This window comes from Bidens hawaiensis, unplaced genomic scaffold (assembly GCF_021521415.1).
Source record: "Bidens hawaiensis isolate Kalapana, Puna unplaced genomic scaffold, B.hawaiensis_p1.1 tig00003488_1, whole genome shotgun sequence".
NCBI classification, from domain to species: domain Eukaryota; kingdom Viridiplantae; phylum Streptophyta; class Magnoliopsida; order Asterales; family Asteraceae; genus Bidens; species Bidens hawaiensis.
In genome coordinates this window covers 1,850,093-1,912,265 of record NW_027491195.1, presented here as the reverse complement: position 1 = coordinate 1,912,265, position 62,173 = coordinate 1,850,093, and the positions used below count along the sequence as shown (strand labels likewise).

Here is a 62,173-nt window from a genome sequence, read left to right as displayed (position 1 = left end):
AGATTATGTTTTGTCATCTTAATGTGGTTATTCTTTGTATAAAGCTATTTAAATTTTGTATTTTTTTTTGTTTTACCTTAAGGTGATTGATTATAATTAGCAGCTAATGACTTTTAAACATTGGCGGAGGATCATGCGTGTACCGCAGGGTTGAAGTCCTTGACAACATCCACAACTGTGAGTGGTTAATTGCACACATTATATGTATTGAGTTAATAGTTAAAAGCTTACTAAATATGATCTTTTTTGTTTAGTTAGGATAGAATTGTTAATTTTTGAATTGCAGGGTGGGATTCAAGAAGAATCAGCATGGTGTCATTTGGTTTTGATGGGTTTGCATTTATAGTTTTCGAATGCGTGGAAAACAACTCAGCGGTAACTATGTGAAAACGAATTGTAATCTTTTCTCTTTTTTATTCTCAACACTATGATACAAATGGATTTCTCACTTCTTTCATCCAAAAATCTTTTTTTTGAAATTGAACCATGGAGGTTTCTCACTTCTTTCCAATTACGTTCAAATCATTAACTCTGTTAACTTTTACCATTAATTCAGGGGCATTTGTGTCCTTTTACCTATTCATATGTTTTATATTTTATTAATGTAAATAACCCACCTCATTTCCTGTTAATATCCCCACTGACCATCGCCACTGCCCGTCCGTCACCAGTCACCAAGATCTTTGTTATCCGGCAACCACCGCAATCGGACCTCCCTCATCTCGACTTTTCCATCAACATCACTGTCTTCATCAGAAACCTCACCAATAACAACCCACCGATATTATAAGTTGTTGGCATTCACGACGTCGATCGACACCCAATTCGCCCTTCAAGTTCAATCAAATCTTGCCGGGCCCCAACGGTGGTGTTCAGTGATTGTGGTCTGGCTAGTCAAGATTGAATGGAAGAGGTGGTTGGGAAACGAGTGGGACCTGGGAATTCTAATAACTACATTTAGAATTGGGGTGATAAATTTAAGTTAAAAGTTATATTATACAATGCAAACCTATTTTCTCACATTTTCCTCAAAACATACAATTATTTTCTAAAATTTTAATTTTAATTATTAAACAAATTCATTTAAAGTATGTGTGATGGAAAAAAAAAATCTAAACGTTTACCATCAATATTTCAAATTAAGGAAATCTATTATTATATATAGTTTAAATTAAGCGTCTTGAAGAAAATGGATATTTACGGCGGCGGTTACCGGAAAAAACCACCACCATTGCCAACCGATGCAACATAACAGTGAGGCGGTTTCTAATAAAGAAAATGAATGTTTATGGCGGCGGTTTCCTTTCCAACGTCGTGCCGGGTCACAACGAATGGAACTTTTATAAGGCATGCACAATTGGACAAGTTGCTTACCGTGGCCACCTACCGCCTTTCCTTAAGGCCGTCGTCATGCTAGAACTGCCGTTACAAAACAACGGTTACGGCGTATGTCGTTTTCCGGCAACCATCGTGTCGCTTCATCAAGAGGAAGGTGACGATTGATTCAGTATATATACATGTACCAATCCTTACACCACAACCATGAATCGAATCTCTTTTCTTCCCCTCTTTCGTATTCCCCTAACCAGCGTCGCCGTACCATCAATGTTTCAAACCTGTTCGATGTGATCCGCTCCGAATCATTTGGAGTTGTTCACTATTCTTCAAGAAGGCGGTGTTGCAAATTGCAACACTAATCAATCAATCGATTTGTTGTCGGTTCTAAATCTACAACATTTGGAAGATCTTTAAATCTCTATTGGGAAAAACAAAGATGGGTTGATTTGTGGTGGCATCACCAAATTAATTTCTCTTTCTTTGCCTACTCAGATTTATTCAATCGTCGTATTCTGTGTTGATCAACGGTTATCTATGTGATTTTGATTGTTAATAGGATCATTTTTACTATTCTATCTTATTAGTAACGTATAACTCGTATATAAATGGATCGAAAAGAAATAAATTAAACGGATAGATGTTAATTTAATTTCTTTCATGTATTATTTGTAAACAAATGCATGCGTATGAAAAAATAATTTGAGTTAGTGCTTATTGTTTAGTCAAATTTTCATTGTTTTCTTGATTAAATTGATCATGCAAATGTGTACTTTACAAAAAAGAAGATAACACATCATAAGAATAATAATAAAAAAATTATCATCAAATGGATTTTAACACACAAGACATATAATGGTTTGTTGAAGTTTATGGCCAGTATATTATAAATGAGAGTAAAATGTTCCATTTCATAGTTTAAAAGAATACACTCATTGAAAGGATCGGCAGTAAAAACAAAGAACAATACATGAGTAAAAAAGAGCAATACATGAACAAATTTTTGAGTTATGATTTTTTACATAATTTTTTTTTTCAATTGCTCTCACAAGTTAAAAAAAGGAAACAAAAAAACAAACATGAACAAACTTTTGGTTATATTATGAGTCTATTTTAGGTTTTACTTTGTTTGAAACTAAAGTTAAATAAACCTTTTTTTTTGTTGAAAACCGACAAAATCTTGAAGAACTACATAACTCTTTTATTCTATGAAAAACTAACCGTTTAGACATAAAAATTTTCAAACTTATTGTCACCATTATTCAAACATATCTATTGTATGTAACAAGAAATATTATGTCCACATCTTGCCATTTATTTGAATTTAATACATAATAAGTATCACAAATGAAAATGAAAGCAATCCCAAACACCCCCTTAGTCTAAATCGAAGAATACAACAGCCTCCTTCATATCGCACTTCGTCTCATCGTAATTTCATAATATATCTATAGGTAATTCTTCATCTAGGCCGAAAGTTACAGGGAATTGGCCAGAAATTGGTCGATGATTGGGATTGATTATGTCTGTTTTTTTTTTTGACAATTAAGACAACCTAGGGCAGGCCTTAACTGTTGTGTTTTACCTTTTGACTGTTCAATATTCCAAATGGAATGGGATTTATGTGGCGAAGGTTTGCTGTGGAATGAAGTTGACTACCCTAACCGTATGGGGCCGCAGCGGTTTACCACATGGCCTTTTGCTTTTGCCGTGGTGTGCCCCGTCCTCTCTAACACTGCTACAACGCGCGGGTAACTTTACTAGTAGAGATTTATGTCGAAATGTAGTTGCAAAGTGGGACCCACATACTAACTCTTCATATTATTATTTTAATTAAAAAAGTGGGCCATAAGATTATAAAAAGACTAAATAATTTTAAATACTAAAATAAACTAATAGTCAAAAGACCATGATACCCCTGATTTAACGACTAGAAACTAACAGAGTTAGCAATTTGGACGAAATTGGCAATAAATGGGAAACTTCAATGGTTCAATTGCAAAAAATAAAATTTTTGGACTAAAGCCGCATAACTGACCAAACCTTAAAGATGATTTTGATACTTTAGTCTTTTTTATTTCATCTCTTTTATTTTATGTTTAGTGAGGAAGCAATTCTAGATTGATCAAGTCTAGATCCCCGGCCTTCTTATTTACTTTACCACTATTTACTTTACCCTCGGACTATGCCACGGACACATACTTACGCAACGTGTGGGTTATAAAACCTAGTTATTTTTTAATGGTTGTTGAGTGCATGGCATATTCCCATAATCCCATTATTACCTAAAAACTAATTCTTGTAACTTTTAGTATTATCGGTTGCAACGACTAATTAATCAAACCCAAAGCGATTTAGATGTCGATTAACTTTAATTGGTTATTGGGTGCATTCCGCATTCCCGTTATTACCTTAAAAACTTGTTGTAACTCTTGATATTATTGGCTCTTAGTGTTATCGGGGTGCAACAACTAATATAACCAAACCCAAAACGACATAGATGTTGATTTAAAGAGTAACAAAAATACTCATTATTATCAATTGTCGTATGACTCCAATCGCAATAAGTTATCATTATTATTTATGTGGCCATATCTTATTCGACTTCGGGCGTTGACTCAGAGATAGGGCCGTCCAAACCGCTCGTCGCTCGCTCGCAATTTGCTTGGAAAATGCTCGCTCGATTGTAAACGAACCGCTCTGCTCGGTTCGGTTTGTAAACGAGCCAAGCAACGAGCAAAGGTCTGCTCGGTTCGGTTTGGCTCGAATATTTTTAATTTATTTTATATATAATTATATATGAACAAATATATAAATATATAGACAAAAACATATAAAATATAAGTATACTGTTATGAGTTTACAAGAATTAACACAAGATTAGTGCTAAAACTTGAGAACTTTAGAAAATTTAGCAAAGAGAGAAAGTAGTGAAACGTATCACTTATGAATGTGTAAGTACGAGGTGCATTTTCTCATTTACATTGAGCTAGTATTTATACTACAAAAGATTAACTTTTTCTCTAGACAAGATTAATTATTTGATGGTCATGTAGTATGAGACATTATCAATAAGTTTGACAAAGAGCTCATCCACTTGCTTGGAAGATCTAGATGGGTAAATCTTGATCTTGAATAGATATTCATAACATATACAATTTTTTAAACCCTTTTAAATTTTTCCTATTTTGTCAATTTTATAGTTTTATTAGTTCGATTTAAGTTTTCAGAATACTAAAAGTTTGTTCACATGTTCATTAAATCTCACTTCAAACTCCTTTCTCCTAAAAATTTACAACTTATTATACGTTTGTCTAAAAACTACTAATTTGTTTACAAAATATATTATTTACAGCCTTCAAACTTGTTTCTTATTGAAAATTTTAAAGTGAAAAAGAAATAAAAAATGCTCGAAATCACTCGATGTTTGATCGAAAAATGCTCGGTTCGATTTCGGCTCGTTTCGTTTTTAACTCGGTTCGAATTTCAGCCGTTCGGTTTGGTTGTAAGCGAGCCAAGCAACGAGCAAGCCTTCTCTCAGTTCGGCTCGTGAACAGCCCACTCAGAGAGCACCAAGAAAACCCAACTCCATGTACAGTTGTGGGCTTGTGATTAAATAGATTTCAACTTTTGTTACAACATAATGATATGAATCGAGTAACGCGTGCTATTAATAAGACATTTACAATAACACACACTTAGATTCTTGTGACATAAACTTACTCAAGTTAATGTTTGATCAATAATATAATTCAAGGCATGATTTACTTGTAGGTCAGAATATTATTCTTTGTATTTCAATGTACAAAACCAGATCCCAAAAAATGGCTAACTTTTGCTCTTATTAAACAAAGAATAGACTCATTACCCGTATAAAATCATTCTACCAACAAAAACTATACTACAATTTACACCATCAAAAACCTAAACCGCGCCTAACACGATGGAGGTTGCCACTGCTTTAACCTCCGTACGACCTGTTTCATCGTCGGTCGTGTCGACAACGAATCCACTGTACACACAACTGCCAAATGCAACACCTCCACCAAATCATCATGCGGGCCTGCATCCCACAACCCCTCGGTAAAGAACTCCTTAGCCCGGCCCTGTCTTAACAGCATACACGCCCAACCCACAATATTAAACCCTTTTCCACACGACGAAAACGACGGATCCAACGCCTTCTTATCCGAAATAAGCTCCAACAACACCACCCCATAACTATACACGTCTGCTTTATCCGAAACACGACATGTCATTGCGTACTCAGGTGACACGTAACCAAACGTCCCCGCCACTCCTGTGGTCGCGTGCGTCTCGGAAGTACCCAAAAGCCGGGCCAAACCGAAATCCGAGAGGTACGCGTTGAAATCATCGTCTAGCAAAATATTACTCGGTTTCACATCGCGATGGAGAACGCGCGGAACACATTTATCGTGAAGGTATGCGAGTGCACGCGCGACATCGAGCGCGATTTTGTGCAGGATTCGCCAATCGACGGTTCGGGTTGACCGATCTTGAATGAATATTTCAAGATTGCCACCAGGCAGATAATTGTAGATTAAAAACATCTCGGTTTCACTTGCGTGGTACCCGATTAACGTCACGAGTTTCGGGTGGCGGAGTCAGCTGAGGGTTTTGAGCTCTGCATCAAACTGTTGTACACCTTGAAACCGTCCAACCGATAAACGTTTAATCGCTACCAAAAACCCAGGTGAGATCTCGGCTTTGTAAGTGGCTCCAAACCCTCCGTTTCCGATACAGTTACTTGCATTGAAATTGTTAGTGGACCGGACCACATTTTTGAAATTTAACGGGGCTCCAATGTCGGTGAAAACCATTACTTCCTTACGAATGGTCACATTTACACGCGGGCCCGTTTTGGACCGTCTTCTGGTGCATAAGAACAGAACCATGAGAGCCAGCATAACCGCGAATATTGCAGACGCGCATGTTATGGACGCGATCGCAATCGCGTTTAAACCAGATCCCCTTTTTGGTTGACCCTCGGGTGGGCCCAAGAGGTTTGCAAAGCCGTTACCAACGGGCTGATCAGGAGACGAGTTTGGTGGAGAAATTTTACACGATTAGAGATTCGGGTTTCCGAGAACATTACTGCATTTCATCAAATTATCGTTCGGTGGTAACGGGCCTGATAAGTTATTAAACGAAACATTGAATTTCACAATTGTTTTCAAGTCGGCTAAACCTGATGGGATCGGTCCGGAAAGGTTGTTATCGTTAAGCAAAAGAACCGATAACTTCTTCAAATAAACGAGATCTTCTGGGATCTCACCAGTTAACGAGTTTGAGGAAAGTTCTAAAACTTCTAACGAACCAAGTTTTCCAAAACCCGTTGGAATTTGACCCTTAAGATTATTACGCGATACTGAAAGATTCTTGAGATTTTTAATCTTGTTGAAACTAACGGGTATTTCTCCAGATAACATATTCCAACTTAAATTAACCACCACAAGCGAACCTAACTCACCAAAACTAAAGGGAATCGAACCGTTAATACGATTCCCCGACACATCCAATAAAGACAAACTTTGGCAAATTTGACCGATGTTTGACGGGAGTTGACCCGATAAGGCATTTGAGCTCACGTTAACAACCATCGCTTTCAATTTCGCACAGTTTTCAAATAATGTCCCCGGAAACTCACCAGTAAGATCGTTTTCACCCGCGAGAAATGCATAAACGGTCTTCTCCCCTGTTCTTGCAATCGGGATAGAATCTAGCCCGCCCGTTAAATTATTGCCTCTAAAATTATGAATAATCGAAAAATCTCCATCATTTAACAACAATGTAAGGGCATTTTGGTCTTCAGATGCAAAATATTTAACGTATGGATTAGACGGATTAACTGGTTCACACGTGGTATCCCTAAAAGATGGAATCGGGCCTGAAAGATGATTACCACTAACATCAAAAAACGTCATACACGGAAGAGCAAGTTTATCACTGATTTGACCTGTCAACTTAGAGCATGTTTGGGATTGAGTTTGAAAAATGCTTATTGGCTTATTGGTGTTTTTAAAAAGCCAATAAATTAAAATGTGTTTGGCAATCACAAAAATGTTTCTTACTTTAGCCTTTTGAAAGTGTTAAAAAGCAGTTTTTCAAAAGCCCCAAATCCTAGCTTTTTAAAAAAGCCAACAAGTCAATAAGCATTTTTCAAACTCAATCCCAAACATGCTCTTATTCGAGCCCAAATCAAGGTGATACAACTTCTTACAAAGATTCAACCTGTGTGCGATTCCACCAACAAAAAGATTCTGGGCCGGATTCACCATCTCCAAACTACCACACGCCCCCCAATTGTCGGGAAACAAGCCCTCTAACATCATTCTGGGGGCCCATAAAACTCTCAGGTTCGGGAGTGTAGTGATTTCTGAAGGAATCGTGCCTTCAAAGTAGTTAAACTCGTCTCCCGGCCCGTTTGTGACAAATTGTCGGCATAATAAAAGCTAGGAATCAGGTTTAACAAGTTGGAGAACACAAGGATTGATAAGTTTAAACAGTTACCAAGTTCACGCGGGATTGCACCACTGAGACTATTCCTAGAAAGATCTAGAACATTTAACATTTCAAGCCTACCGAGTTGACTCGGGATTTCTTCTTGAAGCAAATTCGAATACAGTAAAAGGGATTGTAACTTTGTGCAGTTTGATAAACTAACCGGGATCCCACCATATAAAAGGTTACCTGCAAGCTCTAAATGTTCAAGATTTCCACAGTTATATCCGATCTCACTTGGGATTGGCCCGGATAACTGGTTAAACGACAGATACACCCCTCTCAAATCTCCAAATTCACTAAAACAATTAGGAATTGACCCGTTAATACGATTCCCTGCAAGATTCAAAACCTGCAAGGCCTTTAACTCTCCTAAAGAATCCGGTATCTCCCCGGATATACGATTAAACCCGAAATTCAAAACCCGAAGGCTTCTTAATCTGGAGAAAAGAGACGGTAAGTTTCCAGTAATCAAATTCCCTTCAAGATCAATCACTTCTAACTTTTCCAACCCCCAAATTTCAACAGGAATCTCCCCGCTCAAATCGTTAAACGGAAGCGATAAAACCCGAAGCTCGGAAAACTTCCCGATAGCAGCCGACAACTTACCGACCAGCGTCCCGTTTCGACCCACACAATCTTTCCTAATCCCAAACCCGTACAACGGAAACTGATCATACATATCACAAGTAAACCCACAAAAATTACCTCCACCGGTGATATTAATCGCCAAAACCCTAGTTAATTTCGAATCACACGTGATTCCGGCCCACGAACAGTGATACGAATTGGTTAAAACCCAGTTCGCTAATAGTCCGGTAGGGTCCGAAACGGCGGATTTTGAACTCCAGAAGAGCCGATTTGTCGGAATCATCGGCGGAAACAGAGTAGAAGCGAGATGAAGTGAAGATGATTGATAGAATGAGTAATTGGTTGATGGGTATTGGGAAATGGTCCATTACTGGAACCCAAACGAGGGTTCGAAGAAGAAGAAAGATTGAATCTTGGAGGTGAATTTAGAGATCTGATGCGTGGAAATTGGGTTTTGTTGAAAACCCTAGATTTGGTGTTTGGGAAGAGAACATGAACATGGAGAAGGCTTGAACAATGGGGCTTCATTGAATAAACGCGGTTGCAAATTTGTTTTTAGTATGCCATTCGTTTTCATTTCATTTTCAGTTTTTTCCATCGAAATGGTAGACGGGTAGTTAGCTTTTATTTATGGCAACCTTGAAGAAGAATCAAATGACCTCGATCGCTCTAATGACATAAGGGCTATGGAAAACCACTTATCTCTCTCTTACTCACCCAGTAACCCCTTTCAAACCTCCTTCTCTCTCCTCTCTTTTTCTTCAAAGATAGTATCGAAAATTCGATACACTTCCTTCAATCTCTCATTTATTTGGCACATCTCTTCTTCAAATAAGACATGATATGTTTTGAAAATCTCCCATTACAGATGCTCTAATAATGGATTATGCAGGGCTGGTCTTGAGAATTCACGTGCCTTAGCCAAGCCAAAAAAAAAATGGTTTTAAGCCTTAACGTACTAAATAATATAAACAGTTTTTTTTTAAATAACGATTAAAGTTATAGAAATAAACATAACAATTAGCAAAATAATGGTATTAAAATGAGTTAATTACATACTTATATAATAAACTAATAGCTAACTGAGGATTTGTGAAGTTCTAAAATTCTTGATAGCAATTTGGTAAATCAACTCTTCATAGTTTATGTTCTCTAATATTTCATTCTTAATAGCTATCATCGCCAATCCGCTAAATCTTTCGTGGGGCATTGTGGATCGTGGGTAAGATTTTAATAACTACTACAATTTCGAAAAACTCATTTATGCAGATGCTACCGTGAATGTTGGTGTTTGAAGTCTACGTTGTAATCATCCCGCCTATTCATTTCATTATTTTATTTATTTAACTTTTATATATTAATAAAAAAGTAATACGTCTTTTTCAATTTTTAATGGGTCTATAAGTTTTTAGGTAATTTTAAAAAGTGGAGTCTAAAAAGTGTGTGAGTGTTATAAAAATAGTGGGATTATAAACGTTCGGACATTCTATATATATAGCATCGGGAATTTTTAAAAGTTTTTGTGCCCCTGAAAAAAACATGCCATGGCTGGGTGTCCACATCTCCCGCCCTTAGAGCCAGCTTGTTCCGTTTACCGTCACTTTATTGCAATGTAATTGTTTGTGGTTAATGAAAATGTTATGATGTAAAAAAAGAAAAAAGAAAAAGTGGACTCAAAAAGAAATTGTACGAGTAAAACAATCACATATTATTTAAGTAGGAGAAAAATATAAATATCTATTGCATAGAACCCACAAATATGTGGAAATAGACTACGACTAGGACTCTATATGCCCTAACTGTTATTAGGGAAAAGTGAATACAGTGATGTAGTCATCTAAGCTTGCACGTCAAACCCATCAAAATTACGTAGTTTTAACTAATCCATTGAATTAAGTTACATCTATTTGGACGAGCTTGAGTCATTGTTCATCTATATTCCTACGGGCACTTGCATAACATTAGGGCTAAATTAGAAAAAAGTTGAATAAAAACAAAAGTCGTGTGAAATAAAGATTTCAAAGATGAACTAGTGACTAGAATAATCAAAGATGGAGTTAAAAATATTGAATTTGAAGCCATCGTTGAAGCTTCAAAGGGTGTTTCAAATGAATTTGTTTTGATGTGTATGTTAATGCTCTTATTTCACAATTACATTAAAGTTATCAAATTGGGGTAAAACTTTGTTTGACAGTCTTTGCACGATCCATTCGGAACGATTTTCACAATTATTTTAAAAGTTAACAAATTTGGGAAAAGCTTTTGTTTGTTAATCGATCTGCGAATCTATGTGTACGATTCATGTGAATGATGAATTAGAATTAAATAACCATAAAAGATGAAATTACATCAACAACAGTGAATTACATAAAGAATGATCGAGGGACATGGGTTATTTTTAGCTAGCAACTAATTGATAAAATCTTGTATTATTATATGGGATTTTAGTTAAATTAGGAAATATTTAATCAAAACTAAGTAGTTTTGATTTGTTAGGCGTATAAGCTTACACGGCTAACGGCACCGTATTCACTTTCCCCTTATTATTAAACATAAAAATAAGATGAATACCCAAATTAAATGACGAGACGAGATAGACATAACTGATTTAAATACTTAGAGACAAACCGACAAATCATAAATTTTGATTACTGCTTTTAACAACTTTAAAAGGTGAGCATCATATATCACTTGCAGGTTTCTTTCATAGAATAATGATCATTTCCATCCTTTACCCAATCAATAAACTTGTTGAGATTTGTGTGGGAGGAATTTCTAGCTAGCAGGCAATCCACCACTTTTTCTTGCAAATTCAAGGCATTTTTTTTATTGTTTTTGGTTGCTGAGCAGTTGCTCCACTCTACTCTTGATTTCTTCACATGGTTACAATACATGTTTCATCTTGGTTCAAACATACACTAGTTTTCCATATATCACATATGTATGTTTTGTTAAAAAAATTGATCAGCATAGTATGGCCAGCATAAGAAAGGAACGCCATTGCTGACACCTTCCATTGTAGAGTTCCAACCACGATGACTTATGAAGCAAGCAACTGAAGGATGGGTTAAGACCTCTTGCTGAGGTGCCCAATTGACTATTTTCCCAAGAGTGCATATTCTCTCCAAGTAGCCACTTGGGTGAACACAGTCCATACTGCCACTTGTACCGGGTCGAACAAGCCACAAGAATGGCCTTTTGGTATCCTCAAGTGCCTATGCCAGCTCTTCAAATTGAAGTTGGTCAAAAATTGTGAAGCTCCCAAATGCCACATATATGACCGAGCAGAGTGGCTGTTGATCAAGCCATGCTAGGCAAGTAGAATCTTCATTCCAGAAGTGGCCTACTTGACTTGTGGATCTATTGGTCGCCGAAAGTGGACTAATTTGCAACATCTTTGGAAATAAGGTGAACGCCCCTGGCTCTAGCTCCATGGTTGTATTGCAAATTATGTGTTCTGTTGCTTCTGTGGCTTCCATACCATCAAGAATTGAGAAATCAAAGACAATTTGGTTTGTGGTTGGGTTGCCTACACACGCCCATATAAATTTTGCAGGATCCATGAATGGCAAGGAGGTTGATAGTTGAACCATTTCATCCTTTAAAGGTACTCTTGAAAGAAAACTTAAATTATTGCATGTGATGCCAAGGTAACTAGTTATGTAAGTCAGTAAAAAGTAATCTCACCTCTACTGTTTATGACTTCATCGTCCTTCAGCTTTTGAATGCTCATGATCACGGATAAAACAGCAGCCGAGCAGGGACAAAAGACTGCCAGTCTAATGCCTATCTTCCGAGCAACTTTTGAAACGCATCCCATGTAACAATTGGCGATAATGCACATAATTTTCTCATCATCCTTTTTATTAATATCATTTATCAGCTTTTCTAGTTTGGTTGGCATGTGTTGAAACATTGTTTGTATCAACTTCCCAAGGTCATTCATATCGTCACCTGGTTCCATCCCGTCTGAGATCGAAACCATTTACATCCCATCAATCTCTAAACATGCACTCGCAACTCATTTGTGAGTGACCTCGGTGTTCACAAGCGTGACCTAGAGACCGTTGCTAGTGAAGCACCGTGCTGCTTCCATAAGAGGAATAACATGGCCTTGTGCCGGATAAGGTATTGCTTGAACATGGATATTCTTCATTTTTGTTTGAGTAAAGTGTCATTTTTCGTCCATGAGTTTTGGCCATTTATGCAGTTTCATTCAAAATATTTGTTTTTTTTTTGTGTCTGAAACCTTGATGTTACATGATTATGCCATTATTGTCCATTTCGTTAACTTCGTTATTTTTTTAATGCTAAACGAGGGGCAAAATAGTCTTTTTTTAATTTCTTTATTATTTTAATCATTTAACCGCTTTAAATATAGAATAATAAAAACGGTGGGCCCACTCCACCTTCAACCAACCTATCTTCTTCAACCTCCGCCCACTCAAACCTCCCGCCACCGTCATTGAAACTCCATGCACCACCATTGTCGTCCGATAGAAAAACTCAACAAACCGTCGAGACAAAACCAGGGTTACCGCCGCCGAAATCTAAGGCTTGGAGAGTTCTAGGTCACTCGAAATTGCCTAGGATAATGTGAAGTCGGAATGTTCTAATCGAGACAACCACCGGTGAGATCTAGAACCGTTTCACCTAACCTGGTGCTGCATTTTAAATTAATTAAAGCCCTTTATCATATTAAGATTTGTCTTCCGGTGACAATCAAACACGATGACAACGGTGGCAATCACATAGATGAAAACATGGCCTTGCACCAGTGGTGGTGGGTTAGAAATGATGGGTCGTGGTGGAGGAGATGTAGTGGCGATGGTGTTACACAACAATGAACGTGGTAACGATGAATGTTTTACACTTAAAATGAGTCCTATGTCATTCCAACGTGTAAAAATAATTGAGGTTCCAACTTGTTAATTTAAGACAGAATTACATAAATTGTTTTTTATCTTTTACTTAAATTTCACTCGTGGTCCATCATCTTCAAAATTGATCTTTTTTGTCCTTTACGTTTCAAAATCCAACATCATTTGTCCTTTTCGTCTAACCCGGTTAAATTTTCTCGTTAAGTCAGGTTATGTGCAAAGCACATGAGGATAACTTGATCATTTTATCTATTTAATTAAAATATTTTAACAAATAACAAAACAACAAATTTTAACAAGTTATGTTCTCAGCAGTGCATATCTCTCTCTCTTTTACATCCATCAGAGTTCATACCACCACCACTTGCCACCATCAACCCTGACAACCACTACCGCCACACCACTGAACCACAACAAAACCACCGGACAATCACCATCACGCTACCATAACCGTCGCCACCATATTTAAAAATCTCGAAGCTCTACCATAACCGCCGCTGCCATGACCGTCGCCAGAATCTTCAGCCCACTACCTACCACCGTCGTCGGAATCTTCAGCCCATTGCCGACCATCACTTCAAACTGTCTCGCCGCCAATTCAAAAACCGCCGGCTGTCCGTCCGTCATTTCGTACTCGTTGCTTTAACCCTCATTTTCATCCTCTCTGATTCTGCTTTCTTCTTCCTTAACAAACGTGATGACAAAGCTACTAATTTCTCTTCCTATTTTGCCCCTAGGGTTTTGAATCTTTAATTTGCTGCCCAATTAGCTAGATGCTAGATCTAATATGCTATTGTATGAAACCCAGATAAGGATGATGGTTATACTGATCAAGCTGATGAATTTGGGACCGATCTCGACTTTCTTGCGAACGTGACACGTACACGATGGTCGAAGAGCTTGAAATTTGGTCATGGGTTTGTGGGTCATGGCCGTGACTCGAGGTATTGGGATAAGGATGATAGGAGAAGAGATGAGGATTGGTTTTCCAACTGGGGCACCAAACTCGTTTTTCCGGTGGGTTCTTTGTCGGAGAAGAGCCGGCAGTGGTGGCTGCCGGAAAACTTGGTTGTTATGGAGGAGGAAGAAGAAGAAGAATGGGGGGGGGGTGAATATAAAAATATATATTAAGTTTTTTATTGTTTTTGTTTATTTATTAAAATATATTTTTTAATCTAATAGGTAAAATGACCAATGTGACCTCATGTGCAAGGCACATGATCTGACTTAACGAGAAAAACTAACTGGGTTAGGTGAAAAGGACATACGCTGTTGGATTTTGAAACATAAAGGACAAAAAAATCAATTTTAAAGATAATGGATCACGAGTGAAATTTGGGATAAAGATAAAGGACAATTTATGTAATTTTGTCTTAATTTAATAATACATAAAAGTTAAAAATATTCATGTTTGTTCCCCTGACACTACGAATTGCCCAGCCCTCGTTTGAAACGTGAAAGCAAAAACTGAACAAAAAAAAAAAGCAAGTTACAGTCGAAGTCAATAGCTACCTCTATAGTATGATCTTCGGGTTGTATTTTTGGCATTCAGATTTCGAGTTTCTCTAGTCAGGTTTCTCGGGTTTGAAAAAATTTAAATCCAGGACCAAAGCCCGACCCTAATATGTCCATGGTTCTTCGGGTTCGGGTTTTATCTGGTTGGGTTAATCGGGTTTCGTGTATTTGACCTAGATAACTAAAAGAATAAATAAAATGCAAAATTAAATCAACATTATCATTTCACTTGTAACGTAAGTAAGCAATTTACAAACCAACATAATCCAAAAACACAATTTCTAGAATTAAAGCAATATTACTAATAGAATAAATATATAATGGGATAATATTTGTTTCATTATTATGATATATTTGTATAGCAATAGGAGATTGTATCAAATCCCTATATAAGGGATTATGTTAATGAAAATATGGATCGATGATTATTCCTTCATGGTATCATTAGTCAGGTCTCACAAACCCTAGCAACTGCACATCGGTCTTCCTTCCCATCAACACCGATCTCACCCTAGCTTCTTCTCCTCCTGCATATCGATCAAATACCCATCAATAGCCCTTCTTTATCTCATCATCCTCATCTACTTACCAACCCTATAACACAACCATGGATGCCAAAATTCACCCAGCTGTTACTGTTAGGGGTGTGCATGGGTCGGTTTGGGGCGGTTTTTGGTAAAAACCCATAACCATAACCAATATGGCGGTTAATATAAAACCATAACCATAACCGATCCGCTATGGTGGTTTCGGTTAATCGGTTTGACGGTTATAACAATCGGTTATGGGTCGGTTAACCGTGATCAAAACAAATATAATTAGGCATCAAAAACTTTAACCAAATAATGGCACTGTTTCCTCACATCTTTAACAGTGAAGTCGATGACGGGATTTCGATTACGAATGGGTCATCGTTTGATTAATATACTGAATTATTGATATTGAAATAGTTTGATCTCTTAACACCGCTGATTATGGAATTCGAATATGGATGGAAATGAAATATATTAAACTGATTTAGTGATTGTGAATATCAATTGGTAAATGGCAGCTACCAATACTACCATTATTATCGTCACATTTATGATTATTGGGGGCACCAGCTACCATTATTATATTCACCCTTAAGCTAAAGAATACTACAAAATGTCTCTAATTATGGCGCTGATTCTAATTCCCAAACATGTTTGTCGATTCATATGTCATAGTATAATAAACGGGGCGGTTTGGTTATGGCTGATTTGATATTATTAATAACCAAAACCGACCCGCATTTGGTGGTTTTCAAATATCATAAGACCGACCCACCGGTTATATTGGTTATCGGTTAAAATCGGTTTGGTTATGTCGGTTATGGTGCGGTTAAGGGTTAACACCGGTTAATTTGCTCACCCCTAGTTACTGTCTCAAACATACGCAACTTCATCACGATTACCCTTGACAACGAAACTGCACAATACGTTACATGGTCTGAATTATTCATGATTCATTGCACAGCTTTTCAAGTTCATGACCATCTTCAGCCCAATACATCACCGACCGCTACGTCCAGTGACAAAGCCACCGCAGCGGATGTTGAGTTATGGAACCGACTCGACGCCATCGTGCTACAGTGGATTTACGGTACAATATCCACCGATCTTCTTCAGACTATCATGAAACGAAAGACCACAGCATATGATGCTTGGACTACTCTTGAAACTTTGTTCCAAGACAATAAGCCTGCTCGAGCCCTCCATCTTCAAGAAAAGCTTACCAATACTCGTCTTGAGAATTTCCCCAATATGGAGGCCTATTGTAGAGAAGTAAAGGTTCTATCTGATCAACTACGCAATGTCAATGCAGGACTCTCTGATCAACAACTCGTCCTAAAACTCTTAATGGGGTTAACCAACCAATATGAGACCATAGCTACCGTGCTCCAAAATGAAAAACCCTTCCCCTCTTTCAATGAAGCAAGATCTCGCTTGTGCCATGCGGAATCCCGCAAATCCGCCCAGGCCATGCGTGCTTCCAAAGCGGCTGCCACAGCTCTTGCAGCCTCTTCCTCAAAAGCAGATACAACTACTGACCCGCGCCCACAATATCGCTCGGACAGCAGCAACACAGAACAGTACCGTGGTCGCGGACATACCAGGGGTCGGGGTAGGGGCTGTTCTTCGTATGGACGTGGTCGGGGTGCATCCTTTCCAACTCAAGGACCGGTGGCGTACTCACCATGGCAGCACATGCCACCAGCTTTACCCGCAGTGGCCTTCTTATTTTCCATGGGCTTCCGACCCTCCCTGCCCATATCCTACAATAACTAGGCCTATTACTCCACAAAGTCAAGGACTTCTTGGACCCCCCGCCTGGCTTAATCTTACACTGTTGGTTATACTCCAACCGACATCGAACAAGCTTTGCACACCATGTCTCTTTATCCACCAGAACAACCTTGGTTCATGGACACCTGGGCAACGAATCACATGACTAACAACCCAGGTAATTTCTCGTCTTTTTTTATATGGGCATTTCACGAAATATAATTGTTGGTGATGGTAATAATATTCCGGTTATTGGATATGGCAATCAAACCTTACCCACCTTTTAAACTTAACAACGTTCTCTTAGCCCCTAATATAATCAAAAACCTTTTATCGATTTGCTGTCTTACAACAGATAACCAAGTTTCCATTAAATTTGATTCTTTTGGTTTTCTTGTGAAGGACCTCAAGACCAAGGCTCGAATCCTACGCAGCAATAGATCTGGGGATCTCTACCCTCTCACACCACAAGAATTATCCAAGATTCGCTCTTCATCAACGTTTGCTGCCATCTCGCAAGACTTATGGCATCAACGCCTTGGTCACCCAAGACCACAATTACTAAATTGTCTTAAAAAGTCTTGTTTTATTAATTTTGGGAAATTGAACAATAAAGTTTGTCAATCTTGTGTGTTTGCTTCTTCTACTCCTACTTATATGCCTTTTGATATAATCCATAGTGATCTATGGACATCCCCCATCATTAGCACCGGGGGACATCGATACTATCTTTTATTTAATGATGATTTTACCAACTTTTTGTGGACCTACCCGATTAGTAATAAATCTAATGTATACTCCATTTTCACACAATTTTCCACTTTAATAAATACACAATTTAACAGAAAGATAAAGCAATTCCAATGTGACAACGGAAAGGAATGCGCCAATTCTTCCTTTCAACAATTTTGTCATCAAAATGGCATGTCTTTCCGATTCTCTTGCCCACACACCTCTTCCCAAAATGGCAAAGCCGAACGCACTATTCGATCCATTAATAATATCATCCGGACTATACTTGCTCAAGCACACCTACCTAACAAATATTGGCACCACGACCTAGAAGTTGCCACCCACCTTCTAAATATTTTACCAAGTAAAACACACAATCTAAGAACTCCAACCCAATTATTATATCATCGTACACCAACCTACGACCACCTTCGGGTCTTTGACTGCCTATGTTACCCACTCCATCCAAACACCACTATTCACAAGCTTCAATCCCGCTCCACACCGTGTGTCTTCCTCGGTTACCCGACTCAACATCGAGGGTATAAATGTCTTAACCCAAACTCATCAAAACTCACCGTGAAAATACCCCATCTAGTTTTGGGCCAAAAATGCCAAGATTAGAAGTTAAAGGACTAAAAATGCTAATTCTGAAAGTTAAAGGACTGAAAATGAAAATTTTGGGTTTTTAGACCCATCACCATACGCGATGGTCCTCTGACTAACTTCATCGCGCTACGCGACAGAGAATCACACAATTTAAGAAAAAGGTAGGCGTCGCGCTACGCGACGAAGAAACTCATTGATCTCATCGCGCTACGCGATGACCAGGTTAAGTAACCCGGGACACGTGGCCAACCACGTGTCAATACGTGGCAGCTTCTGATTAATTGCGGCGTCGCGCTACGCGACGGCCTTGGGGAAAAGGCCATCGCGCTACGCGATGGTCTGCAAAACTCACCTATAAAAGGGCAGCTACGGGTTCAAGCCATTTCATTCCATTTTCACCTTTGTTTTCACACAATTAACCTTGGTAAGCGTGCAAGGGAGTTCCGAGGTGTCGAGGGCTGTTTTTGTGAAGAGACGAGGAGTCGTTACACTGTTTAACGAGTTGTTGATCGTATAAACGAAGAATAAGCCGAACCGCTGCTGATTTCTTAGCTATTAAGTTCCATCAAGCCAATTAAGGTAGGATTAAGTTAAGTTACTTTACTAGTTACTTTAAATACATAAGATATAGCTTAGTTAAGGGTATAGTCGTTAAACTGTAATTATTTTCCAAGTGATGTTTTATAAAGCAAAAACGTTGCTTCCACGTGAAGTAATGTTATCAAAACTATTATTTTGACGGGCATGTAGTAACTGGAAGGGGGTATCATTAGTTGACTCTTCTTGCCTAAGGAAAGCAATTCGTACAAATCCCAATCAACCGCGGGACCCGTTTGCTTACCTGGAGAAGTTTGCCAACGTGATATCCTTTATTAGGCCAAAGCGTGCTATTCCAAACGTCATATGTAAATTCAAAGTATTTTCATAAAACGACTATAACTATACTAAGGTTAGGTCAGACTTAAGAGCCTGCTGATCAGACCTCGAGTCTGCTGAACTGAATCAGACATTAAGTCTGCTGATCAGATCTCGAGTTTGCTGAACTGAATCAGACATTAAGTCTGCTATCAGACCTTGAGTCTGCTGAATTGAAACAGACTTAAAGTCTGCTGAATAGTATCAACTAGATACTTATGCATGCCTATTATAAATATAGGTTGTTAAGCATACTGAGAAGAGGAGTTTGATATTATCCACTGATATACGAGGTGAACACCTTAACCTTTTACTGTCTGAATTGATTTTACTCTTATAATAAACAGGTTGTTTATTACAAAGAGTCTGATAAATGTTTGCATGAGATATAATCTCTGAAATCGTTATAATATAAAATAGATAATAAAAAGCAATTCAGATCGAATACACATGTGTCTGGATCCAAACATAACTGATAATTGGCATACAAAACCAAGTCATTCATAACCGGTTCTCCAACAGGGTTATATAGCCTAGGGGAAGGTTGTCTCCGAACAGGGGCTATATACTCGGGGAACCTTTGAATTGTGTGTGTAGGGCAGTGGTACAAATCCCGGGAATGGACAGGCATTTCTGCTGAGTTGTGAAACAGAAAACTATGTTTGTATTTAACGACTGTTATAAATGTTTTATCGAGTCAACGTTTCACCAGCATATAGCTGATGTGTTTTTCCCACCCTTGCAGGTAACTAGATGATAATAGATGATATACAAGGATTGGAGTCATAGAAGATCACTCAAGATGGCTCGTTTTTGAATATTACAAATCCTTGTATTATTAATATCACGGTTTTGTAAAACTGAAACTCGGTTGTTTAATTCCTGAGTAATTTTGATAATGTAAATTAATATTTTAATATTTAAAGACTTCCGCTAAAATAAACCCGCTACTCTGATATATTTACAAAACAGGTACCAACTGATGGTCACACTCCTAGGCCCTGGATTGGGGTGTGACATTATGTCTTGTCTTGTAAGTGAATTTGCAATGAAGGATTTGGTCCCGCTCAGTTATTTTTTGGGTATCTCGGTTTCTAGGACAGGAAACCAACTATTTCTTTCACAAGAGGCATATGCCAATGACATCATTCAGCGCGCAGGTATGGAGTCATGTAGACCTGCTCCAACTCCGGTGGATACGAAGCCTAAACTAAGTAACACAGACAACCCTTATTTTGAGGACCCAACACTCTTTCGTAGTTTAGCCGGTGCCCTCCAATACTTGACGTTCACACATCCAGACATTTCATATGCAGTTTAGCAAATTTGTGGTCATATGCACTCTCCTAAAATCTCCCACTGGGAAGCTCTTCTATGCATTTTACGGTATCTCAAGGGCACGTCTTCACTTGGTATAACATTGGGTTCGTCATCGGGTCTGTCCCTTCGTGCTTACACTGATGCGGGCTGGGTCGGTTGCCTGGACACTCGTCGATCCACGTCCGGATGTTGTGTTTATCTTGGGGATAATCTCATCTCGTGGTCCTCTAAACGACAATCCACCGTCTCTCGCTCCAGCGCGGAAGCTGAGTACCGGGCAGTGGCGAATGTGGTTGCTGAGGTATGTTGGCTTCGCAATCTTTTGTTGGAGCTCCATAAACCATTGTCTCGTGCCACACTAGTTTATTGTGACAATGTTAGTGCCATATATCTATCTGGTAATCCGGTTCAACATCAGCGCACAAAACACATAGAGCTGGATATTCATTTTGTCCGTGAGCAGGTCCAACGAGGACAGGTCCGCGTTCTTCATGTGCCTACCCGCTACCAGATTGCTGATATCTTTACTAAGGGTCTACCGAAACTATTATTTGATGATTTTCGGGACAGCCTAAGCATCCGGCCTCCAGCTTCTCCAAGACCTCCCGCTTCGACTGCGGGGGAGTAATAGAATAAATATATAATGGGATAATATTTTTTTCATTATTATGATATATATGTATAGCAATAGGAGATTGTATCAAATCCCTATATAAGGGATTATGTTAATGAAAATATGGATCGATGATTATTCCTTCAATTACCATCTTCATCCGTAGAGTCGATCGAGTGACAACTGTAGAATTGAACAAACTTGAAATCAACTCGTAGAATTAGTAGAATAAATAAGCAGTTATAACTTAGAACTAGAATATACATAGAATATTTAATAGATGGAATAATCATAGAGTCTGTGATGGAATACTCAATGATAGAACGTGTCACGTAGTAATAGTATTAGGGTAATAAAATGCAAAACGGGTTTTTCTGTTATACCCGAACACCACAAAAAATAACCAGTAAAGAGAAACGAGACCGGATTAATATGGTTCAGGTTTGGCTTCTATTGATATGAGTACACAGTACTTACGGGTTAATAGTTTCTCGGGTCAGGTTTCAGGTTACGGACAAAAGTTGTAGGCATAGCTACCTCATTTGAAAGAATCGCCTGCCACTACCAAAACCGGTATAAGAGACATTTTGTTGTGACCATAAAAAGATACTGCAAAGCTGCAATGCATATGTGACGGTAAGCCGCTGTCGTTAGTTTGTGGCAGTAGATCACGATTGAACCTTTGGATGTTATTCCGTCTTCAAATACTAATCGTCGTCGCAAGCAATATGATAAAAGAAAATTTTAATCAGTTAAATCTGTCGCTAACTTTCTAACTAAAAGAAAATTTTAATTAACTTTGTCGCTAAAATGGTATAAACATTTTAAAAAGAAAAACTTAGCGATGGAAATAATGCTTATGCCATTGCATGTTAACTCTGTCGCTAATTGTCCTAAACTTCAATATAATACTATTTTTCAATAAAATGTGCAGTTGTCGCAAAATTCAACAATCTGCGTCTTACACTCATATCTCACAGTTTTTCCACGTAACTCATCGCACCCATCCTCTCTTCTCACGTGCAGTTGTGAACCACTCGTGATGTTTGTTGAAGCTGGCAGAAATCAGGGTCGGCCAGGAGGCAAAGCGGGGCTCGGCCCTGTTTCAGGGCCCTTTATTGCGCCGGAGTTTCTTGTATTTCTAAACACAAATAACAAGGACAAGGACAGAGAGAGTAAGACGACCAAATAGTGTAAAACACACTAGGTGACAGTTGGGTGGTGTGTAGTGACTAATGAAAACTAGCGATTAATCAGGATTACTAGAGATTAATCGAATTGCAATTTATATGTAGTTTTTCAAACATACTTACACACACATACACTAATTTTTATATATAATTTTTATAATCTTAACCGATTTTGACCAAATAGAGTCTAATCGGCGACTAGTCGGTGATATCGGTCAACGATTAATTAGCGTCTAGGCACGATTTTTCAAACCACGCCAATACCCATTTTTCAGCCCACAATATCCTTTTTTTCTTAAACTTGTATGTGCTTAGTCCATTGCCAATAAAGCGCCATCTTCGTCTCAAGTTTTGGTCAGTTAAGTAACTTTAGTACAAAAATTATTTTCCGTCTCGTTTTGATAGGGTGGTTAGGAAGTAGAATAGAGGATAATGTTTTAATCCTTATAGAGTGTAACATTTAGTCATTTTAAAAAAAGGTGGACGTTAATTTTGTAAGGAGCTATGAATACATAATGTTTTATAACATTCACGTTTGCTTTTATGTATAACCAGAACAAGATAAGACCATGTGTAGTGAGAGGTTTCCTACCCCAAGGCGCCCCCAAAACGCCGGGAACATCGCCCCTGGGGCGCTTTGGGGGGGGGGGGGGGGTTCTACAAAGCGCCGGAAGGGGGAAGAGGTAGAAGGTAATTGGTGGGCTTGTTTTTTTTTATAAAATTATTATTTAATTTAATTGAACATGAAAAAGAGAACTGTAGTAATTTTTAGTATACTTATAAATATAGAGACGAGGGACAGATTGAGAATGCTTTTAATTATAGATTTTTTAGTAAATATAATATTACGTGTTTTAAAGAGGTATTACTTTTATCTATTTTGTAATAAAATATGAATGTGAATGTCACATTTGAAATGGACATAATAATTTTGTAAAGGATTATAATGTAACGATACATATGTTTCATAACATTCATGTTCGGGTTCATGTACAATCGTAACATGATTAGTTTGGTGTTACGGTGGTGGTGGAAGTGGTTATTCGAACTTATTCCACTTTAAACCATTTTTCATCATCTCTCACTTTTAAGTAGGTGTCAAATCGGATTTCCTCCATTTTATTTCAATCCATCGAAATCCATATTTCAAATGTGAAAATGTTCTCTCTCACCCTAATCTATCCTTTACTCATTTTATATTTTTATTTTTCTTTAACTAAATTATTTTTAAATTAAAATAACATAATATAAAATAAAAATAACTTCCCATTTAAATACAAAATAAAAAAAATACAAGACATGCAAAAATAAAAATTAAGATTAAAAATAACAATAAATAAAAATAATAACTACATATGTAAGTTGGGGTAAGACAGTATTCCAAATATGTTTGATAAGATTAAATCGCAAAAACAAGTGTTTTTCATTATCATGTAGTCAAGCATCATCAACCACATTGTTTTTTGGAGTACATTGTTGTTTGGAGTATTGGGTATTTTTTCTGGAGATGGTATTTTGCCTTTGTCCTTTGGATTATATTGTGAAGACTGATGCAAGTGTGCATGATATTTCTAAAATGCATTGCTTGTGTCGGTAGTCAAACATTCCCTATTTTGCTTTCAAAATACCAAAAGCTTTGTCTCTGTCTTTTCTTGCGGCTTCTTAAGCCTTCGCAAACTTCTTTTCTTTTAACCGAAAAATGTAGTGATTTACAAACACCGCCCATGTGGGGTATATACCATATGCAGGATTGTAAGTTTGTAAACATAATTAAAATGTTTTCCTTTCCTATCAAACAAACACCATGGTGTCGTTCCATGCATTTGATCGTTGAATAACGGTGACTAGTGTAGGACATTTAGGTCGTTATTTAAACCAGCGGCACCAAAAAATTCATGTCATATCCATAAATCTTATGAGGCCACCACTTCGATAGATATCGTTGGGTACTATGATATCCTCGCATGAATTGGCCTAGCCACCCCGTTAGACAACTTCACCAAGACCAATGTGTACAATTGATGCTCCCTATCATCCTCGGAAATCCTTGGTTTCTTCATGAACATCGTATAAAAGTTCAATGGACATTGGTGTTAATGGGATCCGTGGACGTTGGTTGAATGAGATTAGATCTTGAGCATGATGAATAATGTTGGACAGATAAGTTGTATGTGATCATGCACGCTAGTCATGGATAAGGATGGCAAATTGTACCCGGTACCAGTTTCAAGCTTATTCCGGGGAATCTATTTACCTCTTTCCAAGCTTTCAGTTTAGTTTAATTCAATTTATTAAAGTTATAAAATGGAAGGTTTAGTTAAAGTTTTTGATGACTCACTTCATTTTCTTTAGGTGTCGGGGAGATTGCGTTTCTAAAGAGTTTTATTGCATAGAAAAGATATTTATATTACATTATAATAGATATAGTCATTCTTTCACCTTCTTATATTCTCTCTCTACGAGATGCCGTTAAATTAAATGCCTATTAATCCTTGGTCAACCATCCCGGCGAAATTAACAATCGTTCAAAGTTTACCGATAATCATTCAAGGCATCTGTTATCTGATCGACCTTCAATCATCAATGGCATTAACAGTCCATTCAATCTTGCCAATCCTGCTTGTTAAGAGATGGTATAATTCAAGAGACAGATATAATTCCATTAAAAAAAGAGAGATATAATTGTAGTTCCTAATACATAAAACTAAAGAATTAAAAGATTTAACCAAATGTTTCATAATATAATACAAATTTACAATTTAGACAGCTATATATGTTACAAAATAAGTGTGTGGTCTAGTGATATCACTTTCTATGGAAGCTATGCAATGATTTTGGAGCTCCCTCAAACAAATCCAAGATACAGTTCTCAAGATCATCAGCTGTATATTTAACATACCTCTCACTTATATTATTAGCATGTCTACCAACAAAATTCCTATAAGCTTGAATCACCTTAAGAGACATCGAGATCCTCACGTCTTCGCGAAGTTGACTATTCGGTATTGACCACGCGGTTTGACTTTTGTAAATGTCTTCAAATGCGGTATAAAACGCCTGCAACCTCTCTCTAAGAAGAGTTCTAGAGGTTGAACCCAAGCCACCCGAGAGACCATCTTCTCTTAGGAAATTCAGAATCGAGCTCCATGTGGCTCGTTCATAGCTCATTGCATATTGTTGAAACTTCCAGTTTCGCTTTCTAATCCAATCGTCCCCGAGAACATTTCTTAGCTCTGAATTTTTAACCTTTTCAGCCATGTAATTAATATTATTCATCATGAAAAGATGTCTCAAAGCTTCATCTTTGTATAATCTTGATTTCTCCTCAAGGTTTTGTTCAAGAACCAACATCAATGATCTAAAATGCACCGCCATCGGAGTGTTCTTGTTGTTTGTATTATCATTATCAGTCCCAGGATTCGTGTCGGGTGAGGATGAAGAGTCTTGATCATCCACTTGATCTTGGTCTTTCAAACACTCGTTTAAGGAATCACTGTACTCGGTTAACGTTTTAATGTAATTCATCACATAACGAGTCAGATGGTGGTTCCCACCACCCGGGAACGCGCTGTTCGACGTGTTGGACCCCACCGCTTTCTCAAACTCGATAAATGTTGCTTTCACACAATCACTGACGCGCGTTAAAACGTGTTGGAACTCGGTTTTAACACATGAACCGTTTTCATTACCATACAAATCATCGATATCTGGAACAAGATCCGATAATACTTCATACGTGTCGAGAATTTTTAAAAGCTTCTCGGGTTGCTGGTGCCCGATGGAAACCGCTTCTGCAAATTTTAAAAGCTGCAAGATTGAAGATTTTGATGACTCCGAAAAGCAGACTGAGCTCACGGGCTCGGTTTGAAATTGACCGAAAATTTGCTCACATAAAGACTTTTCGCTTGCGAGATAAACGCGCACGAAGACCTTAATCGCCTTGGTCCATCTTTTAATCCGAGAAATCAAAGCACCCCATTCGGTTTTCAGAACGTCTTCAATGCTTAACTTTTCAATTTCAAGAATATAAAGACAATCATCTAGCGCGTCTTTACGCGCGCTTATGAATGCTTGACAACATTCTTGACCATAATTTGAGCCAAACATCAAGTTAACAATGCTTATGAGATCAGGAATCACTTGAGGGTTAACCAAATCCATAATAACAACCTCGGATCCACGGCTTACACTATCTCTCTGAACCGACTCATCAATTGAATCATCCCCAAATGACACAATCGAGTTCAAATCTACGCTGTCATCTTCATTAGACCGAAAAGATAAATGTTCGGGCTCGAAGTTTTGCATATTTTGAACAAGTATATGTCTAAACTCCTCCTCCATTCTAGACATGGATATCTTAATTATACTATTAACATTTCTCAAAAGCTCGGTTTCATCTTTACTCAGACTCAAACTCTCCAAACTCTCGGCTAGTTTTCTTGCTTCATTCACGGCTTTTAAATACTCCTTACCGTGTTCGGGATCATAATCCCATATCATTGAATCTACACCTTCCCAATTCATAATCTTTTCATGAATCAAATTAACTCGTTCTCTGATATCAACAAGCTCTACATCTTCTTCTTCATCTTCTTCTTCATCTTGATCTACAGGCGAAGTAATAATCTTCAAGCAGGCCAATTGGGTGCCCAAATCGGCCAAGATTTCGCTTGCTTTATCGGTTATTTTCTTGTTGGAATCCAACGCCTTTAGTATAAGCCTAGCAGCAGCAATCAAATTCTCTTCTTCCAAAGTTTCCATCACAAAACTAACAACAAAACACAGCCCCAACTAAAAGAGGAATTTCATCAAACACTTGGTGTGCAACCCAAAAAACCCACGAATTTGATCCAAAACAGAATCAAGAAAACACAGCAAACGAATTCACCTCAATAATATTGAGACCCAAGTGCAGAATTTAAACAAATAAACCTAACCCACAAATCAAAACAGAATTAAAGAACAAACTCACACAGATATCTGACAGAAAGCTGAAGACTTGAGTAATCGGAGGTGGGTTCCCGGTAATGTCCGACTGATTGGGTTTTGTACGGATGTTGCCTATTGGTTCTTGAAGCCAGCCGGCTGCCTTATTGAAATTATTAATAATTTATTAGATTTGGAAAATTGCAATTGGGAGTTTGACTTTTCAAATAGTCAAGCAGCCGTTTTTGGTGTGCTAGTATGCTTGTCTATGTGGCGATAGATTATTGGCTAGCCTAGCGCGGAATCCTTAAAACTTTTGTTGGTCAAATTAGTAGAAATTAGAAAAAAGATATTTAAGTATTTAACTGTTAGGACTTAGGAGTTGCATTTAAAAATAAAAGTTGCTTTTATTTTAACTTTTTTATAATGTTTTTTTTTGAAAAGGTAAATTTCTTTATTGGTGATGAGACTTGAACCAAGACCTTGATGTTAAGAGATTTTGTCTCTATCAATGGGCCACCACCCCAATGACTTTTTTTATAATGTTTTAAAAGCCATAAATTCCAAATTTTTAAATTTAAATTATGAAAATCAATAAGTTAATAACTCGTTTTCAAGGTCAATTTCAAACATACTATTTACATAAATATGATTTAGGATTGTGGGTCCCAACATCTTGTTTAGCAATTCAATAGTTGGATGGTGCCATCTCCACTTTGGTGGGATGGTAAAGGCTTTGGTCTTTGGGTGAGAGGTCTAGGGTTCGATTCCTGACAATGGTGGTATATTGTAAATAGTAGGAGAAAAGCATTAACATTCAAAAAAAAAAAATAGTTGGATGGTGTGTTTCTAGTAACCTCATATTATTCTTAACTTATCCTTTTTAATTGTGTGAAGGGAATTTGTAAATTATACGGTGAAAAGAGAAAATGTAGTGATTTTTTTTTAAATTTGGAGAAACTTTGTTTGTCCTTATTTATTTTTTAATATTTGTTGAATTGGTATTGAGTAGAAGAGAGAGAAAACTGTAATGCTAAATGTATAAAAAAGCATCATTCAATTAAACAGGAGAGAAAAATGTTGTGATTCGTATGGTGTTTGAGTGGTACGTTTTGGCCTAATAGGTTTCATGCACTTTCCGAACTCTCCAGGTAAGCAACCGGGTCCCACGTCTGATTTGTAACAACTCGGGTTTTCATATACAAATTTACATCTACTATCCGATCCGTTTTAGGTTCAAGAAATTTTAACAATGAAAAGTATCACGTTTATCGAGTAATGAATATACAATTTATACTTGTTTATTTATTATATTTATTTAATATATATACTTAAACTTTTAGAAAATGTACACTTTTAACCCAAAATTAAACTTTAATCATTTATTGTATCCACATCAACTTCCCAAGGACTAAATTGCAATTTCTGTATAAAACCTTTATAACCCAGTAACCAAACCTGTTAAACCATATCCGTAACCCGTAACCTTGACCCGTTTAGTTTAGTTGAGCCACAATCTTCGTTCTAAACTCGGAATTGAATCGTGTTTATGATTATTATTACTATTATCTGCCTAACTGACTAAGTTAATTAGGAAACGAGATCCGTTATAACGTGTATTGATTCTTTAACTAACCGACTTGACCTAAAACCCATCTATATAACCTAGACTTGATTATAACTCGATTCCTCGTATCTGCACCCCTCTCTTACCAGCTCAAACCAAAGCCCTATGGTTAATTTGATTGTCAGAGGCTGATAATCTTCTGTTCGTCACTCACATCACCGGCTTTGTTGCTTTGCGATTGAGCCGTGTTTAAACACCTATTCAGATAATAAATTATATGTGCAGGTTCGTCGTGAGTTGCTGCATAAAAGCCCTAACATTAATTAAATTAACATTGAACGGATTGAACGATTTCATAATTAGGGTTTATGAATATGGTTATAATTACTTTCTTTATAAATATATCCATTTCCAGATCTTAATCAACTGAGCTGGCTGGTGTGTGTGTGTTCCATTCTGTTCCGGCCATAGGCGCGGGTTCGAGTCCGGGCCGGCCATATTTTTGGTATTTCTTTATTTTGATGGTTTTAAATTGTTTTTTAATGATTTATAATATATTATAATTAATATTAAATATTAAATAAACAATATTTTATTTAATCGATTTCATAAAATAAATGTTCCGTGTAAATTAACTTCATCAAAAATTTTCGTATATATATATATATATATCGTATTAATAATAAACCGTCATTATTAAAATCCGACATCAATATGGAAGTTTCTCAAGCGTCTTTATCAATATGTTCATGGTTATTATATATATATATATATATATATATATATATATATATATATATATAAAATATTCGTTTTAAACAAAACTATAATAAATATGTTCATGGTTATATTTTTACCGTCGAATTTCGTTAAAGATTCTAAAATATAAATTTTTATGTTAATTATATACTTAAACGTTTATCATTATATTTCATAACTCATATTTATTTAAACTAATTAAATGTAAATTCAATTATACAATAAACAATGATTCTCACAATTTGAAGGTAATTAATAATATTGTTTTTGCAATAATAATAATAATCCTTAGAGAGTAATCTTTCAATCCGTAACGCACTAATCATAATTGTAACTCAAATCACATTGAAATCCTAAATTCATCATACGTGTTACATCATTTATAATTCGTTCATAATATTATATTATTTAATTAGGATTCATGTCGATAATTCTCGAAGAGCGTGGTTTCCACTTACTTGTCGTATTCATTCTCGTTTGGCTTATTCGATCAAGTGAGTTTTATCATTCCCCATTTTACTCAGTTTTCAAAAATGTTTTGGGGACATATGCGTATATCATACTATATATATACATATCTATTGTAAGTCCCGTGACGGATCTTTCAATGTGATATCAATATACTTAATGGTTAGGCAGAAACTAACCACTACGTTGATTCTGTGAGAAACGATTAAGAACACACCAAACACAATGAAGAAACTTCAAAACACACGTATATTATACGTCGGGTGCTTAAGCCCTTAACTTACACGATTGAATAATAATGGACGAACAACTTAGAACCAACTAGCAACCATAAAAATGTAAACATGCATCCTATATATAGACTACTAACCTAGGCCCAATACATGCAAAGCCCACCGAATCCCTTGATTTCAGCTTACATAGTGTAGCCCAACAATAAACCCAATATACAAAGCATAAACCACAAATATGACCCAACAATCTCCCCCTTGGTTTATTGCTTTATTCGTGCTCGAGAATATCTTCAAAAATATGTTCTTGAGTTTGTTGAGCAACATTAGATGGGCCTTGAGCTGTCTGAGCTTCAACAGTAACGAGCTCAGCAACAGTTGGTTGAGTAGTTGGTATCACATCACTAGCTTGCACACCCAGTCTTGAATCTTTCTTTCGTCGTTTGCGTGGAATAAGATCGGTGGCTGGCTCTTCGTCAATATCATCTTTAACATGTGTTGCAGTGACTAATTAAGGAAGCTTCAATGCAGTCAACTGGAGCTTTTTCTTGAACGTTTCAAACTCTTTAACTTATTCAGCAGTAGGTACTGACTGTTGTACCTTTGAGCGGGAACCATATGTTCCTCAGCTACAGCTGCACCAGCAGCATCAACATCTACCTCGATTTCAGCAAATCTTCCAAACTTGACCAACGGATGAAGACCTTGATAAACCACTTTTGATCCCTTCCAAACCTAATCAAATCTGTAAACAAAACCTTTTGAACTTCTGAGATACCCATCTGGGCCGAGAACCCGGATGGGCCGAGAACACCATTAACACAAACAACTTGGGCCAAAGATGGCTGGGCCAAGAACACAAATATTATGGACACATTTGGTCAAACATAATGACCCAAGGATCAAGACTAGCAGTCGTGAAATTTCATGATCTAAAAACAATCCCGATTCCTGATAAAAACGATTTCTTAAAGACATTTGTTTCGACACGAGTAAATATGAGGTAAAAGATAAAATTAAAAATAAAATAAAATTAGAGTGAAAACTAAACTAAAACAAAATTAATTTACCTATCTAGCCATCAGAAGATTTAACATATTTTGGGATCAAATTTCAGCTGATTTAAATGTAAGCAACCCCTTTTTTAAGAAAAGATCCGAACATGAAATCATATTGATTAAGATACTTTCACAATGATCCATTTTCAGCGTTATTTTGACATAGTGAAAAGGTTGATGGCAGGTATTTAGAAACTTAGCATGATTTTCATTGCGCCAGTGATATGATTAGATTCAATTAGGCATAAAGCTTATATGGACATCACTTATGGACTTAAGATACCCCTTATCTCTTCTCAAAGCGTATTTGGCTTTCCCCAGATCACCCCAATTTGACTCCAACCCCCTAGTGGCTGATCAAATAATTTTCTTTATACAAAAAAATTTTAAGCTTTAAGGTTGAATGTTGGACTTACACGCCATCCGGACTTACAAGCCTTACATTCAGAGTGTTTAAGACTTACTTGAATGCCCCACCCCTATAGTTCCCTAGGACCCCTTTAAGCTTTTGGAAAACAAATTTGAATGACAATAATTTTTATATACATTACAGTTTTTTTTAACGCTTTAAATGAAATATAATATTTTTGGTGATCAAGACACTAATGGGCTCGTGTATGACTGGGTAATTACTTTTCTGCCTATCATTCGGAGAGATGTATCTAGGGACATGCAAACATCTTCAAAATGACCCTCCACAATAAGTTTAGCAGATTTAGTTTATATCACTTCAAACTTTTACTTATCATGGAAAGCTACCATACACATCAATGACTTATCAAAAGCCTTTTTAGCTTAATAACTTCACACGTTAGGCACGCAGAATCAATTTATCTATCATTTTTTCAAAAGTTGGATAAATTTTCATTTGAAAATTTTTAAGCTTCTAATAAGCTTTAGCTGAATATTAATATCATTTCCTAGATGATAATCCCGAAGACAATTTTAAATCCAATCACCCCAGTTACCTTCAGTTTTCAGGTGAATGACTATCCTATGTGTCTACAGCTAGACGATAGGACCAAACTTTAGGCGGCCGACATAATTTTCAGTAAGAGAACTTAAAACGATAGTTAAACAAAAACAATTTTTTTATGTATGTTCAGTTGCCCCGGTCACTTTTAGCCCTAAGGTTTATGGCTATCCCGTGAGTCAAGAATTGATGACAGGACCAAATATGAAATATGTCCGTTGAACTCGAGTAACCGGCATGATTTTAAGCAAAGGAACAAACCGTTTTTGATTTTTTTTAAACACACACACTCTTTTTGTATTTTTCTTTTTCTCCCCCTAATTGTACATAAATTATGACACGAAAAAAAAATTATGTACATAATTTAAACCTAAAAAATACTCAGTCATCAAAACGCAGCATCTTAAGAAATCCCCCAAGCACATTGAACCTGGCTGTTCAGATCGGTTTAGTAAATAAGTCCGCCACGTTATTATCGGTGTGGACTTGTTCAAGATGAATCAGTTTTCGGTCGTAACAGTCACGAATAAAATGGACTTTGATGTCAATGTGCTTGGTTTTGGAATGCTGAACAGGATTTTTAACAATAGCAATAGCAGCATCATTATCACAAAAGATGGGAGTGTCAAGAAATTCCAAACCGTAATCCAGCAATTGATGTTGCATCCAGATGACCTGTGAACAGGAAGAAGCAGCAACATACTCAGCCTCATCAGTGGATGTGGACACCATTTACCTTCTGAAACTTTAGAACATCATTACTCACAGTACCCTTTTGAGTAATCTTTCCCTTCTCTCCTCTCGCAAAGGAAACATATCCTCCATTAAAAATTCGAATGTTGCTCAGTTGAGAGATGTCTCCTGTCATGTGCCTAGAATAGCCACTATCAACAAACCATGGTCTGATAATATTCCTCCATAGCTGTTCCTCAGAGGATTTGGTGGAGGTGAAAGCCATGAAATTACTTCGGATGACAGGCCCAGATGAACAGTAGGCCCAACAGAGAGCCTAAGTGCAAACAGAGAACCCAAAGACTGACCCGTCAATCCGAGAACCCAATTGATGATCCGAGAACTCGAATAATGACCAAAAACAAGCAAAACAAGCCTAGAACTCTGTAATTTGCCCGAGAACATAGAATACTTCCCGAGAATACTGAAATCCACCATAGAACACCAAAAAACTCCCCGAAAACAAACAACCACCGAGAACTGTCGAAACTTTCTCGAGAACGAGGAATTGAATCCGAGAACAATAAATTTAGCCAGAGAACTTGAGAATGCCCCTGAAAACCATGACTGCAGACCGTGAACTTTGAAATCTTCCCGAAAACTTCAAATTCAACCCGAGAACTAAGAATAGACAATGATATGGTAATTCTTGAATATTTAACTAAATCCCAAGAAAGATGGGATTCAAATTAAATGCAAGATATACCAAAATCTATTCTGAATTCAGCCTTTCTCACCCGAAGAACACGAAGAACACCCTTCTTCGAGATCCAGAAACCTTCAACACAAGAAACCTTCTTAGATCAAAAAACAGAATCCTTGATATCACCAATGACTGAGCCTAGAATAGGTCTATAGGCTCTGATACCAATTGTAAGTCCCGTGACGGATCTTTCAATGTGATATCCATATACTTAATGGTTAGGTGGAAACTAACCACTACGTTGATTCTGTGAGAAACGATTAAGAACACAGCAAACACAATGAAGAAGCTTCAAAACACACGTATATTATACGTCGGGTGCTTAAGCCCTTAACTTACACGATTGAATAATAATGGACGAACAACCAAAACCAACTAGCAACCCTACAAATGTAAACATACATCCTATATATAGACTACTAACCTAGGCCCAATACATGCAAAGCCCACCGAATCCCTTGATTTCGGTTTACATAATGTAGCCTAACAATAAACCCAATATACAAAGCATAAACCACAAATATGACCAACATCTATATACATATATCAAAAATAGCAAATGTGTAATTGTGTGTGATTAATCAAATATACTTGTCATATGCTTATTTGTCTTTGTATGCAATCGCTTGACATATCCCCTTGGAGAGGGTTCACATATTGACCACCGCCCGATTCGCTTGGCAATGGTTTAATCGACAACTATTTGCTCATGGTTTGATTTACTTACCGCATTTATTACGCTTTGCTTATTTATTATATTAACATTATTTTTGGTGTCAAAAATTGGTGATAAACTCACTCAACATGTTTGTTGGCAAAACTCTATTTTCTACGCATATGCAGGATGCTTGAAGTTGAAGTATGGACACTTAGAAAGACCTTAGGGTTATATTAAAGACAAATTTGAATTTAAATGATTGTATATATTTATTTGAATTGTATTGTTGTGTATTTGAATATTGTGTGCCCATTTGAAATAAAATAATTAAATAGTATTGTCACATTTATATTATGATAGTATCTTCGAGCTGTGAGCAATCGGATCACGCCCCGGCATTTCCGCCTTAGGTTAGGGTGTGACAGATTGGTATCAGAGTCGAAGGTTATAAAATAGGTCGTTAGAATTTGTCTTAGACATATGCTTAGGACACTGTACGTGCTTATATGAACTACCCTATGTGCTATTAAAAATTATTTGCAGCTTGCTTAGATTAATTATTTTATTGTTTATCTTATTTATGTATTGCACACACACACGAATTCCGAGGTTATGCCTCACTTTCAAAATATTTTCAAATCCTCTTATTTTTGGTAAATTGTCTTTTATTGTGGGAAATTCCTTAAGAATTCCCATGTTTTGTTTTGTTTCTTCACCTTAAAGCATGGGGGTATGATAAATGTCATACAACCATAACTTTAAGTGTTACCCGTAATCGACTAAACGGTTGCATGGTAAACTTAACCGGCTAAACGGTTATACTTCCAAATTGTGTTTTTAAATTATTTTAAATGCTTAGTTGGGTGAAAATCCATGGGCACTCCAACTATCTTAAATCATTTTCGATTTGATTTTTGGGTTGGAACGTATCGTCCAGGGTGGTTCCCGAGATACACCAACTACTTATATTTGATTTTTTGATTCGATATTTAGTTGGGTCGGTTAAATGCCATGTAACGCTCATGGTCCGAACAACTCCATTGATTCGATAATTCGTTAATTAGTTGGGTCAGTTAAATGCCATGTACACGCTCATGGGCTGATCAACTCAATTGTTTATTACACGTTATTTGAATTGGGCCATCAAATTGCCATGGAATGCTCATGGGAGGCCAATTCACAAACTTTATGTTGTTTTATTTAGTTGGGCCATTCAAATTGCTATGGAAAGCTCATGGGAGGTCAACTCGTTTAATATGTTTGGTTATTTTATCCTTGGAAAATCTTATAAAACATTGTTCATTTACATACCCGCCACGTAAAACCATGTTTAAGATGAAGAAATATCGAAAACCGAAAATTGTTTGTTGAAATACTTGAAAATCTTTGTTTTAGGCATGAGTCTTGGACCTGTGTGTGTGCTTGTGTATATGCAGCGTAAATGAATCAACAATTATAAAATACTAAACATGTGCAGTGAACAATTAAATAGGGCACATATAATTTTTAATCATACAACCCTAAAAAAATAAATAAAATAGGCTACAACAAACTAGAGCACTACGTCTATTGTCCTATCTTATAGTCACGGCTCTGATACCAATGTGTAACGCCCCAGCTTAAACGGAAATGCCCGAGTGTGACGTACAGATTTTTCAAAACACATGTGACACTATTATGTGACAATATTATCATTAATTTACTCAAACTTCAAGTACACAAGTTTAAAGCAAGGAAATAGAATTTAATAAGAGAAAAATTCAACAACTTGTCCAATTATTTTGATAACCTAAATCTAGTGTCTTCATCAAGCTTCAATCTCTAATAATCGTACTTGTAGCATGTATATAAAATAAAGTAAACTAACAAGTAGTTGGTGAGAATCACACAAGTTTGATATATACGTAAAGAAAATCATACAATTCTATGAACAAGTTTAAAATGCAAGCAATGTCCTTTCCAGTTGGTAACAACGTACTTAGATAAACGTACGCAATCCTTTCCAGTTGGTAGCAACCAATGTACTTGGATCAGAGGCCCTTTTCCACTCATAACACCACGGTCCTGAGTGCAGGGGGGGTTATGATCATACTTATCGAAGCCACCACTTGAAATTGAAATCCACGCAAGTAAACACACAAGTCCATAATACGAATTGTAGTTTGAATAAACAATAACTAAGTAAATGCTTGAATAGGATATACATGCTACCCCAACGTATAAAAACGTTAAAACGGGGGTGTGAGAAACTCACCTAAAAAATGAGAACTATATTTTAACTTTAGGTTCTCAAATAATGAACAAATATTATGTCTTGGTTCTATTTTGGATCATTGTGTGTCAGAACTTCTGTTTTGAGATGATATGAATGAATTAAATTATTATTGTCACTTTAATCATGTTTCGAGCTTTTGAACAGTTAGCGTTACGCTCTGGCATGTTCTGCGTAGGTCGGGGTGTGACAACCACCATTGTCATCGCCGCCGCCATCACTAGTATCACCGTCACCATTGCCTTTTTTTATTTTGGTAAATTTTTTATTTTGTGATAGGGGTATTTTTATCATTTCTATTTTATGTCCGAGTTGTGTTTTTGCTACCTAACAACATAAAGTACTAATTAATTTCATTCACATAGGTTAACCAAACAAAACAAATGGTAATAATCCATTTCATTCACCTATTCATTCGATTTCATTCCCTCTTTCATTCAATTCCACTTCATTTCATTGCCTAATATTTAAGTGTGCTTAGTAACTTATAATTAAGTGCATTAATATATGTCCCTCGCAGGACATACGATAAAATCTACCTATTATATTAAAGCAACATAATTGTTTCACGTGTAATTCAATTAGACCCTTCACATAGGCTCCAAGTATACATGTTTTCATTTTTACAATTTTCTCTTCATAAATAAAAAGAAAAATATTTTATTGATGGGAATTGAACTCACTACCTTGCTTTTAAAAGTTTATGGCTTACCAACTCAGCTAGGATGAATTGGTGTTGGCCTTCTTTTTTTCTTAATTGGTATAGATTCACAACATTCTATTTTATTACTTTTAAAATGCAAATACAAATTATACTTACTAGTTTATGTATTTTAGAAAATTATTTATATGTTATGAATTCATAAGATGCGCTAATATGTATATTATTAAATTTAATCTTTTCATTTTACTTTTTAGCCACCCATATATCACACGGGCTTTATCCTAGTTCAAATAATATAGTCATATAGATCGAGAAGATTAGCATGACTCATATGTATGTGTAAGATTATACGCACAAATCATAATGGTCCATTTTTTTAAATATATTTTAAAGTTACTAGGTTATAACCCGTGTATTACACGGGGATGAGTATCGAACATTATGAAATTATGAATAATTTATGATTAGTAAATACAAATTACATATTTAACAATGTTTCATTTATACTTGCATATTATTTCATGTGAGTAGAAATGCAGGTCTTATCTGCTTCTGAACGCCATTCAAGACCGAAAAGTAATAATAATTTATGACTCTATTGAGTTAGAAACTATGTATCACAAGAGATTGTAATTAAACAAAAACAATAAAAAATATAATACTACAAATTTCAATTTATACCATTAAAATTAAGAAATGCAAACTAATAGCGGTGAACAAAGATCTATATATCATATAATTTGAAGAAAGTAGCCTAGAGTGGAAGGCAATTATCCTAATAATAAACGAAAATTCCATAAATAATAAAAGTGACTGTTTGGCAACAACACCCTCAATAGGAATATTGAGTCAAATGTATGAAACATAGAAATTACAAATCTCTAAAAACTTCTTTATATACAACATTTATTATTATTATTATTATTATTATTTAGGAACCAAACACCCTCAAAGATCGATGCCAATCGATGAAAATATTTACTTTAGAAATTATATTCCTTAAGCAGCAATAGTAAATTACCACTATTTACCGGACTTTACATTTTTATCTAAACAAATTACCCAAAATTACCACCTAACTAATATAAGTTAATGTGCACCCATGAACAAAAGCCGAATCAACCATTTTCGCCTTTTCATGTGACCACCATGAACAAATATATCAGATCTTCAGCGTTTAAACGATCAATTGACGTTCCATTTTGATTTTCACCAAAAGCCGAATCAACCATTTTCCTCATAGTTTTAACTCCAAAAGTACAAACCTGGAGTTTTAAAATTCTGTCTTCAACTGTGTCTTTAACAGTGAGCCAGGACGCTGTAACAGGATGAGTTTGACTGATTCAGTCAATGGCTTGATCTTCAGTAGTTGGATTTCACTACAGATCCAAAAGAATAACATGAGTTGCAACCAACTTGTTCAAATCAAGATTATTAGCCTTCAGTGCATCAGCATAACAGTTACCTGTAACATTTCCAAATAAATGCTTAACATGTCAAAGAGGTTCAATACTCCAATATCGCGCAAATTGAATCTTTAATCAATAAAACCTCCTAAATCATTTTAATTAGAAACTTAGATTATTATTATTATTATTATTATTATTATTATTATAAAATAACAACATATCTGTATATGTATATATAATATGTGTATAAATGTATTTGTATGATGCGTATAAATATGAATGACAATTATATATAATGTGACCGTTTCAAAGAATATGTTAAAAATATCTTGTCGTTTGAAATTATATATGTGATTACTTAACGATTATTATATTCCACCCATGTTCTACACGGGTCAATAATAAGATGAAAAAATATTTAAAAATCTACTACAAGGGTGACACATATTTCCTCCCTATGGTCCAAAGGTGTTGAACCTGCCATTGGCTTCCATATCCTGTTCACCTTCAACTTGAAAGTCAACCGCAACTTAGAAATAATTAAAAACCATATCATATGCAAACATATAATTTATGAAATTTTGAATATGAGGTTTTTATAACATAGCTTATCTGCTAATTCTTGATCGGTTGAAAATTACAAGTCTACCTTATAGCAATTTGTTTACACAAAAGCTAACTATCTGCTTCTACTTATATGCATAGCAAAAGAGGTTCAAATGAATAGTCCCAAACATAAACTATTTAGTAATGATTTAAGTAACATATGAAAGCAAGTAATTTCTCCCTAATATCAACTTAAATCATAAAAAAACATTTAAAAAGGGTAATTAAGATTAAATGAGAGAAGCAAAATTACCCTTGAGCATAGATTTATGTCCAACTTCACCGTTCCCCATGTAAAACGCTAATACCATAATTCGAAACCAAGCATTGTTTACTTGATATCTGCATCCATAAAAAATAACAATAACTTCCATTTCTAAATGTCATATAAGAATTGCACCAATTTTTTCTAGTAAAAAAACTGAATGCTATAAACAAATAATATTTGTATCAAACAACATAAAATTGGCATAGTTGGCTTGGGATGGGTTGTGTTGACCCACGATCAATCTTCTAAAATCTAAACATGCTTTACAAAAAGTTTGCGTTAAATAAGATACTAAAAAGAAAAGATACAGAAGGTTATACGCATTAATGATAAATGGACTCCTTTTTTCGTAAACCAGAACCCAACCCTATTTGATAAATATTTTAACAATATTTTCTATTTGACATGTTCAACAAATCACAATGTTAATGATAGATAAAAATAAACTTACTTTATGCATAGTGAAAGGCTGCAGCATCTGTGTGGAGAACAGATCCCGTTTCCTGCTGCAAGAATAGCGACCCGCCATTTTCCTAGATGCCTAACCGCCCTTCGCCTTATATACGGTTCAACAATCTGAGACATCCTATGTTGTTTGGACTGGTTTCGGCCCAATGCTCTCCATTGTTACTTACAAATATATAGCATTCATCACAGTCGCCAACATTCTGACACGTTTTTTTCAAAATTACAAATTAGCCGTACTGTAAAAATTATAGATTTACTAACAAAAGAGTGACTGAAGTTTTACCCAATGTAATCAGCAGATGAATGATCAAAACCACTACTTGTAGCTTATGAGGCTCCACGGAAGACGTTTCCTCCACCAACTATGACTACCAAAAATCCTAGTAGGAAAAAATAGTATACAAGATTATTCAATATGATATAACCAGTTTAAAAACACGCATCTAAACACCCCTTAAATTATACAAAGAAAATGGTACCTCAATGCCAAGGCGAGTGACATCACCAACTTCTCTTGCAATAGATATTGTAACCTATTAATCAGAAGTAGCATCATATGCTAATATTTATTAAATTAGAGCTATATTATAAATTATAACAAAATATAGTTTAAGTTACCTTTGGGTGTTTCTTCACCACCACCCGCAATTCACCGCTTACTTTAAGGAGCACCCTTTGCCACTTAATCGAAGCTCTAGATGTACCGTTTCATTCAAACTAACATAAAGACAATCCAAATAGCCAATTTCAGGGTGGTTAATCAAGAAACACATATTAAGTAATTAAAATAAATTAAATACCAAATTCTCCTAAAGGTGGGATGGTATAGAACTATGGACAAGTAAATTCTTACAATCTTGATAACATGCAATATTCAGAAAAAAGATTATAAAATTAAAAATATGCATCAATTATCCATATAATTTGCTAATCTATTATACCCACCTCAATTATCAAACTTAAACTTTGTTAACAAACAAAGATTAAATAATACTAACAACAACAACAATAATAACTATTCTTTACTGAGTTCATAGAAATATACCTAAAGGCCATGGAATCTGAAGAATGAGCCCTTTCAAAAGGAGCAATTGATGACCAAAATCTATTTTTGTTGTAAAACCCATAATTAATTTAACGGGTTGGCTTGAAAATATCTAAATGCGGTGAATTTGAGATGGATAAGGGGGCTGAGCCGGGGATGGAAGCAACAGCCATGGGGAAAGGTTTTGAAAGAGCAAGATTTATCAATTAATTTTGCCCTAAAATCTTTAGGAATGACTTGTAGATAAGGAACCCGTAGCACCAGTAAGTAAATTAACAATAATAATAATAATAATAATAATAATAAAAATAAGCAATAGCAAACTGAAACCTAACCTGTAGCAAACATGCTTTAGGTGGGTGAAGGAGACGGTGGGAATTAGTAGCTCCGGTTGTCTCGAGAGCCGTTAACATGAGAATGTTGGCAGCCACGATGGTTAGCGGCTAGGATGAGAAACTTTTCTTTGATATCAGATCTGTTCTTTGATATAAAAACCTTGTTTTATTATAATAGTATATTACAATTGATCATTATTCACTGTCATTGAGTATTAAAATATTTTAAAATTATTATTAGTTAAACATAATTTGGTTCTCTCAAACATAATTTGATCCTCCAACTAAGTTATGATTAATAACAATATACTACTGGGCAAATAGTCAACTACACTTACAACATTTCCATTCTATCCCGTATTTTCAAATCTAAAATTATACTAAAAATCAATATATTTTTCTTCTCATTTTTAATTAAATTATATTTTTTATATTTTTATCATTACCATTTCTCTTTACTATCCATCACAACTATTTTTAAAATATATTAAAAAATTATAGAACATGAACATGAACAATAACTTTTTAAATATTAAGAAAATCAATGTATTTCTCTCTCCTCCACTTAAAATATCATAAACCACTTCCTACATTATAAAAACTCTACTAATATATTTTAATGGATTGAATGTGAATGCTTGTATATTTGAAAATTGATGTTCATGTCTTATAATTTTTTAATATATTTTAAAAATTGTTTTGAGTAAAGAAAAAAGAAACGGTAATGATAAAAATCTAAAAAAGTATTATATAATTGAAAATGAGTAAGAAAATATAGTTATTTTTAGTTTAATTTTGAATTTATAGATAAAAGATACGATAGAAATGCTCTGAATGACACATAAATGACACATGTTGAAAGTTAATAGAAAAACTTGCTTTTCATGCACAGTTAGTTTATGAATTTAAAAGGTTTTAACTGATATCATTTCAAGATCCAAGTACATTAATTAATGAAGAGCACACAAATCTATGTTTTATATAATCTATAACTCAAACAACTGAATTATAAGACATAACCTAACTTCGTTGATGTATATTTATAGGGTTAATTCAACTTGATCAACCACATATAACTTAATAATAATAATAATAATAATAACATAATGGGCAAATAGAACTACACTTACTAAATGACAAATATTTAAAGTTAATTAAAATAGGTATCTATCTAATATAACAAAACTTGCTTTTCATGCACAATTAGTTTATGAAATTAAAAAATTTCAACTGGTCTCTGATATCATTTCAAGATCAACATACAATAATTAATGAACAGCACACAAATATTGATAATAATCTTAGTTTTAATATAATCCATAAACTACAACTCAAACAACTGAAATATAATACATAACCTGATAACTCTGACTTGGTTAATATATATAGGGTTAATTCAACTTGTAACATCCTGATTTTTAAAAACCCTAAAATGTTAATTATCAAAGCATGTTGCCGGGTTTAAACGAGTTAGTACATCGTAAAAGATGTTTTAATTGACTGACCATTAACCAGATGGTTGTTTTATTGTTATTGAATATTTTGTGTCATAACAATACTAAGAAAATTTTAGCATCAAACGTGTTTTTTTTAATATGTATATAATATATATTCGAAAAATAATAAATAAATGCTAAGTAAAGTTTTCTGATTTGTAGGAGAGTAACTTTTAAATAAAGGAAACTTTGAAAATTTTGTACTGATTACTAGGTTATTGACTCGTGCACGACACAGGTGAACGTATAGAAATCGTCTAACAAACATATATAATTTTATATTATATTGTAATTTGTAATATGTTTTCTGGAACGACAACATGATATTTAGTTATAAATAATACTGGCACGAAAAGAAATAATTGTCAAACATAAAGATAAACCAAAACAAGATACAAAGTACAATGTTTAGAAACACAATTAAAAGTTTTAAAAATTTAAAATTCATAAACTAATAAGTGTGTAGTTAGCGTAAAGCAATGGTATGTGTCTTCCATGAGTTCATATTCATATTTAACCAGGAAATTAAAGAGACGGTTAATAAGAAAAATTGACTAAGGCCCAATAGACTACATATTTAACCAGCATGAATTAAAAATTTGTATGAACATCACACCTTATAGTTGATAAATAATTCATTTTTGTTACTCACGGTTTTTGTGAGTATAAAAATTTTTTTGTTGATTAATAAATAGTAGATAACATGTTGAGTACAAATTATCAAGGTTATCACTATATTAACTTCAATAAAATGTTTAATATTATTAATGATTTGGAAAATCATATACCATGGGTAAATGATCTAATTTTTAACACATAAAGAAGACAACAAAGCGCAAATGTTATAAAAGTATGTTTTGAAAAGTAAAAGAATTAAAAAAATTACGCGTAACAAATTCAAAAAATATTTACTTTCCAAACACCATGTATGCTAAAGACTTAGATATTGACATATTACCTTATAATATAAAATACCAAATTATAAAACAAACCATAAATTTATACGATATATAAAAATCCAACACAAATCAAACCAAATTGGAAACATGAAGAAATTGTCTTAGAAAAAAACACACTCAAACTGAAAGGCAAAAAAAAAGGTCTTCAAACGTTGCATTTATTTTGAGCCACCAACATCCATCATATATCAACCTTTGAGGTGCCAAACATCACTCTTTCATCAACATTCACCGGATTTATTATTGGCCTTTAGACGCAATAACTTCAATAACGAACCTTGAGAAAACAATCATTCTTAAGCATATCCAACTCATTAAACATGGTTATGTTTTTTTTTGTTTTGTTTTTTGACTATATTGTGTTGTTTGTAATAAAATAATAAGAATACAAACAAAGTATTAAATTGATAATCATTAAAATATATGAACAATATCAATAATATGAATGAATGAAATAATTTTAGTAATACAAATGAATCTTACAAAGAAATACGAAATTACAGAATTTGATAGATGAAAAGACATGGTGTGAAATTTCTTGTGTAAAAATGAAGTATATAGAGAGGGGCGATAACATAAATATTTTTTGTTAGTTAATTTAAAAATGAATGTTATTCTCAATTTCATTCAAGGTAATCAGTTTGCACATAAATTTGAAATTTGAAATATGCAACAAAAATATAAGAGTTGAAACCTATAATGATCAAACGGTTTTTAATGTAAAAATGATTTCATAAATATGCAATAAAAATAGGAGAGTTGAAACCTATAACTTATATAGTTATTATTGTTATTAATTGTTAAACATTTTTTTTTTAAATTTAAAGGGTCTAGAGAATTAAATTATATTATGTTGAATGTAATTTATTTTTGAATTATTTTATTATCAACAAATTCTAAGAATACATTGTATATATGAAAGTTAATCAAATGGACCACCAACTCTGCCGCCACCACCATCGCCACCGTTGCCATCATTTTCGTCACCGGAGCTACCACCGTCGCCATTGTAGGCTTTTTTTTTTTTTTTGGGTTTAAAAAGTATTCACTTTTTTAAGATAGAAGTGTTTTTATTATTTCTATTTTATTTCTACAATTTTTTTAGATACCAAACAATAAAATGCAATAAATGATTTCATTCCTATAGGTTAACCAAACAAGAAAAATAAATGGTAATGATCCATTTCATTTCTTTGTCCATTCAATTCCTTCTTCCATTCCATTCCATTCCATTCCATTCCTCCTTCATTTCATTTCTTACAACCAAACATACCCTAAAGGTAACAAGTTGAGCTTGCACGTTATTTTGTAATCAACAACGGTTTTTTTTTTAAATAAATGAACCTGATTACCCACTTGTGACTTTGGCCACTGTTCATATACAACTAAAATGCTATTTTTTTATATTTTATTTTAATGAAATTCTTGGTTTGTTAAAAAAATAAAGAAAAGGATTGAAGATTCAAGTGCTTTCGTTAGAAACATACTGAATTAATGTCTTACATATATTAAGTGTTGATAATTACTCTTGATGGAAAAACTATTTAGTATTTTAGTATTCTTTAAAAATTATTTACCAAACTAGTGTTTTTTATTTATTTTGTATTAACCTTTTACTCTTACATTCACATATTAGAGTATATAACCTTTTTTTAATTAAGTTAATCAATTATTCTTTTTTTTGAATTTCCAGTATCGTCATTTTATATCTTTTTTTACTCAACTCCTTTTCTTTTAACTAATTTAGTTACGAATTTTTTCTATTTATTTCTCATATTTTTATTTCAATTCGTCATTTTACAGATTTGGTTTTTCTCTCTCTTTTTTTGTCTAATTTTTATCACTCAATTTTTTTTTTACTTCGTTATGAATTTTTATCTGATCAATCAATATCGTCATTTTACAAATTTGTTTTTTGAAATTATTATGGTATCTTAAAGAACCTAACAAATATCAACTAAATTCGCGTCAAATAGTCGCGGCAGTGCTTGGTTCTATCAACGTCCGGGTTTTACCGATTTTTCATAAATGAACATATTTAAAACAAAAAATCAATAAAACCCGGCATTGGTAAAAATACAGGCGTTGACATTAATTCGGTCGGTATCTGCAAGGTTCGTTACTGTATCGAAACTAAACACAAAAATTAAATTCTCAAAATGAACATATTTAAAACAAAAAAAACAACAAAAATCGGTAAAACCCGAGCGTTGGTAAAACCCAATTGTTGTGGTGACTATTCGACGCAATTTTGGTTGGTATCAGTTAGGATCGTTACGGTACCAGAACAAAACCCAAAAAATATGTTCGTAAATTGAACATGTTTAAAACATAAAACAACAGAAATCGGTAAAACCTATACGTTGGTAATACCCAAACGTGGCTGCGATTGTTCTACGTGAAGTCAGTCAGTATCATTTATACTCGATACGATGCCAGAACTATACCCAAAAGAGCACATTCATAAAATAAATATATTAAAATCCTAAAAATATATGAAAACAAATATATAAATTGGAAAGAAAAGATTCAGATCTAAGTTTGTAAAAAAAAATGTTGACTGAGAAAAGCATTTTTATAAAAAAAGAGAAGGTATGGGATTAATCGAATAAAAACATATAAAGCATATAATACAAAAATAGATAATTGATTAAATAAATAGGAAAAATTAAAAAGACTAATATGTTAATTTAAAAGTAAAAGATAAATACAAAATAAATGAAAAATACTAGTTTGGTAAATATTTTCTAACAAACACCAAAATGATAAATAGTTTTCCACTAACACTAGTTTGCATTTGATAATTTAAAGATTTTTGTTAGGTTTATAAATATATATGTTCATGGCATTCAATTACTATGATTACTCAGTTTTGGAATTTCACAAATGAGGTGAAAAGTTGTTTTAATAAGTAATTAGTTAAACGAAAATGGTGGGGAGAGAGAGTGTGTTAACTAATGATAGTAGGTTTCCTCATCGTTTATTCTCGCTCAGGGATTCGTTTCTACTTTGTTCGTCATTCAGGTTTGAACCTCTTAACAACTTACGTGTACGAATTTGATTCTCTGCTACTTCATAGTCAGGTCATTGAACTCGTTATTTTATGCTTATGTGATCGAATTTGTGATATTATATATTTAGTTATTTATATTATTAGCATTTACTGATATTGACGCATCGATTACGATACACCAAAGGGTTACTCGTTGACGCTCTGACTGCGACGCCTTGAAAGGTGACGTGCTGAAAAACTGCGCTCTGATTGCGACGCACCAAAAGGTGACGCGCTGAAAAATTGTATATGACGCTCTGATTACGACGCATCGAAAGGTGACGCGCTGAAAATCTGTATATGATGCACTAAATTATTTGATGCTCTGAATGTGTTATTTGACGCTCTGAACTATTTGACGCTCTAAATGTGGCTAATTGATATGTATATTGATTGGTAGCTATTATTTAGGGCATTGTACTATTGCATTATTTTATAGTTGTCGTCCAACTGAGTAATTTTACTTAGGCGTACATATTTTGTTTATATGTACGTCAGGTAACAGGGCTACCCGGAAAGAGATTGATCAACGGCTCAGGGGAAAATGTTAAAGATTTAAGGATATTTCTTAAGCGAATAATTGAAAGAAAGTTTTGTATTCAATCTTTTGTAATAACTGTAAACAATTTAATATTCTATCATTAATGAAAATCAATGCTTTGAGTTCTGACCTACTGTAAAAGTGACACGTCAGCCCTAGCATGGACAGGATGTTACACAACTTGTCAATCACATATAACTTAATAAGATTACTTAGGCTCGGGCCATCGAGTCCACTCTTAATTAGCCAACATAAAGGAATTGTTGTTTAAACTTTGTTCTATCACCGCAATCTGTAAGACTTGTGGAGGGGGCAACAAAGCCCCTCCCCATGTTACCCCTCTTTGGTTTGCCGCCCTGAGGGGATTTAAACTTTTTTTTATATACAACAAAATTAAAAAGAAAATAACAATACTTATGGTTTGGGTTTGTATTTTTTTGGAATTTTTTGGTTTCCCTCCTCTTCATCTTCGTCAGGTTCGGGCTTGTATTGGGGTTAATTGTTATGAAATGTAAGAAAGTTTTTTGGAAAAGAAGGTGTTTTGGATGAGAAAATGTGTGTAAGAGAAGATGAATTTTTTGAGGTTAAATAGATTAATTAAATTATTTTTTTTTAAACTAACGGTCATATGACCGTTGGACCCACAACCCCACCCAAAGTCACCCGGTCTTCACACCACCACACAACCCATTAGTTACCGCTAGTCCCAGATCGCCCCTCGGTGGTGTTCCGAAGGTATACCGCCCCTTTGCTGCCCCCAAACTCACCTAGAGAGTAAGAGAGGATGCTTTGTTACTTTATTCATATTTCAAACTGTACGCAGCACATGAGTAGATTCTCATTACTCGATTTCAATATTATATTCAAACTTGTAAATATGATCTCAAGAAATTGACTTACGATTTATTATGTAGATTAGGCAATCGTAGAGTGCCAGAAGGAACGCACATGAGTATCAAACTATTTTATGCATTATTAAATTGACAAGTTGGAAGCTCAACCAACTATTTATATCCGTAGGAATGACAAAGGGGTCATTTTAAGTGCAAAACATAAGGCGTTTCTAAACACTTAACTCAAAACAAAAATGAAAAATATTCATATTCTAGCAATACCTTATCCGGCACAAGGCCATGTGATTCCTCTTATGGAAGCAGCACGGTGCCTCACTAGTAACGGTCTCAAGGTTACGTTTGTGAACACAGCGTTCACTCACAAACGAGTTATGAGTGCGTGTTCAGAGATTGATGGTTTGAGTGATTTGATGCAAATGGTTTCGATCTCAGATGGGATGGAACTAGGTGACGATAGGAATGACCTTGGGAAGTTGACAAAAACAATGTTTCCGTTCATGCCCACCAAACTAGAAGAGCTGATAAATGATATTAATAAAACGATGATGAGAAAATTACATGCATCATTGCCGATTGTTACATGGGATGGGTTTCAAAAGTTGCTCGGAAGATGGGCATTAGACTAGCACTCTTTTGTCCCAGCTCGGCTGCAGTTTTGTCTGTGATTATGAGCCTTCAGAAGCTGATGGACGATGAAGTTATAAACAACAACGGTGAGATAAATTGTTATTGATTTGCATAGCTGAATATTTAGCCTTATGCCCTGATACGTTTCTTTCAGGGCTACCTTTGACTGATCAAATGGTTCAGTTGTCAACCTCCATGCCAGTCATGAACCCTGCAAATTTCATATGGGCTTGTGTAGGCGACCCAACCACAAACCAAATCATCTTTGATTTTGTAATTCTTGAAGGTAAAGAAGCAACAAAAGTAGCAGACCACATAATATGCAACTCAACCATGGAGCTAGAGAATGGGGCGTTCTCCCTATTTCCAAAGATGTTGCCAATAGGTCCTCATTTGGCAACCAACAGATCAACAAAGCAAGTAGGCCACTTCTGGAATGAAGACACCTCTTGCCTAAGATGGCTTGATGAACAACCGATCTGCTCGGTCATTTATGTGGCATTTGGGAGTTTCACAATATTTGACCAACTCCAGTTTGAAGAGTTGGCGCTAGCACTCGAGGACACCAAAAACCCATTCTTGTGGGTTATTCGACCCGGTATAAGTGGCATTGTAGACTATGTCTACCCAAGTGGCTACATGGAGAGAATAGGCACTCGTGGGAAAATAGTCAGTTGGGCACCTCAGCAGGAGGTCCTAAGCCATTCCTCAGTGGCTTGCTTCATAAGTCATTGTGGTTGGAACTCTACAATGGAAGGTGTCAGCAATGGCATTCCTTTCTTGTGCTGGCCATACTTTGCTGATCAGTTTTTTAACAAAACATACATATGTGATATTTGGAAAACCGGTTTGGGTTTGAACCAAGATGATAGAGGTATCGTTACACGAGGAGAAATCAGGACTAAAGTAGAGCAGTTACTTAGCAACAATATAGTCAAGCAAAATGCCTTAAATTTGCAAGAAAAAGCGATGGACTGTGTGCGAGTAGGAAATTCCTCCAACAAAAATCTCAACAAATTCATTGATTGGGTAAAGGAAGGAAATGATGATGCTTGTGTCAATGAAACTCGCAAATGATATATGATGCACAACCTTTAACTTAGGTTGTGGTTTCATAGAATATGTATTCTGTTATTTTCAGTTATGTTTCAAGTTAATTTTGTATTTACATTGTTTGAATGTATGTTTTTTGTTCCCTTGTTTTCTTGCCACTTATTTTCAGTTATGTTACACACGGGTGGAAAAAAAAAGAAAATGTCATATTTATTAAAAAAAAAAAAAAAGAGAAAAATTTTACTTGAACTATAGCATATTACATAATTATTTTAATTCAAATTTTAATCCTCTATCACGGGCAACTTTGCACCCGATATCTTTAAAAATCAAAAACCTATTGTAAAATATCATTAAAGTATTATAAAACAGATAATGTATGCATACGCCATCCAAGTATTATAAAATGTCATTCAAATACAAAAACAACATTTCACAGTAAAAACCTTTAAATGAATTCAAAACTGTAAATGTTAAGTTTGACCAATACTTGTGTTATATATTAGTTTAAATGTTAATTAGCATTAAGATTAAAATTAATTGATTAACTATGTAAAAATTATAAGCATGGAAAGTAGATGACATGAAATATTAGGTGGACACCCTAGAAGAATGACAACTGGACAAATTGGTTTTGCTTTAATATATTAGTTAGATTATTGGTGGTTTAGGATATTAATTAATTAATATTGATAGGTTTATAATAATTTTTTACAAATGTTGAGACGCATATAATGAATTTCTGAAGTCATCATATTATATATGAGGTTGAGTGATGACCCAGGCTGGTAACTTTAATTTATTTAATAGGCTGTGAAGAAAGCAAATTAAGTATATTAAAACAAATTTAGATGACATAGTTATATTTTAATAATCAAAACACATAACTTATATAGATAAATAAGTTTAGACAAGAATAAGTTTTATATTTAAGGCATGTAGTCACCTTGCATATGTAAAGTTGATTGTTAAGTTGTTATATGAAGGAGCACATAGTAAAAAGAGATTATTTAAAAGAAAAAATATGGCTATTTACCTTTTGCTTTTGCTGAGTACATGTACCGATGGCCACCCGTGAACGAGGATGGTAGCATGGTTCGCCTACCAACATCGTGACCCCTAGTATCACCATGTAGTAAAGCATCATGAATACCTTGCAAGGATTCACTTCTGAAATCATTTTGATGTGTCAATAGATAATCTAGCCTGTTTTGTTCGATACATCGGTAAGCATCAACCAAGTATTGTTAAAATAAATGACCAGCCATTAGTAAAAGATTGTAATAAATTGAATCGGCCATGCAATTGATAGTTGTAAAACATGTTCATGGTAAGTTGATGAAAACGGGTACCATCATTAGTCAAACGGAGTTTATGATGCCAGCCTTGCTCCCCGTACACAAACAATAATGGATCCATATAGGATTGGTGTAGTTTACTAATACGTTTAGGCATGTCACCTTGCATATGAATGATTATGTCAAATTTAGTAGAATTTGGCTGATTCTCGAAGACAATGGCACCAATGACGCCTAGAGCAGGAAGATTATTATAATTCCTTTCACCAAAAAAACTATGTAGATTGACGGCAAAATCAGAAACATTTGTAGAAAGACAAAGATCTCGAGCAGTATAGAAGAGCTTAACTAACTTGCTATTTTTGTTTAAGGATATCTATAAGTAGTTTAACAACCTCAACATTCAAGCATGATGATGCATTTTCACCAAACAAAGAAAGTCTATTTGAAATTTCTTGGTCAGTGTCATATACGCACATTTGCAGAAATCGAAGTGGTTCATCTAACAATGGACAGAGACCATAGTGAACCAATTTGATGACAAATCTGACCAGTGACTTTAAAGACATATGGTGCAAAACCATCATTTATTGAGCTATATATAGTTGCTCCGAAAGATGTCATAGCAAACATTGAATTATAAATATTAAAAAAAAGTATATATAATAAAACTTAAACATAGAAGGTCCTAGAAAACTAAATTCTAATATATGCAAGCAATTTAAACAACCGATAAAGCAAAAAGGGTAGAGTGGAGACTTACAAAATAAAGAAAGAAAACTATTCAATAGCAAATTCCAATCCGAAGGTTTAGGTTATCCGTAGACAATAATTGAACTACATTAAAATAACTTACAGTAAAGGAGAAACAACATAATGCAATAGAAAAAGGGTAATAAAAAAACACAATATTCAGTCTTCAAAACGGGGTGATCCAAAAAATAAGCAAGCAAACAATAAAGGAAAAACATCACATTGTAGATGCAAAAAGGGTGATAAATATTATAGTGGTGTTCTCAGTCCAGTTTTGACGGTTTTAACTGTCAATTGGTCACCTTACCGTATACGTACTTTGATCTCGTGATGGACAAGAAACCCGTAAACGAATCCAATCAGGAAATTTCGGCTTGATTTGTGGCCAAAATCATGAGAGGGGGCGGGGTGTTTTGTCAGCCGGCGGGAGGAAGAAGAGAAGAACAAAAGAAAATAATATTTGAAAATTTTGCAAATAGGTCCCTAGTCTTAAGTTGGGTATTCAAGTTATAGCTAAACATAGCTTAACGGGTGAATTATGCATATTGTTGACGGTTATGATAATTTATAAAATAAACGAAACCAAACCGGGCGACACACAATGAAATAAATGATCAAAGACTAAATAAAATAATAAATGTATTGATTTGGATTAAATAACAATAGTTCGAATAACAAAATAAATTAAAAAAACTTAACGGGCCGGGTTTTTTTGTGTCCAACGAATGTTACAATATTCACAACTTTTTGAAAATTTCATTCCGAAATTAGAATACAAGAAAAATTACAATAAGAATAGTACCAAACTAGAAGAATCATTTCCGCAATAAAATGAAACAACACAGATATTTGAATGGCCCGAAAAACGCTACAAATGGATAATATGACAAGTCTATTTATATATAAGATGTACCAGCGGCGTATCCACCATGATTTTGTAATATTACATATCATTTGTATCGTTGTCCTATAGTCCCTCGGTTCTGAGTTGTTTGCACACCAACGTACTCACCATGACTTCCATGTGAGGGTTTTAGTAATTATGCGTGCATTCATAATTACCTATTTTGTCGCATGGTCCGCATGGTTCGTTACGTTGGGTGGGTTAAAATCATACGCAAAATTTATAAGAAAATCTTGTAAACAACAGGGTAAAACTTAAGTAATAATGAAACAAAACTAACAGCCGTTGAAAATGAAATAAGGAAAATTATTGAAGTCAAATATCAAGATAAACAATCTAATGGCAAGGTTAACAATAACCAACGAAAATATTGAACAAATTTAAATAACGAAATCCTAGAATATCAAGACAGAATGTCGAAAGATGAACTAAATTAACGAGGTATTAAAGTCCAAAGAAGGCCCATAGTAACCGAAAGTAATTATCAAAAATAGTTTAGTCAAATATATGAAACATTGAGGTCAAGAAAGACAAAAATTTGTGTAAACCATGATAACCATAAATAGTTGTTAAAAACAAGTGAAAAAATGACGCAAGGTAGTTATAAACAAGTGAAACCCAACCCGTCCAGTGCGAAAACTCGTGTCAACTCGAAACCAATTCCAATACATATTAACCAACCAAACACATGATAGGGATTCTCAAACATTCCATTCCATTCCAATTCCAAATCCTTTAAAAAAAGTCTTTGAAACGAACGCGCCCTAAGTACACAGGGCTCCCATTAGATAGCTACGCCTTAACCAAGCATGCAGGTAACCAGTTATAGGTAGCCTAGATTACGATTCCTATTAGAAAACCATGTACATAGCCATGCACATGGTCCCAGTTTCCACTAATGATTATGTTTGAGGTCACTGGTCATAGGCCGTTAAATTGAGTTGATCATGAGCAAACAAATATAATTTTAAAGATAAATATAAATAATGTGTGTCATGCTTTGTGAGAAGAGTAAATGAGGATAAATATATCAAATGTAACCAAAATTTCATTAATAATATTGAAAATTTGATAATACATTGAGACATTATTTAAACAGAAAGATCAATGACAAAAAATATTAAATGCAAGAAAAGTGAAATGTTGCCAACAGCTCTTGTCTTCTCAGGGGTAGATGGGTCTTAGGGATAAAGAGTAGTGTGAAGTGGTGGCATGATTTCTAAGCTGAAATTCATTGGCGTTGATGTATACGCGTCCTTGCGTACCTTGTTGGCTTGGTTAACTTGAGTTTGCTCGACCAGGTTTGGTTGGGGTTGAATAACTTGGATGGGTTGGGCTTGCGGTTGAAATGTTTGGGCTTGATATATTTGGAGTTGGTTGGTTGGGTTTGGGTAGGTTTGAATTTGATAAATGAGTTTTGGGCATTTTTTGCGAAGGTGGTTCGGGCTACTGCAATGATAGTAGGCTCGCATGGTGGGGAGAGATGGAGCATAAGGTAGGGCATATGGTTGGTGAAATGGTTGAATAATGGGTTGGGGAATGGAGGAATTGAGTTGCGTTTGCATAGGCTCTCGGCAAGGGTTGATGAAGTGACCGGAGCGTCTATAATTGAAGCATTTTCGGCATTGTGCGGTAGTGGGGTTATGAAATTTACACGTGTCACACAAAGGATATTTTCCCATGTAGGGCTTTTTGTTGGATTGGCTTTGGATATCTTGAGTCAGTGATGGGTTTGGGATGGTTAGGGCATAGTTTCGTTGTTTGCGTTTATTGTTGTTGTAGTTGGTGTTAGCGTGGGTGTTGGTGTTGATAGGGTTTCGACCTTGTCCTCGTTGGAAGGTACGGTCGTGGCTTTTCCGATAGGCTTTTTGGTACTTTTACACGTTAAAGTCCCAGTCTTAACATGGTTTTCGATGAGGGTACCGGCAAGAGTTATAGCATCGTGGAGGACCTTTGGGTCACGACTCAAGACGAAATCTTAAATTTGCATAGGCAACCCGAATATATACTTATCGTTAGCTCGCTCGAGAGGAGTGACCATATGCATAATGAGGAGGTTAGTTCGTGGAAATGGACATTATAAGTCACATTGTCACCGGCTACTTGTGTCAAATTCCAAAACTCTTCTTCCAACTTCTGGAGCTCGTATTTAGGGCAAAATTTCTTGAGCATGAGCTTCTTAAGGTCGTCCCATAGCAAGGCCATGGCGACTTCCGCCCCTAGAGAGTGTTTTTCACTATTCCACCAGGTTAGGGCGCCAAATTTAAAGGCACTTGAGGCGTAAGTGGTCTTTTTATCTTCTGAGCAGGCACAATGGAGGAACACGCTTTCCATTTATTCAAACCATTAAGGAAGGGTGGTTGCACCCTCGGCCCCAACGTAGTCGGGTGGATTAGCACTCGTGAATTGCTTGAAAGAGCAAGCAATTGGGTTTGGGTTCATGGGCGTGGTAGCAACATTCGCGATTTAGAGATGAGAGATGATTGTTAGGAGGGCTTCCACGATTCCTTTCGTGATGCGGGACGACAAGCTAAGGCTAGAGCTAATGATGCGACGACGACAGTTGAGAAGGCGAGAATACATGTTGCGGGGAAAAATATGTAAAATTTAATGAGCTTCAATTAATTGATGTAAATATGTGGATATCAAGTATAAATTTTCAAAAGACTTGGGTAAGTGTTGCAAATATGTGAGGTTGTGAAAAGAGATGTAGATTGACACATGCCTAAAGATTGTAAAAAAAAAAATCCTTAAATCCCTTGGGGTTGAGTTTCAAAATTTTTATTATTTATGAAAAGAACTAACTATAACCTTCAAAATTTTGATAGTATGAAATTAAATAAATAAAATTCAATTAGCGGTTAGGAGTTCATAAAATCACCAAGGTTCTTTGTAACAAAAATGAGAGAAAAACATTGACATTCATAAATAGAATCAATAAAAATTTAGTTGTTGAATTGTCCATGTATCACTATGGTTTTATTTCAACAAAATGTTCAAAAATCGATTAAAATTAAGGTATGAGGCGTTGAGGCGAATAGTTGGGGCATCCATAAATGACCATGGCTTTTCCTTCCATTCATTCAACTAAAACAACATAGGAAAAAAAACCGAGTTTAGTTAGTATCACTGTGAATTTGGTTATAGTTTAGGAGTGTAATCCTCACAAGATCATGATTGATGCAATGAATGTAGGAGACTTGTGAACGTTTAGTGTGATACGCTTTGGCCTAATAGGCTTCACACCCACACCAAACCTCCAGGAAAGCAACCGGGTCTCGCGGGTGATTGAGATTTGTGCGCATTACACTTCCATAGGCTCGCAAGCCTTGGTGCCAAGGGTTCGGTGTACAAGCGTGTCACCCTTCCAGTTACGACATATCCGTCACACGAATTATCCTCAAGGATAGGGGTGTAAAAATTGTGGGAATTCTTAAGGAATTTCCCGAGTTAAAATAATAAATCTAGGTTTTGAAATAATTTTGAGAATGAGGTATAACCTCAGAATAAGTGTGTGCTTTTGTGTACAATTGAATATTATAACAATTTAAATATACTAAGCTATGTATAAATTTTTAAACAAGTAGTGTGCATGTATAGGAACACGTATAGGGACCTAATCATGCTGTTAGGTCGTTACGTCTAACCACTTATCTTATAGCCTTCGGCTTTGATACCAATCAGTCACACCCCAACCTACCGTGGAACATGCCGGGACGTAACATAATTTGTATCATAGCTCAAAGACACTAGATATAATAATAAGTGTCAACATCTAAATTTCTTTATTCACAACAATCGTATACAAATAATTCAAATAAAAAGGATTTAATACAACATTTAATTTTTAGCCTAAAGTCCATATCTTTGTCTTCACCTCAAATCACTTCTTATAACAACCTGCATTATGCGTAAAAAAATAATTTGTCAACAACACATGTTGAGCGAACATCCACAGTTTAGTATAATAATAATAATAATAATAATAATGAGAAATATACAATTCCTTGCGTATGTGAATAACATCAATTAATATAAACAAGTATAAGTGTCTTTTCAATCATGCCACTAGATTACGGACATGTCTACTTGGACGAATTCGCAACCAATAAAACAACTTAAAATTAAACAATTGTGTCTTTTCGAACATGCCACTAGATTCGGACATGTCTACTCGGACGGCGTATGATCATACTGTGAGGATGAGGATGAGATACCAACCAAACATAAAGCAGTAAACCCATAATTCATATAGCAATCAACAATTAATCGAGCAACATCACAACCACTCAATTAATGGAATTGTGTTTGAGTGAAATTATAATATAATAATAGTTTCTAGTAAGCATAATGCCCCCAAAACAAAATAAAGAAAAAGGGGATGTGATTACTCACCTTAGAGATAAGATAGATGACGAGACAACGATGACGTTAAGTCGGATTAGTTAGTTAGTCATTTGAGGAGTCTTAATGAATTCTCCTAATTTAAAGTATAATTAGAAGAATTGATCTAACGATATAAACGAACAAGATAAGGAAAGTGAGGGTTTATAACGGATTTGGGATCGGTAAAGTGTTAAGTATATTTTATAAAAATTTTATAATGTTGAGTTAAAAATGAAACAATTTTAAATATAATAGCCCTATACTTTTCAATCTTTAAACGATAAATGCTTATTTAAATATTAAATACATATATTTATATATTAAATAAAAAAGAGTTGCTTTGAAAGTTTAGCGGCGATCGATTCATTTAGGAGAGATGGAAACTATCTTTAGTTTATTATATGTATTTATGAAATTATATCAAGTTAAATCACGAAAGATATATTGATTTTTAATTTTATATATATATATATATATATATATAATCAGGATCATGTGAAAACTTTTTGGAAATTGAGAACTATGAGAACCATTTTGAACAAAAAAAAAACCCAAAAATAAAAAAAAATCATAAAACAAAAAAAAAACACAAAAATAAAAAAAGTAAAAAAAACCCAAAGTTCTTATTTTCATCCCGGTTTCTAAAAAAAAATTCTCGGTTTAGCTAAATTATACATATACATATATGTTTAATATGTACATATATATACACACATGTTTTTTTCTATACACATATGTATAATTTAAGGTAAATGATAATGTACATATGTATACATTACATAACTAGAGATTAAATGAAAGTATACATATGTGTATAGGTATAATACGAATTAAAAAGAAAAAAAAATCAGTTTTTTTTTATTATACATATATGTATAATATGTACACACATGTTTTTTCCTATACACATATGTATAATTAAAGGTAAATGATAATGTACATATGTGTATATTACGTAACTAGAGATTAAATGAAAGTATACATATGTGTATAGGTATAATACGAATTAGAAAGAAAAAAAAATTCGTTTTTTTTAATGAAACCGGAATGAAATATAAGAATTTTGGTTTTTTTTACTTTTTTAAAATTTTCGGTTTTTTTTGTTTTATAATTTTTTAAATATTTTTTTAGAGAGTTTTTTTAGTTGTCCAATATGGTTCTCAAAGTTTTCAATTTGCCAATAGTTCTCTTAGGATACTTACCCTCTATATATATATATATAATAACTTTAAACGAAAAGTTATTTTGAGAGTTTAATGTTGTTTGGTTCTTTAAATAAATGAATATAATATTAGTTTTTAAAATAATTTAGTTTAAATATATATAGTATTTAAATAAAACAAATGAAATAATAAATAAAAAAATAATAAAAACAGCCAAAACATGTCACCCGGGGACTCGAACCCGGGTATCTGGGTGGCTAAGTTTTAGCAGGCATTGCACCTGCCACTAGGGCAGGTGTCTCACGTGTTTATGGGATGAGAAAAAGAGTTCTTATACTAAACTTCCAATAAATCTCCAAATCAACATAAACATGGTGTGCTAAAAGTAGTTATATAAAAACACGCTAATCTACACACTAAGTAATAAATTCTAGACTCTTAAACTTAACTAAACTAATAACTGGCAAGTGAACCGGTCGACTCTAGTACATATAAGTAAGTTCGGATTTCGAACCCAGGAGACTCTTTTAATTACCTAAACTAGCTAAATTAGATTCAACTACAGACACGACTATTTATTTATTATTTGTTTAGGGGGGGGGGGGGGGGAGTTACTAATAAACTAATTTTAAACTAATTTAAACTAATTAAGAAAAATAAAGACGACTAAACTTAGAACTTGGACTTAATTCAGAAGATGATGAGATAATTACCTAGGCTAGAATCCCCTAAATTTCAGTTGTTAATTTATCGGGAAAATATTTAGTTATGGACCGAGATCGTAAAATAGACACTTAAGAGAAAACCCGAACAGGACCCCTGACCCTTCTCAAGAGACACCTATGGATTTCTAATAAGTTTTAGCACACACCAGTATTAAAAATCAAGTTTCCTTACGGTCACCTAATTATTTATGACTTAGTTCCTTTATACGAAATCCTACCTTACAGCGCGGAAATCAAAGGTAGTTTAATATATTTAATTGATTCAATAGACAATAATTAAATAATCAAACCCAGACGGATTCCTTACGAAGAACTAAATCTAGAAAGATCAAATAATAAAGATCTATCAATAACCTAGCACTTTACAGATTTAGGTTAGCAGTACACTTAGGTTTATTTAATTAATAATTATTATTCCTATGATCTAATAGCGAATCAACCATAAAATAGTCAAAAACACAAAGTAGATGACCTAATAGCAACCAATCATAATTACAAACAATAATCAAGGCAACTATGGAATAATAACAATTAATCAGACAATCCTAAATATCCATACGCATCAAATTAATATAATTAAACCTTTTACTAAATCATAAAACCATAACGATAAATAAAACCCAAGTCAAAATCAAACATTAACAGAGGTTCATCATAAGCATAGGTGGTCTAAGGGTTTAGCCAACAACCATACTCAAGAACAAACCAAAATAAATAAGTTCAAATAATGAGTTCATAACAAAAATAATAAATTCAAACCAAATAATAAGTATGTTTGGATGAGTAGGTGTTGAACCCGAACGCTCTGCACAAACTAAAATGCTAGCTCTCTCTTTTTCCTTGTGGCTGACCTTCACCTCTCCTTCCCCTTTTATGGTGGAAAATATGTGGCGCCCCCAAAATATATCTTTTTTTTTCGTGACTTCCAAGTTCCATAGGAATAAATATTGTTGTGATTTACTTCCAAACCGACGTCACATATTTAATCGGCCCATGGCCACCAAATTCAATCCACCACCACAAGAAATTAATTAGCCATGTAAACTCCTGCTGTCCAAATATGGTAATTAGTTAAACACAAAACTAATAAATCAATGTTAAAAATTGAAGTATTGCATCTGCTCATCTCTTTATATTTTAAACAAATAATAAAAACTATTCTTTATCTTTATGTAAGATATACTATAAAGAATATAAGCAAATACAAAATTTGTTTAAACATTAAAAATTGAGTCTCAAGAGTAGTAAAAATACTCTATTTTAGCTCGTTGTCTCTTGGAACCTTTGAAATATAAATGTGAACCAATTTGTAGCAATATTAAATAGATATCAACTCAAAAGCCACTCACAATGTAGGAAATATTCATATTATTTATGAATATTTTAGACCACATCAAATATTCCCACACTTGAACCTTTTTCGTCCTCGAAAAATTTTATTTGCAATGGGATCAGAATCGGAGAAATGCGGTTTTAAAAACATATTAAGTTATCTTAAAATTTAGAACAACGCAAAAACTGCGATTACCGATATTGTTGTCCACTTAAACCCATGCGTTTGTCTTTACCGGGACAAGTAAGATCCAACTATTTATTATTATTATTATTATATAACCCAGTGAAACCCACAGTCAAGACCCGTTTTATTTTAGATTTTACCGGATCAAACCACCCCAACTTGATTTAAACCTTATAATAGCAGATTAAAACTTTGTTGCGCATTTTTCATGAATAGCTAAGACAATCAAGGATATTGTTTATCCACATAAATTTAAACATCAAAGTCTACCAAGCAGCCATTAGATACGATTAAGGTTCAGTTATTCAACTAACTAGCTAGTGTTCCCCACTACATGACATACCCCCGTTATCAATCAATACCTCGAATCCATTACCACCCGTGATTTTACAAGTTTTCATCTGTCGGTTTACATACGTCGTGTCTCTAGTTGATCCTATTCTTAATGGCATGGGACGCAAGTAAGAGGACCACGTATGACTAACAGCGGGATGATCACTGAATCATCAAGGTTTTACTTTACTGTAATTGATGTAAGTGAGTGTAATGATTGCAGTAAACTGCGGGTTTATGCTTAAAAGCTTTTATTTATTTAAATATCCCAAGATACCCAAATGAACAACCGTAAAACGACGCGTGGTCTCCGAACCCGAGGCATCCCATCAATACAGGATTTAAGGCTATAAAACCATACGCCTATAAAGTGTTAACCACTAAAACTAGAAGTGCAAGATTTAAGTTTATATCACAGGCTACACGGTATACTTTAACGTTTAAACCTACCCAAGCATCGTATGATAACGTATTCAGATTTCTTTAAAAATTCATAATTTTCTATAATCAAACTAAAAATGAGGCTTGAGTATGGCAGACCTTTCATCTCATATTTTATACATATTCAACATGTTTCCCACTAAAAATCATATTTCATCGTTTATAAACCATCAAACTACCCTTTCATTCTTAAGGCTGAGCCTACCGACACATCCCAAGTTAAGTGCGTGTTCTTTAATATATATCTTATTATTAGTAGTTTGAAAAACCGATTCCTGATAAGTATCATCATCTCCCATTTATATGCAAAAAAACAATTTCAAAGGACATTTTTCAAAACCTCTGTTTTTTTTAATATAATTAAAATTTAACCACGACTCAAATGTCCTGTCCCCAC

At 34.7% G+C, this 62,173-nt stretch overlaps 4 pseudogenes across 1 annotated transcript; 1 reads left to right on the top strand and 3 right to left on the bottom strand.

Annotated features, from left to right (window-relative positions):
- Positions 1-5,246: 5,246 nt before the first annotated feature.
- On the bottom strand, positions 5,247-8,937 carry LOC143623532 (LRR receptor-like serine/threonine-protein kinase RPK2; annotated as a pseudogene).
- A 2,198-nt stretch (positions 8,938-11,135) lies between these two features.
- Positions 11,136-12,604, bottom strand: LOC143623509 (UDP-glycosyltransferase 83A1-like; annotated as a pseudogene).
- A 12,603-nt stretch (positions 12,605-25,207) lies between these two features.
- Positions 25,208-27,369, bottom strand: LOC143623531 (exocyst complex component EXO70E2 pseudogene; annotated as a pseudogene).
- Positions 27,370-48,642: 21,273 nt separating this feature from the next.
- On the top strand, positions 48,643-50,328 carry LOC143623508 (UDP-glycosyltransferase 83A1-like; annotated as a pseudogene). The gene is made up of 2 exons (XR_013151907.1): positions 48,643-49,287; positions 49,356-50,328. The product of XR_013151907.1 is annotated as a UDP-glycosyltransferase 83A1-like (transcript).
- Positions 50,329-62,173: the final 11,845 nt, after the last annotated feature.